The sequence below is a fragment of the Quercus robur genome, chromosome 12 (genome assembly GCF_932294415.1).
Source record: "Quercus robur chromosome 12, dhQueRobu3.1, whole genome shotgun sequence".
NCBI classification, from domain to species: Eukaryota; Viridiplantae; Streptophyta; class Magnoliopsida; order Fagales; family Fagaceae; genus Quercus; species Quercus robur.
This window is the reverse complement of record NC_065545.1, coordinates 13,904,342-13,975,700: the sequence shown is the minus strand read 5'-3', so window position 1 is coordinate 13,975,700 and position 71,359 is coordinate 13,904,342. Positions and strand designations below refer to the sequence as shown.

Below are 71,359 nucleotides of genomic sequence, written 5' to 3'. Positions count from 1 at the left end.
GGAGTAGATCCATAATCGTTTGCAGAGGCAATAACTAGAAGTGACAAAAGAAGCATAGAGGTTGCAAACAAGAAACGTGTAGAAGCCATTTCTGTGTTGTGTATGCACAAAAGAGAATGAAGGATATTAGTGCAGTGATGAAGAGGCTACAATATGCATGGCCTTTTATAAGGAGGTTGTTCGATTATGTTAAGAACCTCGCGTGAAATAAAATATATATTATTTGAGGGGTTACTTGGATGCACGATAGCAAATGAATAATAGTCTTTGATAGCACAAAATGATCGTGAATTAATGCTTACCACATTCGGGCTCTCGAGTCCAATGTGCATGGTATGCGAAAGCAGTAGTAGTCTTAGCACACAGCAAAATTTTCTAATTTTAGAATGCAATTTAATTAATTAATTTCACAGAAGGTAGAGAAAATATTGAAGAATTTATGTTTTTTTTAGGAAAGAGAAAAAAAAATTATAAGTATTGGATGCTTTAACTTTTTAAGGGAAGAAAAGTGGAAATCCATGTAGGTTTATTTTGGGAGGCCATTGGTAAATTATTGTGTAGTGACAAAAAAAATTAAGCGTTTAAGGTTTAAGGGGGACAGTTTATAGACGTGGAATGATAAAATTAGTAAATTGTGAATTGTGCTAACTTAAAATTTTATGTATTATTTAACTTTTCTTTTTTGAGTGCTTTTTTCTTTTTTTCTTTCTCCTTTTGATAGGTCAAGAATGTATTAACCCCTTGTGATAAATTAACCCATTAATTAGCTAAGTTAATTAATTAATTCAATTAACATGCAATACGCATGGTAACACAAACAAATTACCAACTAAATTAATACGCAGCGAAAAATAAAGTTAACACAGTGATTTATTTATAAATGAGGAAAACCTCTAAGGCAAAAACCCCACTGAGTGATTTTAAGGTCATTACTCTCGAGAATTCACTATTATCATAACAAGCGGTTACAAGTAAAGGAATCCCGATATCTTATATCAACCTACAATTGAACCCTTACCCCAATACCCAATTGGACTTATTCTGTAGTGACAATCTCTCTTTTCAATGCACCGCTCCCCGTATGTGACTAACCAATCAATTCATGGATGCAAGTACGTGACTAACCACTAACTTGAGAAGGATGTTGACTGCAAAATTTTTCAATTCATCAACACAATGAAGATCACGAAGCTCCTTGATTACAAAATCCTACGGTGTACAGACGCAACAGCTTCTTGAAAAGAAAGATGAACTAGGGCATATGTCTTTGGTCACAATATGCTTGTGAAAAATTTTTGCATTCAATTTCACTCACTTACATCAGCTATGACGGCCCTTAAAATAATCCTTATATATATTTAGGGTTATGAGAAAAGAAAACCTAAACAAATATACACGAATTGGAGTGAAACCAGAACTGAAAATCTGATTTTTGTAAATCTCGATGGATAGCTTATCTATCGAGCAGCTATCGAGCATCGGGCTTACACAGCCTTTTAAATCTCGATAGATTCTATCTGTCAAACTAGCTGTCTAGCTTTAAAATCCAGCACTTCTTCACTTGATTTTGGATAGATTTGCATGGTTTTAACACTTGGACTTGAAAACTTGTTCCTTGAAGTATTAAATATATCCTAAATTTACCCAATCACAAGTAAAGTGCGTTTTGTCAAAGGATTAGCTAATTCTACATTGACATATGTTCCTAACATGATTCACATATGTCCTAACAATCTCCCCCTTTGGCAATCCGTGACAAAACCACAACAAATAAATGAACATATGAGAGAAGTCATAAATCACTCAACTCATACTCACTTGTTGAATACAATAAAATCTATCCTAACACAAACTCTTGAAAAACTATGCAAAAAGAGAGTTCATGGTAAGAAAGACTTTGACAACCTATATTTCTGAAACAATTTAAACAAAACTCATCACGACATCTTAGTGTGAAACAGAAATATAAAAGATTGCATACAATTAATGAGAGGCATGTGCATAAAGAGAGAAAAAAAACAACACATGAAAAGATAAGTGAAAGAAGGTAATAACAACCTCAATATATATAACAACATAAGTACAAGGTTTGCTATCACAATGTATCTGAAAAGTAAAGAAAAGATACAATAAGTCCTCACTACATCTCTCATAAAAAGAAAAAAAACACTCCCCCTAACAAAAATATCTATCTCCTATACTAACTCTCCCCCTAAAAACAGAACTACTCTCATATCCAAAACTATTCCCCCTTTTTGTCACGAATGACAAAGGACAAGTAACTCAAGCAGTCATTTCGTCGTCACCGAAAGAGTTAGCATCATCGTCCTCATCAACATTATCACTACCGGAGCCATCATCACTTTCATCCTCTGAAGCTGGTGGAGATGGAGAAGAAGAAGCAATGAAACCACCCATAACAGCCTGTTGTCGTGCAATACAACCAACACAGGTATTCACCTGACACAAATCATCATTGAGAGTGTCAAGGCAAGCACCCCTGCACACAAGCTGTGCCATAATGGCCTCGAAAGTCACTCCACCCACAAAAGAAGAAGGAGTGGAGGTGGATAGAGCGGAAGAAGCTAGAGGAGTCGCTATCTCGATCCATGGCCGCTTCCGTTGAAGCTAGGCCTCGTCCATCTAACGGTAGCAGCGTCTATGGCACACATCACTGAAAAGTGAAGAGACTCAGGATAGGAGACAGACGCATGATGAAGAATCCTCATGATAGCCGAAGGGAAAATGAGCTTATCACGGGTTGTCATATCCCTATAGATATCTATAAGGGAAAGTATGGAGTGATAGGGAAAATCAATAGTAAGTCCCTCAAGTAGGGATAACAAATATCGAGCACGAGGCTCATTAATAGAGTTATAGTGAGACAAGGGAAAAAGAACAAATGTCATCACCATATTAAGGAACCTCGGACCTTTTGCAAAGCCCGAGCAAAGGGTGTTTTGACGGTCACCCCAAGATGAAGGTGTCTCACAGAAAAGAGACGAGAGTTTGTCTTTGGACACAATCTAAAGATGATCACAGTCAGGGTAGTCAGCAAACTCTACTCGGTACGTGTAGCACCTCGGATATAAGATCCGGAGTGACTACAATGCGCGTACCTCAAATACGAGTAATAAAATGAGGTACAGAATAATCAAATCCATACATATTGGAGTAAAAATCCTATATGATCACAGAGGGACAAGTGACCAGGATGCCACACAGTGACTCCCAACCCCTACTGTAGATGACAGTGGGAAGGTCAGTATCGAAAAAATCCAATAGGACAACTTGGCATTCCGAATGAATGCCGTGTCATGAAAAGTTCTCCAAAATGTCCTTACGGGCTTTATCATCATGGAACCTGACATGAGAGGGGGTAAAGTCAAAAGTAGATGCCTGGAACAAAGAGGGTTCCGGGATGAAGTGGACTTGCTCTTTGGTGCCATAGAGCAAACTTGCCGAAAGAAAGAGAGAGAGGGAAACACACATAAAAGTACCAAACATAGTTAATATCAATAAGAAAGAAAAAATTGGTATGTGTGCATGAAAAATGCATGAACATGTGACATGCAAAAGTAAAAACATCATGGGCTCAGCCCAATCCAATCCTACCAGCACACATCATTTCAAGATATTAAGCACACATCTAAAATGCATGAATCATTGTTAAAATGAAAATGTGATGCAATGCATAATGATTTAAAATCATTTAAACAAAAACCAACCCAAAAATTTTGCGAAAAACTCATCAATTTTGAAAAGCCCCAAATTTTTCAAAAATACCAAAAAGTTAGGTCAAAAGAGATGAAATGCATGAACAAATGAGAGAAGAGAGAACATACCAGAGAAAGAAAGATCAAACAAGGCCGAAAAAACTTCTGGGTTTGAGGTTTAGAGAGAGAGAGAAAGAGAGAGAGATAAGTTTGGGGAGGTGAAGGGACAGATTCTGTCGAGAGAGATCGGAGAGAAATGAGATAAAATCGTGCGCTGAAGCTTATATATAGAAGGCACGATACTCGATCGATCGAAAGGTGTCGAGATTAAATCTCGCCAAATGGAGCTATCGAGGAGCTATCGAGAGGTGTCCACAACAAAGTGACCTCGATGGATCGAGAATCTATTAAGCATACAAAAACTTTCTCGATGGATCGAGAATCTATCGAGAAGCTATCGAGACGAATTCTTAAAAACCTCAATGGATCAAAATTGCGATAATAGCTATTGAGAAAGGAAGCTCAAGAGGCTCGATAGATAGCCTAGCTGTCGAGAGGTGTCCAGCAGCTGTCGAGATTGCTCAAAAATAGTTTTTCAAGGAAGAGAAAAACACAGATATGAATGTAATTAAGCATGCTACTCAACCATAGATCCAGCCAACATTTTAAACTCTCAAAATCATCTCTCAACAAGAAAAATGTCAAGCATATAGATCCAAAGCACACACACACTAAACAAGTCTAACCAATTTTATATTTCAAAAACAAATTATGACAGTTTAGTGAGCATACATTAACACATATATTCCTTGTGATGGCCAAATCACATTATACCTGCACAAGTATCAAAAGTAGCAAAGAATTTTGCGTGTTGTATGTGAAAAACATCGCAAGATTGTATAAATGTCTACATGTTATGACGATTTGAGATATGAGAAAATCAATTTAACTCATACACAATCATAATTGCTTAATGGGGACTATCACCTTCGAGGTACATCCTATAACTCTCATATCTCCTAGAAACGCTTGCAACCATATTTAAAAGCATTTTGATTCTTTTTGCTTTTGATTTTGATTTTCTTTGCACACACACACACACATATATATATATATATATATATATATATTTTTAAGCAAACCATGCATGGGCATATAAGAGAGAGAAAAGAAATACCCAATTATGTTAAGTTTTTGACATTGCACTTTTGATATGCCGAAGCATACAGATGTCATTTTATGATTGGCAGACAACAGTGGTGAGATGGTTATTTATGCATTTCTCTTAGGATTTTCTAGTCCTTCCTGTTAAAAAGAATGATACGAGTGTTAAGTACAAGAGATTACTTAATTTTACTCATAATAAACACAAGCCACAAAGCTCGCTTGCTTAATTGTGCATAAAGATACTCATCTAAGCTACAAAATATACAAAGTTAGAAAATTTCGTTTCAATGGTCATCCAAGGTATACAAGTACCAATGTACATAAAACACACATTGTTTTTGTATTTTTCTGATTTTTCAAAATTTTTTATTTTTATGAAAAACAAAATAAAGCAAAACTAAAAATAAAAAACCAAAACATGTTAAACAAAGCAAAGTATAAAACTAGATGCAAATGCATGAGGAAGGAGGAGGAGAAGAGGAGATCAATCCATGGAGATAACACCAATGTTTTGGCGAAGGAATTCAAACCGTTTGCTATTAAGAAGTTTGGTGAACAGATCAGCCTTCTGATCATCAGTATGAATGAACTCAAGAGTGAGAGTACCATCTTTGACAAGCTCTCGAATTAAGTGATGTCGAATCTTTATGTGTTTAGTTTGAGAATGTTGAACAGGATTCTTAGAGATGTTTATGGCATTAGTATTGTCACAATAGATAGTAAGATGTTCTTGACAAATACCATAATCAAGGAGGAGTTTTTGCATCCATAGAAGTTAAGTGCAGCAGCTACCAGTAGCGATGTATTCAGTTGTTGCAGTGGATAAAGAGATAGAATTATGTTTTTTGCTCATCCAAGAGACAAGATTATTACCCACATAGAAACAACCCCCCCATGTACTCTTTCTATCATCAGCATTCCCAACCCAGTCTACGTCAGAATACCCAGCTAAGACATCATTTGTGTCCTTGTTGTACCATACACCAAAGTCGATAGTGGTTTTGACATATTTTATGATTCTTTTCAAAGCAATCATATGAGACTCTTTGGAATTAGCCTGATGTCTAGCACACACTCCCACACTATAACTAATGTCAGGTCTACTAGCAGTAAGGTAAAGAAGACTACCTATCATGCTTCTATATAGAGATGAATCAACAATTTTACACAACAAATCAACTATAAGTTTAACATTTGGGCTCATAGGAGTTCTAACAGAACTAGCAGATTCCAAACCAAAATTTTTCACAAGATTTCTAGCAAATTTAGATTGAGATAGAAATATACCTAACTCTTGCTAACAGATCTGCAACCCAAGAAAGTGATTCAACCCTCCAATCATGCTCATCTCGAACTCGGCTTGCATAAGTTTGGAAAAACTATGAGCCAGTTCATCCTTAGTCGACCCAAAGATAATATCATCAACATAGACTTAAGAAACTATCAACTCGTCGTCTTCCCTTTTGATGAAAAGAGTTTGATCAGTTTTTCCTCTTATGAACCCATGTGACATCAAGTATTGTATGAGCCGACCATACCAAGTTCTGAGGGCTTTCTTTAAACCATAGAGTGTCTTCTTGAGGTATAACACATGATCTAGAAAGTGTGGATCAATGAACCCTTTTGGTTAAGCCACATAGACATCTTTTTTAAGGAACTCATTCAAGAAAGCAGTCTTTACATCCATTTGGTAAAGCTTGAACTTCAAGTGACATACCAGGACTAGGAGAATCCTAATGGACTCCATACGGGCTACTAGAGCAAATGTTTCATCATAGTCTACTTCTTCCATTTGAGAGTATCCTTGAGCTACGAGACAAGCCTTGTTGTAGATCACATTACCCCCCCCCCCCCAATCAGTCTTATTGCAAAATATCCACTTTGTACTGATGATGTGCTCACCTTCCGGTCTAGGTACTAGAGTCCAGACATCATTCCTTTGAAATTGAAGCAGTTCATCATGCATAGCCTTAAACCAACTTTTGTCTTGAAGAGCTTCTTCAACCTTGCTGGGTTCAACCTGCGACAAATAACAAGAATATGACACAAAGTTAACAACACATTTATAAACTGTACGCTTCTTTAGTGTATATTCATTCATATTTCCCACAATAACTTCAGGAGAATGATTCAATTTAATCCTAAAGGAAGGTCCTTTTCCTTCATGGGATTCAGAATCAAGTGAAGTAGGTATGTTAGTTGAACCTTCTACAACACTTGGAGTGCTGAGAGTACTTAGAGATGCGGGCTCTTGATCAATAATTTCTTGAACATCCTTGGGCTCAGGAGGAAGAATTTCTTTGGGAATTTCCTCACTAATTTTCTTAGAACCGGACTTTGAAACTTCATTGATGACAACATTTACAGTTTCCATTACCTTCTTGGTTCTCTTGTTGTATACCCGATGAGCCTTGCTTGTAGAGGAATATCCTAGAAATATTCCTTCATCGCTTCGAGAGTCAAATTTTCCCACATTCTCTCTATCCTTGAGAATGAAACAAGTACTTCCAAAGATTCAGAAATACTTAACATTTGGCTTCCTTCCCTTCCACAACTCATAAGGAATCTTTTTAGGATCGGGTCTAAAATACACCCTGTTAATAGTATGACACGCAGTGTTGACGGCTTCTCCCTACAAGTTTCTAGCCACATCCTTGTTATGCAACATGGCTCTAGTCATCTCCTGAATAACCCTATTCTTTCTTTCTACTACACCATTCTACTGAGGAGTAATAAGAGCAAAGAATTCCTGAGATATACCTGATCTAGTGCAAAAGGACTCCATGTAAGAGTTCTCGAATTATTTACCGTGATCACTTCAAATTCGATCAATCTTTAAGCTTTTCTCATTCTGCAATCTTGTGCACAAGGCTTCAATGTGCTCAAGAGCATCAGACTTAGATCATAAAAGGATGACCCAAATGTACCTAGTGAAGTCATCTACCACAACCATGATGTATCTCTTTCCACCAAGAGACTCGGTTCTGGTTGGACCTATGAGATCCAAATGCAGTAGCTACAATGGTCTAGATGTAGCAGATGTCTGAGTGCCCGGATGTTTAGCTTTCGTCTGTTTCCCAAGCTGACATGGTCCACACATTACATTGTTCACTCAATTGAGCTTAGGCATCCCTAAAACTGATTCATGCTTAGATACAATTGAAAGATGTTTGTAACTAGCATGTCCCATCCTTTGATGCCATAGATCTTCGTTTGGCAAACGAATGCTATTGCACACAATATCAGCATCAGGGACTAAACCATAACAATTGTCTAGAGTGCGAACACCACTTATGAGTTTTTTTCCAAACTCATCCAACACAAGTCATTTTCCCTTTGAGAATAGCACCATAAAGTCTTGATCACATATCTAACTTATGTTTAACAGGTTCACTCTCAGACCTTCAAGCAATGTTTGGCTGTCCAAATAGTGAGATGGTTCCTTTCCTTTAATCTGTGATTTGCTCCCATCACCAAAAGTGACATTACCACCTTTCTTAGACTCGAAAACCTTAAAGAGAGATCGGTCTCCAGTCATGTGTCTTGAGCAGCCGCTGTCAATGTACCACAAACACGTGTCCATAACCTTAAATGCAGACTTCATCATGAAGCACACCTCGTGCTTAGATGACAAATCAGTAGGAATGGTGTTTTCTTTCATCTTCCATTTATAAACAAAGCTTTTAACATTCACTCTTCTCAGACGAACTCATCTGCACAATTTCATTCTAAGACAGTCTAGTTTCTTCTTTGTCAAGCTAAGATCTTTTCCAATGATCATCATGATAGAATTCAAATAACTTTTAGACTTGCATTTTCTGATATACTCAAACAAGTAGAGATTAGAAAAACAAGATGTATTTGAAAACAAAAATCTTTTCATGCCGGTTACAGCCATGACAACAAGGGTCAATGGATCACATAGCAATGATTAACCCTAATCAGAGTGTGTCCACTCTGATACCACTTAATAGGCCAAGAATGTATTGACCCCTTGTGATAAATTAACCAATTAATTAGCCAAGTTAATTAATTAATTTAATTGACATGCAATACGTGTGGTAGTACAAACTCACCAACTAAGTTAATATGTAGCGGAAAATAAAGTTGACACGGTGATTTGTCTACGAATAGGGAAAACCTCTAAGATAAAAACCTCACCAGGTGATTTTAAGGTCACCACTCTCGAGAATCCACTATTATCACAACAAGCGATTACAAGTAAAGCAATCCAAGTACCTTATACCAACCTACAATTGAACCCTTACCCCAATACCCAATTAGACTTGTTCTATAGTGACAATCTCTTCTTTCAATGCACGACTCCCAGTACGTGATTAACTAATCGATGCACGAATCCAAGTACGTGACTAACCACCAACTTGAGAAGGATGTTGACTGTAAAGTTCTTTAGTTCATCAACATGATGAAGATCACGAAGCTCCTTGGTTACAAAACCCTAAGGTATACAAATGCAGCAGCTTCTTAAAAAGAAAGATGAACTAAGGCATATGTCTTCGATCACAATATGCTTATGAAAAACTTTTGCATTCAGTTTCACTCACTTGCATAAGCTATGACAACCTTTAAAATAATCTTTATATATGTTTAGAGTTGTAAAAAAAGAAAGCCTAAACAAATATACACGGAATGGAGTGAAACCAGAACTAAAAATCTGATTTTTGTAAATCTCAATATATAGCTTATCTATCAAGCAGCTATCGAGCATTAGGCTTACACAGCCTTTTAAAGCTCGATAGATTCTATCTGTCGAGCTAGTTATCGAGTTTTAAAATCCAGCACTTCTTCACTTGATTCTTGGACAAATTTGCATGGCTTTAACACTTAGACTTGAAATCTTGTTCCTTGAAGTATTAAACACATCCTAGATCTACCAAATTACAAGTAAAGTGCATTTTGTCAAAGGATTAGTCAATTCTACATTGACATATGTTCCTAACATGATTCACATATGTCTTAACACCTTTCTTTTCAAAGGGAAGTACTTTTGTTTGTTATTGTTTTCTTATTTGAATTGAAAGAAAGACAAAGACAATAAGATCAAGTTTCATTTCTTGTTTATTTATGTATTTCATATGAAAAAAGAAAATTCAAGTCATATTAAGTTAACTTGACTCTCAAATGACTGAGTAAGAATCATAGGGTTTGCAACCATTTTAAGATGACACATATCTTTTGATAAGTCAAGATGACACATATCTAACTTGAACTCAATCGACCTGATCCATTTGCCAAGTCTAGGGTAGGAGGGTTTTGTTAAGGCATTGTACTCTTGCTTATCCATGAGATAATGTACAATGTTCATGGTCTCGATATGTGGGTTCCAGTTAGCTCAACTGGTAAAGTCTCTGATGGTTATATAAGAGATCTGAGATACAATTCTCGCCTACACCAAAAACTGATTAGTGTCTTGGTCTGAAGATAAAGAGTTAATATTAAGAGTGGACACCAGAGTTAATATTAAGAGTGGACACCATAGGTTAAAACTCTCAAAAAAAAAAAAAAGGGTCTCGATATAGCCCTTAAGTTCCGAATAAAGTGAAGCATTTCAGCTGGAGAGCTTGCACGGAGTCCCTCCCAACCTTAGCAAATTTATATCGGTGGAAAGTTGTTGACTCACCTCTGTGTAGTAGCTGTGGGAGAGCAAATGAAACGGTCATTCATGCTATTTGGGAGTGTGATAACGTAAGACAGTGCTGGGATCTCGGTTTTAAGAAATTAAGGGACCAACACCTTCCGTTCAGATCATTTGCAGACTTGATGTTCTTCGTAAGGCAGCAAGAGGAGAATGTTGAGCTAGTCACAGTATTAGCGTGGTTCATCTGGGGCAGAAGAAACAAATGCCATTTTAACGAGCCAAGCTTGCCACCTGAGAAGCTTTATGAAGCAGCAGCAGCTTTACTAGCAGAATTTCAAGGAAGAACTGAAGCGAAACCAGGGAGGAAAAAAATACAACCTCAGCGCTGGACACCACCTGAACAGGGCGTTTACAAGGCGAACTACGACGGAGCATATTTTGTGGAAGAGGAAAAGGTTGGGATTGGAGTTGTGATAAGAAACGAGTTGGGCCAGGTAATGGGCTCACTAGCAAAAAAAATTGAAATGCCTTCAACAGTGGAAGTTCTTGAGGCATTGGCTGCACGAAGAGCAATGATTTTTATGGAGGAGCTAGGCTTGAGACAGGCCATTTTTGAAGGAGATTCGGAACTCGTTGTCAAAGCCTTAGTGGGTGATGTTTCAGTCCGGTCCAGCATTGGACATATTGTAAAAGACTGCAAGTCTTTAATGGGTTTGTTTCAAACCTGCACTTTCTCTCATGTTAGACGGCAGAGCAATGGTGCAGCTCATGCTTTAGCTCGGAGAGCAAGAAATTCTTCCCCATTATCGGTTTGGATGGAATCTGTTCCACCGGACATTTCCTACTTAGTTTATGTTAATGTAACTTCTTAATTTTTCATTGATCAATAAAGTGGTTCTATATTTCTTCTCAAAAAAAAAAAAAGTTCTAAACATTAATAAGTAGTGGTTGCATAGTCTAACCATTTTCTAAAATTTCTAGTTGAGATTGACCAATACTCCCAGATTAAATCACGTCTACAAATTTGTGGCCATCGGTTATGACATGAATATGATATTTTCTTAGATTAAGATTGACCACCCTTGCCTTTTTTAAGCGATGGGTCAATTTTTGTTAACAAAAAAAATAAATAAGAGAAGTTGAAATAAAAAGTTAATTGGTTACACGATAGGAAAGAATCTATTCATGATCCGAGTGACACCAGTACTAAGCCAGATGGCATGCGTAATTGAACGAGACATAACTGCAAATCCGAGCATCCATCAAAATGTTGACGGATCAGTTCTTCATTTTTAAACTACAATGCAGTCCTTCGAGCGGAATAAAAAAAGTGAATAATGCAATCCTTTTGAAGATTTGATAGAACAGAATAACGAGGTTTTATTTAAATAAAATCGATCAACCTTCTACTTTCGTAGCATAGGTGAGAATTGAGAAACACCAATCTGTTCGAGTCCGTCACATTCAACCGCAACATTCCATTCAAGGCAACTGAGATCGCCTGCTTCTAAATTGTTTTTGTTTTGTTTTTTTAATTATTTCCAGAAATGTCTCTAATCACAATTTTCCTGTTTTGCAGGGATCTTCCAAATCATGTACCATTCCCCATTGTGAAGATAGTGATAACAAAGAAGACTTATACAATTAATTTATAAAAGTAAAGGGCGAAAATTCCACAATGGGAGATCTAAACAACATATTGTTATATAATAAGAAACAAAAAAGCTTTTATTAATATAAGAACAGCTTTCCTGAGATACAAGGAATAGGATTGAAAGCTAAAAACTCTTAGACCTATTCTACTATTGCAACTTACTCTCTCTTGTTCTTCTCTAAGTCTTTTTTCTCAATTTTTCTGAATCCCCCCTCCTGTTACACCTCCCCTCCTTTTATAGACTTCTTCCCCTTCCCTCTCTCCCCAGCTGGATTTGGGGTATATTTGTCACATCACCCCTCTGCTCTGCCATTCTTTTATCATAAAATAGGATTTTTGTGGGTGTTTCCACTACTCAAGTCAATCAATCAACATTTAATGTTGAAGAGATTAGGTGTAAACATCTCATTAATGCAGAGGTGGTTGGCCCAGCAGTCCTTATCCCTTCATGGCGTTTCTCGAGGTGAGTTTGATGGACGGTGGCATCTCGAACTAGAAGGGAACTGGTCACCCGTGGTTCCTTGCGTATTTGCTATAGGAAAGGTTCTACTTATTACCTCTATAGTGTACTTTGGTAATGGTAATCAACGTAGACCTCCAGGGGATCTACCTCAGGGAGTTATCCTTTATTCCCCAGACCTCTTCAATCATATCCACATCCTTGGGCCAGGCCCATATTTTAAGAAATGATCTATTAAGTCTTTGCTTCTTAGCCCGAGCTCATGTTCATCCCCCATAATTCATAAGTTTAAAGACAAACTTAAGTGGAGCAAAGATCATGTGATTGTGTTTGATCCATTCCACAGTGGGTTTTAATTCCTCTTCTAGTATTTTGCTAAAGTAATCCATCTTTAAGTGTTTTGGTTCATTTCTCCCAAAAAAAAAAAAAAAAAAGGTCTTTTAGTTCCAATAGCATAGCCAAATATAAAGTATTAAGGGTTCGTTTAGATACAACTTATTTTGTTGAAAACTAAAAACTAAAAACACAGTAGCAAAATAATTTTTAAATATGTGAATAGTACCGTGAGACTCATTTTTAATTTTTTTTTTCTAAATAAAGTGATTGTGGGTCCCGTGAATAGTGCATAAACAGTGCACGGGTCGAAAAGTCAAATATCACAGCTAAAAAAAAGAAAAAAAGAAAAAAAAAAGGAAACGTGAAAACTCAAAACGCAAACGCAAACGCAAACTTAGGATATTTCCTATCTAAACAAACACTAATTATATGATGTATTGCTGAAGTGATAATATAAAATAGATAAAGTAATTTTTTGGTAATATATATATACACACCAACTGGCCCATTGAATAAGTGAGAGTGTTGCCTCCTATTGTATAGTTTTGTGTAGACAAGGGCCTTGAGCTTTGATGAGGTGCCAAGGGCTTCAAACACAATCCGCGAGAAGAGAAAAATATGGGCTCTTAAGCTCATTGCGTTAGGTAGTTAATCTTCGGGAAGCCCACTTGGTGTATTAGAGTGGTACTTTTAAGCCCATTTTTGTGTAGTGATGAGCTCTAGTCTTTCAGATCATCCCTGTGTAGCAAAGAATGTTTGGGCCCAATTAGCAAAGTTTAAATAAATGCTAGAAGTCTAAGAAGTGTTAACAACTCAGAACTGCGCGTTGAAGAATCGCTTTCCAAGTCAACCAAACTAGATTTCTCTTATTCAAAATGTACTGCTTATTACACCTGTAATGTCTAAAGACTTTTGAAGTTGCAAGCTGCCTTCAGTAAATGTTTGACTAGCACAGTTCTATATGACTATATCCCTTAAAAAAAAAAAATCTAGAATCAAATAATAAATGGAATAAAGATCCGAATTGGCTTGGTTCTTTTGAGTGAACCTTTCACAGCTGTAGCTGCGACTTGGCGGCTCTGCCAAAATTACCAATATGCCATGGCCTAATATATCTAATTAAAATGTCGGCTAGTGAATGTACTTTGAGCATTTGGTAATACGTCATTAGACAATACGTCATTAGAGGGATGACAAAAAAGTTCTAATTATATTTTAAAAAATTATTTTATTTATTTTACTATTTTATTTTTAAAATTTATTCAACTTCCCGGTTTTTATTTTTACATACAACTTATTAAAATGATATAAATTACAACACTAAATAATATAAATAAGGATAAAATTTAGTTACAAAATTATTTATAGCATAAGGTTACAATAAATTCAAATAAATTTACTTCCTATTTTAGAATAAAAACCTAAATTTCCTTTTCTAGTTAACGACTCTTTATTTCCACTCACGTCGAATTCCTCGTTCTAAATCATATTTCATTTAAATATCATTTTTTTACCATTTTTTTTATAATTATGTTAACAATACTTTTAGGGCAATTGTTAATAAAGTATTTTAAGAAAATTTTGACACAATTTTTATGGAAAATATGAAAAATTATTTTTAAAATTAATTATTTTTTCTTTTTCCATAAAATTTTAAAAAATATATATCATAAACTAATATGTTTAAAATTCGTCAACTTTTTCTTATTTATTTATTATTCTAAAAATAGGAGCAACTGTAGCTAAAATCTATCTTTGAGAAAAATATATAAGCTAATGCGGCAAATCATTAGGAATCTATCTTTGAGAAAAATAAATAGGCTAATCCGGCAAATCGTTGGGTTTTTTTTTTATCATAAATTTAATATTGGTTACCCGTATTTACCCATTATACTATTTTAAGTAACATGCTACCATGTTACTTAATAATGCTTTGCAGCCACGCAAGAAGAATAGATGGTAAAAGAAGATTAGTATTCATACAAGGCAGGTGAATCTCCCCGAAAGTTCCAAAATCTCTCGTAACTGTACAACTACTGTTAAGCACCCGTGCATGACCCACCTCTGGCACTACATAACCCTCCCTCTCTTCTCTCAATTGACATCATCTTTCATTTTACAAGTTACAACAACCATCTCTCTCTCTCTCTCTCTCTCTCATTCCTAAAACCCTTCGAAAATCGTAGTGACATATTTTCAAAAATACATACTAGTTAGCCTCAAGAATGTGTGGAGGTGCTATCCTAGCTAATCTCATCCCTCGTCGCCAAAATGGCGGCCACGTCACCACCTCTGATCTCTGGCCCAACGCTAAGCCGAATTCCTTCGAGTCACATATGTGTCGACTCAGTGAAGCTGACTCGGCCCCCCTCAAACGACCGCACAGTGTCAAAACCCCTACAGGTAAACGCACCCTTATCAGTCATTCATTTAACTGTCTTTTAATCTTTTTTTTTTTAAGTTTAGGTTCTGAGCGTGACATTTATACAAACAGGTGGTGTGCAAGAAACAGAGAAGCCTGTGAAGAGGCAAAGGAAGAACCTTTACAGAGGGATTCGGCAACGTCCATGGGGGAAATGGGCCGCTGAGATACGCGACCCGAGGAAAGGCGTTAGAGTCTGGCTCGGCACATTCAACACCGCCGAAGAAGCAGCTCGAGCCTACGACCGAGAGGCTCGCAAGATTCGTGGAAAGAAAGCCAAAGTCAATTTCCCTAATGAAGACGAAAAACAAGGCAGCTATACCCAGAACCACACTAACGCACCCTCTCTGCGAAATGACCCCAGTTTTCCTCTGTATCAAACCCAGAACCCGAATTTGAACAATGGGTTCTCAAAAGGTTCGGATCTTTTTGGGTTTGATTATGATCTGAACGAGCTTGGAGGCTTTGATTGTGATGGGTTTCAGTCTATTGGGTTAGTGAACACTGACCCAATTGTTACAGAACAGAATTCTGGGTCTGGGTCTGGGTCTATGTCAGAGGGGGCTTATTCATCAAATGGGTTGCTCTGTGTTAATCCGATTGTTCAGGAAGTGAAGGTGAAAGAAGAAGTGGAAAAGAAAGAAATAGCAACAGTGGGTGAGCAGGAAAAGAATGAGATTCAGAAGCTCTCTGATGATCTAATGGCTTATGAGAACTTCATGAAGTTCTATCAGATTCCGTACTATGATGGCCAATCAGTGGCACCACCGGTGACCATTGCTGCCCAGGAAAACCTCGTGGATGATCTCTGGAGCTTCGATGATGATGAGGCTGTTGGCAGCTCTGTCTCTCCCCCTATGTAATGTAACATAGTCGTTTGTGAACTAGGAGTGTTGGATATATCTCCATGCTATTTTTCCAACGAGCAATTCATGTAAATTTATGATTTTGGTCTTAAGTGTTTTTTTTTTTTTTTTTCCTTAGATGCTGAACTTCATGTTATTGTTGTTATCAAAAACTGATGCTATTTTGTATAATTTTCCAAATGGATGCGTGTTTCCGGTTGGAAAATATTTTTATTGTTTGATTATTCTGTAATGTTCTTTTGCTGACCATCTGATGTTGTTTTTTGTTTCAATTGAACTAATGAAATTCAGTTTCAGTGTTCAAATTTTGTGGCTCCATTAATTTGATGATGTTCTAGTGGCCGATTCTTTTTATTTCGTGACTCTGCTGGAGATCCCACTTGCGGTTTTGCACCATCTATGCAAGATGAAGTCGAAAATGCCCAAAAGGCCGAAAGGGACGTGTCAAATAAGTGTCTTATCATTATCACGCCCACAATATTAGTTTCCTTCTTTTGATTTTTTTATTTATTTTTTTAAGCAAGAGAAAATGTGCGTCAAGTAAGTTTAAAATTTTGCCTATAAACGGCTTAAATACATAAAAATTTACACGTATGTTTGGAGCTTAGGTTTACGCAATTACATTATTTAATGATCCCAATGGGGCGTTATGAATCAAACAATTAGTTCATAGCCAAAACACTAGAAAATTTGCTTAGAAATTATTTTGAGTTGTTTTGTAAATTTATTTTATTTTCTTTGATTGAGTCAATATTTGATATTTTCTACAAGGTGTGGTTCAGTGGTGGGCGGTTTTATTTTATTTTATTTTTTAAATTACTCTTTCTTTTTTTTTTTTTCTTTTTTGGTAAACAAAGAAGATAATTAGATTAGTTAGGATTAGTTACGAGAAATTATTGTGTACTCCCGGAATACCATATAAATGCGTATTCCCTCCTCTCACATAAATGATGGGTTCCACTAATTAAATTCATGGTGAGACCCACCATTTATGTGAAAGGGGAGTACGCATTTATGGTACTCCGTGAATATCCAATAATGTTCCGATTAGTTACAACCCGAGTGGTTCGGGTATACAAAACAACACTAGCATCACATCAGCTAAAATATCCATAATACCAAAAGGAGGAACATTAGAATGCTTAAAGTTAAGGCAATGTCGTGATCTAAGCTTTGTAGTATTATAAACAGTAAGAATGAAGATTAGGAAGCATTACAAGAAAAGTAAGCATTGTATTATTATTGTAATAAGCAGTAAGAGTGAAGATTAGGAAAAATTCAAGAGGAGACAAAAGTGGGCCAAGAAAAAGTCAAATAGACTCAGATTCCAATGTGGGTTAGGGTTGGTGGAAGCAAATTTGGCAACTTGTGTTTTGTTTGGTAAAGCGTTAATGAAATAATACCAATTCCACCGGCGCTGCTGGTTTCGAATTTTCCTTCGAGCGCCTACAGATTTAGGCTTTACAAACTTGTACGTTTCTAAAATTTTTTGCCTTTCGTACATTGTACTATCTTTTTCCTCTTCTGTGTAATGCACTATAATGGCCTACAGTACATGCATGTGCACCGCGGATGAATTCTGTAACCACGCGTAGTAATTTATAATTTATGAGTACAAAAAATTAAATTTAGTTATTAATTATTAGTATAAATTTACAAAGAGTAAAAAAAATCATTTGTTGTATCCACTGTATATATATATAAAAGAAAAAGTTAATCAAATAATCCATGAACAATCTTAATCTTATTTAACAAGAAAAATAAACCAAATTTGAACATAAATTTTTGTAGAATTTTATTAATGTGTGCCTTAAGGGCACATATTAATTTTCATTTTTGAAAAGAATATTTTCAAGAATTGAAAAAATAATTACAGTTTTTTCAATTTTCAAAAAAATATTTTCAAAAATAAAAAATTTAATGTGTGCTTAAGGACACACATTAATAAGACCCATTTTAATATAATAATAAGTCCAAGTTCAATTTGTGTTTGAACAAGTTCCATTTGTGTTTGAAATAAATTATAAGTCGTTATTACTGATTCATTGTAGGTCGTTATTAATGACTCATTGCCTAGACTATTGCAGGTTGACACATGCCTAACCTTCTGCAGGTTGACATCTTACTTTAATGTAAACTAGTCCGAAATTTTGATTACTCATGTGATGGTCAATTCTTTACTTATATAAATATTTTAATTTTTAGTATTTAATTCAAAATACTAAAGATTTAAAATAAAATGCATGACATATTTTTTTCAATATATTTCCACAAAATTATATTTTTCATATTTATTACACCTTCTGTCCCTTTTTTTTGCCCTCTATTTCATTTTGAGATGTCTCAAAATATTGTTCTGTTTCTAAAAATAAAGGTAATTAATTTACTAATATTCCTATTATACCCCTATTAATTTACCAATTCAATTTTTTGATAAATTTTTTTAAAGGCAGTTTTGAAAACTTATACATTTTTGAAAGGTAGACAAGACAATAAATGATGTTTACTTAAAAAGTTTGACTTTTCAAATAGGACAAAAAAAGTGAAACGGAAAGAGTATAAATATAAGAAATTTATTTTTAGAAAATCAAGAATTTTATAATATCCAAGAAAAAAGTTAATAAAGAAAAGCACACATAAATATATTATGCATATCTATTATAAAATACACCATGACAATCTATAGTCCACATAACTATAAATTGAAAACATACATTGAAATGAGAAATTCTACAGTTTTATGCTCATATGTGTGTTATTTTTTTATTTTTTTTTTAGAGATAGTTTCAATTGATCAGATCCACTCTTAATGATTGTAAGGATCAGATTTGAGTTCCCAGCCCACTATGTGGATAGACTTAGGCCCAAAAAGCCCAAAAATAATGAATTTGTAGAGAGTGGGTTGGAAAAATTGGGCCTTAGTTAATCAAACGAACACTGGGAAGGATTCAGATGATAAGAAAATGAAAAGAGAAAAGGGTTGTATTGAAGAAAAATCGTCATCAGCAAAGTCCGAGGAGGTCTGTTCTTATATATTACTCACAAATCCGATTACAAGTTTGGTTTCGGAATGCTATCTTGTTTCTCTTTTCTCCTTTTTTCTTGATCCCCTAATCTCATTGCCTCTTTCTTCTTTTATACTCTCTTTCCTTTTCATCTCCACCTTCCACCTGTATGCTAGATGGTTAGTGCTGATACTTGTTCCATTAATCCCTCCCATAAGTCCTCATGTAGTAGCTGTAAGGCTGAAATACACTGTTTAGGTATCACTTCTACATTAATGCGGTCACGGAGTTAGCTGCAGTGCATTTAATGCGGAGGTAGCAGCTTTCTCCCCAGATATTTTGGGGTTCCTCCTTATCTGATATCTCTGCAATGCTTGTCCGCCCCAACTGAATTTCTGGGGTTGTCATCCTTGCTGTCAAACCATCTTCCAAGACCTCGGCCTAGTCTGGCCAAAGACGTTTTCATCCTCAGCACACTCTTCGGAGCTATTATGATCAAAATCCCACCTTTCTATTTTTCAACACAATCTCTTCTAACGAAGGTCTCCCCTCCTCGGGCGGGTCCTTGTCCTTGGCTTTGTCCTTGGCTTGGGCCATAAGCCTAATATACGAATAGATAATGAACCTCAGGGCCTAAGGGCCTTACAATAGCCCCTCAAAATTCTTCTTTCTGGCTCCTTAGGAAGAAAGGAGGATTTCGATGTCTCTACATCAACTCCATACCAGCTCTTCCTCTGATTGTAAAGACGCCTTTTTGATTGCCCAAGACATGCTCCTGGTGCTGCAACTTTCGAGACACGTCCTCATTAAATTCTTGCGGCTCTCTGTCCCCCACGTTCTACGGCGTGATGTGAATCCTATGGTTAAGGGCTTTGCTAGGAATCGAGCGGGAATTTTCCCGCCCTCTACTCTCTCCTTGGTATAAATACCGCTTAAATCAAACCCTCTTTTTACTTTTAGCATACACTTAGCTTTAACTCACATACACTGAATCTGCCAAACTGCCCTTTTCATTCACGATCTTTACAAATACTAAAAGTCTGTCCAAGGAGATCCTCCTTATTTCTGTAAGTCTTCACAAATCTCTAAACTCAGTTTTTCCATATATTTTTTTGTTTTTCATATATTTCTTCTTCTCAGCCCTCTTTTCTCCCTTCAACCTTTTAAGTTCCCTTCAAGCCCTTATAGAAATGGGTAGGTTTAAGTGTCTAGTAGACTCCGAGGAGGGGATAGAGGACTTTAAGGCTCGTTATAGGATTCCCCCAGGAGTAGGCATTAGGTGTTGTGAAGAGGGGCAATGGCATGAAGATAGGCAAGAGGGAGAGGTAGTAATCCTCATGATTGCCTTCATAAAAGGTGGGATGAAAATCCCTATGGGCACCGTTACCAGGGGTTACCTTAGGGCCCATAGGCTAGCTCCTACTCAGTGTGCCTTGAACATATTTAGGATCCTAGGTTTTGTAGATGCCCTTAATGAAAGTATGGGGTTAGGGCTTACTCACCACGACATTAACTAGGTCTACAACCTCCACCACCTAAAAGGGCAAGGGTATTACCTGAAGTCCAGGTACCCTGAAGTCAAGCTCATTCAGTGCTTGCCTGAATCCAACAAAGGTCTGAAGAAAGACTTCCTCATCGTGTCGAGGAATTGGACCGATGGCCTCCCTTACCCAACGAGAGAAGGGAAGCCAGGTGGGGTTTAAGACGTAGGATAGCTATTTTGAAGTTATATCTTCTATGTTTTTCTTTATTTTATACCATTTCTAACCCTTTAGTTTCTTTAATGATTTTGCAGATAGACACGCTACCGAACCAAACTTCAACCTGGTTAACAAGGATAGCCTAGAAAAAATCCTTAAGGCTGAGGTGTTTATGAATTCAGATGGCTAGTTACGAGCAGCTCACTTAATCCTAGGATACACGCCGATCTCGTCAAGATTCCAAGCTCCAAAGTGTGTCATAAGGGCCAGAGATCCCCGCCTCCACCGGATAAGTGTAGCCCCAGGTTTTCTCCTCCCCTAGGGCACTCTTGTTCCAGAGGGTACCTCCGTCACTCAACCTATCCCAAAAAGCGATCTTACCTCTCAACCAATCTTGGAAGGCATTCCCAAAGTAACATTTCCAACCCAAATCGCAACTGGTGAATCTTCTTCTGCCCAACCCACTAGCAAAGAAGAAGGCAAGGGAGAAGAAGTAAAAGAAAAGGAAATAGTAGAAGTATTGGATTCAAGCAACCCCTACGAGGTTTTTGACCAGCCTTTGCCTCCTGGGACGTCAACTGGTGACCTTGGCCAGTCTTTTCAGCCTTTACCTAATTACCTTGAAGGAAAAACATTCTCACTAGACGAGATGGGTATTCAGAGGAAGCAGAGATCAACCCTTCAAGAGCTATTGGAATCTCGGCCCGGGAGGGATGCACCCACCAAGGCTTCACAGACCAGACTTCCCACTCCTCCACCTACCCAATCAACCCGAGCTAATCCAGCCGATCACAAAAGGAAAAGGGAGGAGAAAGGAAAAGAAAAAATGAAGGTTGGGAAGAACCAGCCTCCCCAAGAGCCTGAGCCCCAGAGGGGGACCAAACAACCTCGAATGATGTAGACGAGGTCGACTATTGAGGGAGAAACCAGGGTTGACCACCAAGCTACCACTCCCATCTGAGCCCCTCGTATGGAGTTGAATAGAGCTCCTCTTCTTGATGATGCCTCCATTCGAGACTTCCAGTTAATCTGTGTTCCCTTTTCTTTTCAGGCTGTCCAGGTCACCTTCAAGGCCGAGGAATGGTGATAAGCTCCCACTGAAGAATGAAAGAGGAAGAAGGGAGGAGGATAGCAGCGGTGGATGCCTTCCACGTGGTTGAGAAAAGCAATAAAGACTTGAAGGCTAAACTGGTCGAGGAAGAGAAAGAAAGAAAATATGCCGCAACCGCCTTAGAAAACGTCGAGAAGTAGGCCAAAAGCCAGCGCTTGCTCCTCTGCAGTGCCGAAGAACAACTGGCCGCTTCCAAGGAGCAGGTTGCTGCCTTGAAGAAAAAACTGGAGGAGGTTGAGAAGGCTAAGGCTTTAGCCGAGAGGGCCAGGGATAAAATAGAGCAACACAAATACAAAGTTGGGGTGGCCGAGACCAAGGACACCCTTAGGGCCGAGGTTCCTGCAGTATGTAGAACTTACTATGCACTGACATGGGGTGAAGCCCTTAACCAGGCCGGGTTTGAGGCTTCTTCCATGCTCAGGAAAGCAGAAAGTGTCTACTACCCCCTCACCATATGCATTCTAAGCTCTACAGACTCCAAGGCTGATCTAGGGTCCTCAAAGGTAGGTTAAATTGAAGACAGCCCATCTGAAGCTCCCCCTACAGCCAACACTTCCTAAGAGGGGGCAAAGCAGGCAGAGGTTACCACAGAGGTGGGAAATGTCAATAAGGAAGCAGACCAGGGCTCCGATCTCCCTCTAATGGCTCTAAAGGATCTCTCCAAAGACAAAGAAACTTCCCAGAACATGGAGTTGGTGTTGGTAACCCTCTCCATACCCTCAAAAGAGGATCCTAAAGAAGCCAAAGTGTCCACCACAACAACAAATACTCAACCCCCAAGGACTCAAAAGAAAAACTTGTAATAAAAATGAAGAAATAGATTGCCCTTCTTTCTCTTTTACTCTTTTTCCAGTTTGTAATCAACCTATCTTTTTATATTTGATCTGTCTTATTTTAAGGCTTTTATTCAATGAAAGTTTATGGGTATTCTCTTTTTTTCCTGTGATTTCCATACTGAAGTTGATACAATTTCCATTTTAGTTAACACTTAATAAAAGTAATACTGAGGTAGTACCTCTTTCACTAACCTACTTGAGTAACAGAGTAATTGTCCTGCCCCATATGATCAGAAGAAAAAGCAAGTGAATTTTGCTAAGTTAATCCTCTCGGCAAGGCACAATCTTAACTTTAAGAACATACACAGTGTTGCAACGTGCATATAGGTTTAACAGTACTTTGTGCCTTTCTCTTCACTAAGTTCATAGGGTCAAAAGGATAGTCAACTTTTACACAAATTCAGGTTTGCCCATAAATGCTTTAAGTGATGCTCATGAGCATCCATTTGGGACCTCTTGTTGCAATGAAAATCGTTGTTGTTTGGGAGTAATTACACCTGATGCTAAAGTAGTTAATAAAGCATACTAACTTACCGTAAACAAACATTTCACAAAGTCCGCTATACCCAAGGTTTTGCCCTGACATTTAGCCATTTGAAGGGAAGTGTTAATCCATCCAAGGTATGTGGTCCGAGGAGCCAGGCATGACCAAGTTTCTATTTGATACTTAGGTGGCTGTCATAATGTGTTAATTTTCCCAAAGGAGATGGTTTGAGGAACCAGACATAGCTAAGGTTCTATTTAACACTTAGAAATATAATTAAAAGGTATCAATTTTCCCAAGATATGTGATTCGAGAAACCAGACATGACCTAGGTTCTGTTTAATCCTTAGATAGTTGTCATAATGTGTTAATTTTCCCAAAACAGATGGTCCGAGGAACCAGGCATAGCTAAGGTTCTGTTTAACTCTTAGAAATATAATTGAAAAGTATCAATTTCCCCAAGGTATGTGGTCTGAGGAGCTAAGCATGGCCTAGGTTCTGTTTGATTCTTAGATAGTTGTTATAATGTGTTAATTTTCCCAAAGCAGATGGTCCGAGGAACCAGGAATAGCTAAGGTACTGTTTAACTCTTAGAAATAGAATTAAAAGATATCAATTTTCCCAAGGTATGTGGTCTGAGGAGCAAGGCATGACCTAGGTTCTGTTTGATTCTTAGATAGTTGTCATAATGTGTTAATTTTAACAAAAGCAGATGGTCTGAGGAACCAGGCATAGCTAAGGTTCTGTTTAACACTTAGAAATATAATTGAAAGATGTCAATTTTCCCAAGGTATGTGATCCGAGGAGCCAGGCATGACCTAGGTTCTGTTTGATTCTTAGATAGTTGTCATAATGTGTTAATTTTCCCAAAGCAGATGGTCCGAGGAACCAGGCATAGCTAAAGTTCTGTTTAACACTTAGAAATATAATTGAAAGATATCAATTTTCCCAAGGTATGTGGTCCGATGAGCCAAGCATGACCAAGATTCTGTTTGATTCTTAGATAGATTTTAATAACGCATGACACATAATACAACAAACCCAAATAGGGTAAAGGAAGCCTTTATTAATAATAATACCTCTTAAGGTTGTTTACATTCCAAGGGCGCGGTACAGCTTTTTCCTCCAGATCCTCCAGATAATAGGCACCTATCCCGACTGTCGATGTGATACAATATGGCCCTTCCCAGTTGGGTCCCAACTTTCCCCATGCTAGATTCTTTGTCGTTCCTAGGACTTTTCTTAAGACCAAGTCTCCAACTGTTAGTGGCTTTAACTTTAAGTTGGCATCATACCTCTGCTTGAGCTTGTTTTGTTAATAGGCCAATTGGACCATGGTGCTTTCTCTCTGTTCTTCAATTAAGTCCAAGTTCTTCTCCAATAACTCATCCTTTTTGCTTGGAATGAAGGAATTTGACCTCAACGTGGGGAATTTGGTTTCTAGAGAGATAACATCCTCGGCCCCATAAGTCATAGAGAAAGGCATCTCCCCTGTGGACCTTCGAGGTGTAGTTCGGTAGGCCCATAGGACATGGGATAGCTCTACTACCCATTTTCCCTTTGTATCATCCAGTCTCTTTTTAAGTCCATTTACTATGACTTTGTTGACAGCCTCGGCCTGCCTATTTCCCTGTGGATACGCCGAGGTGGAGTATCTATTCATTATACCCAGGTCACAACAATATTTTCTAAAGGCTTTACTGTCAAATTGAAGTCCATTGTCCGAGATGAGGGTTCAGGGGACTCCAAACCTGGTGAAAATATTTTTCCAAAGGAATTTTTTGACATCCACATCCCTAATATTTGCCAGAGGTTCAACTTCAACCCACTTAATGAAATAATCCAAGCCGACTAACAAATACCTCTTATTCCCTACTGCTTTAGGGAAAGGCACCACAATATCCAAGCCCCACTAAGCGAAAGGCCAAGGGTTGGTCAAAGGATTAAGGACTCCTCCTGGTTTATGAATGTTTGGCGCAAACCTTTGGCATTGGTCACACCTTTTCACATATTCATGTGCTTCTTTCTACATGCTCGGCCACCAGTAACCTTGTGTAAGGGCTCTGTGAGATAAAGATCTGCCCCCCGTGTGGCTTCCACAAATCCCCTCATGTAACTCTTCCAGGAGCAACTCAACTACTTCAAGGTGTACGCATAGCAGGTATGGGCCAGAGAAGGATCTTTTATAGATCTTTTATACAACTTTTAGTCCACAGACAGCCAGAACTGAGGAGCTTTTCTCCATATCTTGTCAGCTTCAAATTTACTTTCAGGCAAGATGTCTTCCTTAAGGAATAGCACAATAGGGTCCATCTAACTAGACCCCGCCCTTATTTGGTAAACATGGACCACATGCCTTCCCTCCTCAGAGGGTTTACACAAGTCTTCCATAAGGATTACCCTAGGCAAGTCTTATGCCGAGGATGTTGCTAGTGTGGCGAGAGAGTTCACATGGGCATTCCTACTTCTAGAAACTTGTGATAAAACAAAGGACTCAAAATTAGATTGTAAATGTCTAACCTGACACAAATATTCCTGGATTTTATGATCTCTTGCCTCCAACTCCCTTGGACCTGACCTACAACCAGCCTTGAGTCAGAGAAAATCTCCACTGTTTTTCTACCCGTCTTCTGAACCACGGTCATCCCTACCAATAAAGTTTCATACTCGACTTCATTGTTCATAGTTGAGAATCCCAATCTTAGTAACTTTTTCAATTGTGATCTTCTCTGGAAATATCAAAACGAGTCCCATCCCAGATCCTCTGTGGTTAGTTGCACCATCAACGTAGACCATCCATGGCAGGGGCTCTTGCAAGGAGATTATGCCAACCGAGTTTCCATCCATGTTTCGCTCTTCTAATTCATCTTCTGATGGTGTTTTGACAAACTCGACCACCAGATCGGAGAGGACCTGACCCTTGACGGAAGTGCGAGGCATATATTTGATATCAAAAGCCCCTAGGATCGTGCAACATTTAGCAACTCTCCCTATATAGTTAGCGCTACGAAGTAAAGATTTGAGCGAGAGCTGGGTCAAAACAACAACCGTATGTGATTGGAAATAATGGGGGAGCTTACGCGTGCCATGCACCATTGCCAAAATGGCCTTTTCCAATGGTAAGTAACGAACCTCAGCCTCGTGTAATGACTTGCTCACGTAATAAACCGGCCTCTGCACACCACTATCTACCCAAATTAACACCAAACTCACCGCATGAGATGCCACTGCGATGTAGGCAAACAAAACTTCATCTTCTTCGGGACTGGACATGATGGGCGGTCAAGACAAATATTCTTTCAACTGCTGGAAAGCCAGGACGCATTCATCAGTCCATTCAAACCCCTTCCACTTGTTTAACAACTTAAAGAAAGGTCTACACCGATCAGCTGACTGAGAGATGGATCAATTTAAGGTAGCAGTCATCCCAGTTAACTTTTGGATTTCTTTTGGATTTTGAGGTGGTTGCAGGTTGTTAATTGCCTTAATCTGGTCGGGATTGACTTCAATTCCACGGTGTGTGACCATGTAGCCTAAAAACTTGTCTGACCTAACACCAAAAGAACACTTGGAAGCATTAAGTCGTAGTTTGTGTTTCCTCAAGATATCAAAAATATTCCCGAGATCATTAACATGCTTGGACTCTGCCTTGCTTTTTACTACCATATTATCGATATAAATCTCAATGTTTTTCCCTAACTGTGGTTCAAATATCCTGGTCATCATCCTTTGGTAGGTAGCCCCTGTGTTCTTCAAACCAAATGGCATCACTTTATAATGGCAGTTTCCTATAGGAGTGACAAAAGCCGTCCTCTCTTGGTCGTCCAAGGCTAAAGGTATTTGATGGTACCCTAGAAAGGCATCCAGAAAGCTCATTCCAGGATGGCCCACAGTTGCATCTACCAGCTGGTTAATCCGAGGCATAGGGAAAGGGTCCTTTAGGCAGCCTTTGTTTAAGTTCGTAAAATCTACACATACACCCCACTTCCTCGTCTTCTTCTTAACCACTACGGTATTAGCCAGCCATTCAGGGTAAAAAACCTTTTTAATAGCCCTAGCCCGCTTAAGTTTCATCACCTCGTCCTTTACAGCATCCAAATGCTCCTTGGATGAACGCCGGGGTGGTTGTTTCCTAGGGGTGACAAATGGATTGACATTCAGATGATGGCAGATGAAGATCGGATCCATTCTCGGAGCCTCATAAGCATTCCAAGTGAATATGTCAATGTTCTTCTTAAGAAAGACTACCAACTCCTCCTTCTCCCGAGGTGGCAGCTGAGCTCCAACCTGAAAAAACTTTTCTAGATCGTCACCAATGGGGAATTTCTCCAAATCCTCACATTTGGCCTCCTCGGCAGGCCCCCTCGCAGGTAATTTCGGAGACTTTGACTGCTATAAACCTTCCTTGACTATGGCAGAGGACTTAGCTACTAGCTGATGCAAAATTGCAGACATGAAGCACCGCCTAGCCATAGATTGGTTCCGTACCAGTTCCTCAACCCGATCTCTGGACAGATACTTAACCTTCTGATGTAGAGTTGAAGAAACGGCACCCAAGGTATAAATCCAAGGTCTGGCAACAATGGCCGTGTAGGGGGAGTATGCATCCACCACTATGAAGTCCACTTCCACCAATTCTGAGTCGGCCTGTACGGGATACCTAATCTGGCCCTTCGGGGCAATAAGCTTCCCATCAAAACTTACCAGAGGCGAATTGTAAGCTATCAGGTCTTCAGGTTTCAAGTTCAGTCCTTTGTACAGGTCAGGATACATGACTTCTACACAACTGCCCTGGTCCACTATTACCCTTTTCACATCATACCCCCCTATTCGAAGGGTGACCACTAAAGCGTCATCATGTGGTTGGATAGTTCCGATCTTTTCTTCATCCAAGAAACTCAATGAAGGTCAAATCTCCAATCTAGCTCTCTTCGGCTCAGAGTTGGGGTCCCCAGTTGGTGACCTGGCCACAGACATCACCCTGGCAGGTTGAGAGCTAGTCCTCCCAGGTGCAGCAAATATGACATTGATTGTGCCTAACGGGGCCTTTCAAAAAGCATTCCCCTAAGCCCCTGATCTTGACTAATCCCCATGTCCATTGGGTTGATACAGAAATTGTTGCAACTTCCCCTCCTTAACCAATTGTTCTAGATGGTTCCACAATGTTCGGCAATCCTCAATGGTATGTCCTCGGTCTTGGTGATACTGGCAATGGAGGCTTTGGTTGCGCCTTAAAAGATCTCCACTCATCTTGTTCGGCCATTTGAAATACGGGTTCTTGATCTTCTCTAAAACTTGATGCACCGGTTCTCAGAACACGGTGTTTACCACTTATAGGGCTGCAAGCCCAGATTGTCTGGCAAAATCTTGCCGGGATCTATTATTATTGTAGCACTCCGACCTGAAATCCCTCCTTTCCTAAGCCTTTCCTAAGGGATAACCTTGCTCTTCCCCTTATCTTGCAACTGGTCTTCTTCAACCCTCTTATACTTGTCAATCCGATCCATGAGTTGACATATACTAGTAACAAGTTTCCCCGTCAAAGACTTCCTTAAGCCGTACTCTGCAGGCAGGCCGAGCTTGAAAGTTCTGATGGCCACGTCTTTAAAATCACCTTTTATCTCGTTGAACATCTCCCAATATCGATCCGAGTATGTTTTCAAAGTTTCTCCCTCTCTCATGGACAGAGATAGTAAAGAAGCCAAAGGACGAGAAGCTCTGATGCACGTAATAAAACAGGACCCAGACGTTTGGGTGAGTTCCTTAAAGAAACTGATGGAACCTGCCTTCAGACCATCAAACCACCTCATCACCATAGGCCCCAAACTGGAGGAAAAAACCTTGCACATCAAGGCTTCATTCTTGGAATGTACAGCCATCTTTTGATTAAAGTGGCTAACATGTTCAACAGAGTTCGTTCTGCCGTTACACAAGGTGAAAGTGGGTTGAGTGAACCACCGAGGAAGTCTCCCTTCCTCAATCCAGCGGATGAAGGGTGATTTGGAAATTTGATTGAGTGCTTTACTCATAGCGACATTTACCAGGCCTCTCGAAGATGAATTATTGTTTTTGCGTCCATGGCGGTAATCTTCGTCATATGAGAAAGATTCCCTGGAGGGAGTTCTTGACCTTTGTCTGTAGTCTTTGTCCTCCTCATCATCAGAAAAGTAGTCAAAATTGGAAGGAGCTCGCTTTCTGTGCTTGTGGCGTAAGCTTCTCTTTAGATGATCAATCTCCTTCTGCATGTTTCTGGCATTTTCCTTATGAAAGATATGGTTTTTACCTCGAGATTGACTCTTACTAGTGTGGGTAGTGCGTACATTTCCCTCCCGGTCTCTCTTTCACTCAAGTTCACGGAAATGATCTTGATGCTAAGAGCCCATAGATTCTGCTGGATTTGGACCTGAACCTACCATCGTTCAGTGTCTAACTCACTATCGCACCAGTTTATTCCCACAGACGACGCCAATTGTAAGGACCAGATTTGAGTTCCCAGCCCACTATGTGGATGGATTTAGGCCCAAAAAGCCAAAAAAACAATGAATTTGTAGAGAGTGGGTTGGAAAAATTGGGCTTTAGTTAATCAAACGAACACTAGGAAGGATTCAGATGATAAGAGAATGAAAAGAGAAAAGGGTTGTATTGAAGAAAAATCATTCTCGGGCAAAGTTCGAGGAGGTCTATTCTTATATATTACTCACAAGTCCAATTACAAGTTTGGTTCTGGAATGCTATCTTGTTTCTCTTTTCTCCTTTTTTCTCGATCCCCTAATCTCGTTGCCTCCTTCTTCTTTTATACTCTCTTTCCTTTTCATCTCCACCTTCCACATGTATGCTAAATGGTTAGTGCTGATACTTGTCCCATCAGCCCCTCCCATAAGTTCTCATGTAGTAGCTGTAAGGCTGAAATACTCTATTCAGGTATCACTTCTACATTAATGCGGTCACGAAGTTAGTTGCAGTGCATTTAATGCGGAGGTAGTAGCTTTCTCCACAGATATTTTGGGGCTTCTCCTTATCTGATATCTCTACAATGCTTGTCCGCCCCAACTGAATTTTCGAAGTTATCATCCTTGCTATCAAACCATTTTCCAGGACCTCGACCTAGTCTGGCCTAGGACGTTTTCATCCTCGGCACACTCTCTGAAGCTATTATGACCAAATCCCACCTTTTTATTTTTCAACACAGTCTCTTCTAACGAAGGCCTCCTCTCCTCGGGCAAGTCCTTGTCCTCGGCTTGGGCCACATGCCCAATATACAGGTAGATAATGAACCTCAGGGCCCAAGGGCCTTACAATGATAATTCTTTATTATCAAACCAAAATATCCATTGGTTTTTTGGTGTAGGCGGAGATTGAATCTTAAATCTCTTATTTGATGATAAAAAATTTTACCAGTTGAACTAGCTAGCAGCCACTAATGTATGTAGTAATGGAGAGGTTAGGATTAAGTTATATATGGTATAACTATTTGTAATTTTACACTAATCTATGACTTTTTATAAGCTTAATATTTTGAAAATCCAGTGATTTGAGTAAATATTTTTGCTATTTTTAATATGCAAGTTGCACACTAAATTTTGTGTTAATTTTATTTTATTTTTTAATTTTTACTATTGAATCCAAAAATACATATTTTGTGTATAATTTTTAAATTTTGAAATTTAAACACTTTATGATGAGATAGTTATTAATATAATATCCAATCATCCTGATATTTTTGCATGCATGAAAGATATAAGAAAATAAGATGATCCAATCATTGATTCGTTAAAATACTCTTTCAATAAAAATTTATGGAGTTATATCTCTAAATATATATATATATATATATATGTGTGTGTGTGTGTGTGTGTGAAGTTATGTGATATTGCAAAAAGATATAGTAAGTGTAATTTAAATTTGACCTCCCTTTTGGGTTTCACAAAAACAAAAACTTATATCTGACTGTCATAATAAATAATATGTCAAAATTTATTATCTGAAATGGGTTTCATATTTTCAAATTTTTAAAATTTTGTTGAATGAATTTTCCTTTTTACCAAAGAAATCCTCGATCGAAAGCGGTTTCAGATTATATGCTTTATTCTCCCTCACATAGAACCCTGATTAGCAACTTCACTTGGACAACCCCTCCAGAAAGCCCAATTTTTAGTTGGTTATCACGGCTCAAAGGCCTAGAAGCCCATAACCTATAAAAATGCTGACTGTGAGTTTCTGCTATCAATAATAAGGGCCCGTTTAGCCCCCCCGTAAAGATTGCAACGTTCCATTGTCTCACATGAGATTTTAGGTGAAAGTTCCTTTCTATTCAATTTGAGGCTTTTATATAGAAAATGACATATATATGTTTATCCACAAGAAAATCTCTCTCTCTCTCTCTCTCTCTCTCTCTCTCTCAGATATATATATATATATATATATATAAGGATGGATAAAATTCATGTTTTACACTATCTAATAAGTGATTGTCATATCAGTATTTTACTTAAAATTTAATACATTCTACTACACTTAATAATATCTCAATAAATTCTTAATTTTGTTGGATTTATATATGGATATTAGAATTGGTTTGGTGTGATTGTGTTTATTCTTAAATATGTGATAAGATAATATGGCTTATTGAGATTGGAGGGGTAAAATATGGATTTTACACCATATCCTTACAGAATTTATTCTCTCTCTCTCTCTCTCTCTATATATATATATATATATATATATATATATCCACAAGTAACAAGATAAAATTTTATGTCTATTTTTATTTGATAAATGATAAATTAACCTAGGTACTCTTGTAGTTTGTAGCTCTATTCTTCCATTGAAAACCTTAGGTTAGGTACTGTTTACCGATTACTTTAAGAGAATCAAAACTTCAAAGTTCGATAAATAGACTACTTGACAATACACAAATGGTTTTTTCTTTTTTTTCTTCTTCTTTTTTTTTTTCTTTTTTTTTTTTATGAACAATACACAAATGTTTTTAGGTACACTACATGCTTAACCAATATTTATAGTTAAAAATTAGGTAACAATATAGCACTAAAACCAAAAATTCTAACAAATTAGAACAAAGTGGCAAATGAGTAATTATTAGGCATTCTTAGAGCATGGTGACAAGGTTTTCCCTCCACTCATATTCATGGTAGATCTTACTAATTAAATTTATAGTAGGATTTACCATAAATGTGAGATAAGAGAGCACCATATCACCATACTTCGAGTATATCTTAGAATTTTCCATGACAAAGTAAGACTTAATAATTTACTCTCAGTAAATACTCCCTACCTAAGGACTAGGACCAATTGATGAAAACTAATAAATTAAACTAGACTTTCAAGTAGATAACAAATCAACAAAAGGTTTGATATGGCAAATCTAAGTTGCCAATAATGTATTGTGTTGGCCACTAAACTGGTACATAACTACATATACCATTTTAAATGTATCAGATAAAATATCAGTTTGTTCAAGGTGATTTTCAAATGTTTCATGCAATACTAGAAGAAAAATAAAAAAGACTATCATGCTAAACAAATAACAAACAACTACAATAATAACAGTGCAGTTAAACAAAGCAACAATTACAATAATAACTCCAAGCTGACAAGTAACACCTTATTACTAATGTATTTAAATTTTCTAAGCAGGCCCTCTATGAATTGTTCAAAAAGATTACCTCGGAATCTCCCATTAAATCTATTAACAAAAATTAACCTCATTTAAATATATACAAGAGTGATTAAAGAAAGAAAACAAAATGTATGTAGGTGAACAAGTGTGTAAAATTCATGTGCATCATATATGATTATTTTCCAGTAATAATAAGAAGAACCAAATAGGAACAGTTGATTAGAACAATTTAACATAAAAAATAAAAATAAAAAGTGACATTAGAAATAACAAAACAAGATTAGGTGAACAAGCATGTAAAATGCATGCATCACGTAAGATTAATTTTGAACATATTTTCTGTTATTTACTTTAAGAACTAAATACAAACAGTTAAAATTGAACAATTTGACACTAAAAATGCTCAGACAACCACCACGTACCCTTGGCGCGATAGTCATTCTACAAGTATTAAGTGTTTGTGGGGTGTAGAGTGTGGGAGGCAATGACTGGAGTTCAAGTTTTCAGGAAGTATCTTTACACACATATACACTTAAATTAAATTAGAGTAGAATTTCTATCTTTTATATATATATATATATAAATTAAAAATGCTAAGACACAACAAATATTGATCACCCTGGAAGTCTTATGCAAATGCATCTTACCCATGTGATAATAACCTAAATATTTTGAGATGAACTATTGCCTTCATTCAATTTGAACTCCAACTTATAGACTGAATGAATCCATACTTTAGTCATGGACGATTTGCTGCAAAGGGACATAATCGAAAACAATTGTGGACGACTTGCTTGAACCGGACAAACTCCACCCACATTTATTTCAACAGACTACAGATAGTACAATTTGCAAGTTCTTGAACCTCTAGAGCATTCAGAATGAGGTTCTTAAATTGTAAAAAAACAATTTTTAACAACCCACACCACAAAAAATAAGCTACATTAATGATGCTATTCTTTTTTTTGCAAATGAGCTACAGTAAATTGTCGTCTAAGGCAATCCACTGTAGCTTACAGGTTATAACAAATAATAATTTTTTTATCTATTATCAAATAAAATAATGTTTCCCTCTCTTTTTTTTCTTTTTTCACTGTTCCTCTCTTCTCTCTTTTTTCTTTTTTTCTTTCTTCACCGATTCCTCTCTTCTCTCTCTCTTTTCTTTTTTCTTTCTTCATTGGTTCTATTTTTCTCTCTCTCTCTTCTCTCTCCTTTCTCCTCTCTTCTCTATCTCTCAATCTTTGTGGGTTTAGTGTTGGTGGTTGATTTTAAGTGTGGGTTTTGTGGATTCTGACTGTGGTGATGGTGGTGAGTGATTTAGGTTATGGCTACGGGTTTCGTGGGTTTGGTGGTGGTGGTTGATTTTGGGTGTAGGTTTCTTGGATTTTGACTGTGGTGATGGTTGCGTTTCATGAATTTTGGTTGTGTTCGTAATGGTGGTTACCTTTGGCTGTGGCAATGGGTTGACTATGATGGTGGATTGTTGTAGTCGGTGGCGATAGGTTGTAGAGATTTTTTTTTTTTTTCTTCTTCTTTTTTGTGGTGGGTTGAAATTACAAGTGGTTGTAACGGGTGGTGGAAGTGGCTATGGTTATTTTTGTAGTGGTTTTTTATTATTATTTTAATGATATGTTTAAATTATCTTCTTTTTATATAAAGTGGTAAAAATATAAAACTTGTGTAAAATGAGTTGACAAAATAAATAAAGTGCTAAAAGCTAATAACTTTTTTTACCATCACTGTTAGTCTTTTTTTTTTTTTTTTTTTAGGGGGGGGGGGGGGTTAAAAGGATAGATTCAAAAACTAACTAGCCAGTGTGGGCTGTGAGTTGGCTATAAGCCTCAAGGAATACATGCGAGCAATGTCTGCATCTAACAAAATACACAGTTCATTTGAAAAGGGATTTTCAAGAACTACAAAAGCATCATTCAAGCAACAGCCTTCCCTAGCAAGCATGTCCGCGCATTTGTTCCCCTCCCTGTACACATGCCTAATCCTCATGCCTTGGAACCGGGTGAGCAAGGTCCTGCAGTCATTTAGAAGAGGAGTATAATATCTGTTAAGGGAATTGCTAGCACAAACCAAGTCTATGACTACTTTTGCATCAAGTTCCACTACAATGTTGTTTATCCCCATCTGAGATGCCAATATCAATCCATCTCTCAAAGCCCAAAATTCTGCCTCTACACTAGTTGCCATGCCTATCTTCCTCATGTAACCTTTTACCCACTTCCCTTGAGAGTCACAAATCAAGCCTCCACCCCTTGCCTTTCCCGGATTTCCCATCGATGCCCCATTAGAATTCAGCTTATACCAGCCCATTGGTGGTTTTTGCCAGTACACTCGAGAGACAGAGAAGTGTTTTCCTTTCTGCTGCTTGCTCACACAAAAGAAGTACTCTATTGCAAGTCTGATGCAAGAGTGGTGAAGATTAAAATTAAGGGGTTTGTTGTCAAAGGCAACTCCATTCCTATGCTTCCAAAGCTCCCAAATAGTAAGAAGGAATAAAGTGCTCCAAGGAATCCCATTAATTTGAAACTGATTGCTACATTAATAGTTTCTTTTCATCCATTCCAACAAATCCAATTGAAATGTACTAGTTAAAGGTTGAGGGATTCCAATCTGTTCCCAAAGATTCAGTGCAAAGGGGCAATCTTTAAGCATATGAGCTATTAATTCATCTTCATTTCTACATAAAGGGCACCTAGGATCAAAATTAATCCCTTTCTTGGCAATGACATGTTTGATAGGAACACTGTCATGGAAGCACAACCAGAGGAAGGAAGTAATTTTTGGTCAAATGTCAAGCTTCCAAATCTAATGTCCTTCAAAGGTCTGGTTTTCATTATCCTCAGGTTGAGGAGGGCATAAGCCGATGCCGTGCTAAATTCTCCATCCCTTGTGAATTTCCACATCAGGGTGTCTTCTTTATCACCCCACAACTGCATAGGAATAGCACATATTTGTTCTTTAATCTCCCTTAGTAAATCATAGGAAATCCTATCCCAATTCCATTAACCTCCCTGGAAAATCTCTACAATAGTCAACTTGTACTCCTCAACCCGTAGGGGTCCTGCCATCAACTCCCTTAAGGATTCACCATTCACCTATTTGTCTTCCCAAAATTTTAATTTAGAATTCCTTCCCACACTTTAACATATTCCCTCCACAAAGGTAGGAAATCCTTTCTTCACTACTGTGTAGCAAGGGGAACAAGGAAGTTTGTCTAGATCTTTTGCTTTTTGCTGAGATTCAGAGCAATACTTCCTTAGCATTACCTTTGCCCATAAGGACTCTTTTTCCTGGTAAAGTCTCCAGTTAAGTTTAGCCAGTAAAGCTATATTCTTTGCCCATGCTGCTTGTATGCCCAAGCCCCCTTCCTCTTTAGATTTAATTACTTTGTTCCACCCAACAAGGTGCAGCCTTCTTTTTTCTGCCGTTGAGCCCCATAGGAAGTCCCTATGAATTCTATCAAGCTTATCACACAGGTGTGCAGGTAGAGCCGCCCCTTGCATAACATAGTTAAAGATGGCATTCATGACTGACTTGACTAGCATAGTCCTTCCTGCGAAGGACAAAAACATTGTCTTCCACCCTGATAGCTTTGTGAGCACCCTTTCCACAACAAAATTAAATTGGCCCCGGGTTGCCCCTCTATGCTTCAAAGAGAAACCCAAATACTTTCCAAGATTGGATGTAGCTTGGATGCTGAGATTATCACACACTTTCTCCTTAAGGCTGGTTGAAAAGGGAGAAGTAGATCTGTGACTTTTCATAGCTAATCACTTTCCCTGATTCCTCACAAAACTTGTCTAGTACATCTTTAATAGCCTCACTTCCCTTTTCACTCACCTAAGCAAAAAGCATTAAGTCATCCACGAAAAACATTTGTGAAATTCCAATATTTTCCCTAAAAGCTTTCATCGGAATCCACCTTTTCTTGATACACTCCTTCTCAATCAATTGACCGAGATATTTCATACAAAGGATGAACAAGTGTGGTGACAAGGGATCCCCCTGCCAGATTCCTCTCGAGGATTTAAAGGTGTTAAGCTTGCCTCCATTGAAGAGAAGTGACATGCTGGTAGTGGAGATGCAACTCATAATCAGCTCTATCAGAATTTGAGGGAAGTGAAAAGCAATCAAAACACCTTGTGGATAAAACTCCACTCAAGGCGATCATAGGCCTTAGCCAAATCGGCCTTTACAGCCATGAATCTCATCCGACCTTTTTTCTTATCTATAGGGTGAATAAGTTCCTATGCAATGATAATATCATCCAACCCTGTTCTACCTAGCACGAAGGCAGCTTGGAAAGCTAGTCATTCATTTTACAAGACAACAACCCATTTAATCTAAAATAAGGGTAAATTACAAAGTTGGTCTCTATCCTTTACGCCATATCTCAATTTTCCCTAACTTTTTAATTGTGTCAGTTTAGTCTCTAACATTTTGGTATTGTGTTAAAATGGTCCTGGCCATTAAGTGATTGATAAAAAATGATGACATGGCTAACAGTCAAAATAAAATATTATTTTTTATACTACATGACTTCCACATAAGCTGCCACGTGACATTAATTATAAATATCAACATTTTCTAATTTACTATAATGCTCTCTATGTCCCCTTCTCTCTCTCGATTTCTCTCTATCCTCAGACTCCATGACAAAAACTCTTCAAGCTCCTTCAATTAGGCCAATCAATTGAATACAAATTGGAGTAAAATAAAAGTTTTTTGTACGATTCTTTTAAGAAATAAGCTAAGGAAACAAATACAATCACCTCAGAATTGAATACCCACTTTAGATCAATACTGTAAAAGATTCTTTAAAAAAAAAAAATCAATACCGTAAAACTAGACCCAAACTAGCAAACAATGTAAACAAGATTAAAATCCAAAAGAAAACAAGTACAAACATGGATCTTTAAAAATTGGAATGATTATACAAAGAAAAAAAAAATGAGAGAAATTGTTAGACCAGCCAAGAGCTATAAGGTGATGCTCCAGATGCTTCCATACATTTTCGTCGGAAAGTTTGTATAATCATATTGTCTCTCTCTGACTCTCCCATTCTCACTGTTTCCCTTAAAACCAAGCTAACCCACCATTACCCAAGGCACCGGGCAGTAGCCATGATCATAAAATGAAAATCAAAGAAAATTATCAAACCTGTTACATCACCAGAGGTACTGGTAGCATTGTTTTCATTGCACAGAACATTGTTCATTGTGCTGTGAATCATTGCGTGCGCTTTGATTTTCATTTGGCAAAGGAATATCTTTGATGGGTTTTTCTTGTTCGGTCATGGTGTTAATCAAGGAAAACCTATGCCAGGTTGAGACTTATGACGTTTGATCTCATGGATTTCAGAGGTGTGAGTGACAGGGCCACTATGAACACAGAGGCCATTGAGGGTTTTTTTTTTTTTTTTTTTTTTTTAATTTCTTTTTAATGTTGACGTGACAGCACACATGGAATGAAAATAATATTTTTGACTGTTAACCATGTGAGTATTTTTCATCTATCGCTTAACTACCAGAACCATTTTGACACAATAACAAAAAGTTAATGACCAATTTGACACAATTAAAAAGTTAGGAACCAAATTAAGATGTGCCGTAAAAGATAACGACTTTGTAATTTATCCTTAAAATAATAAAACATGACTAATTTTGTAATTTAACCTTAAAATAATATAACACCGGCACGTTTACACATCAAGCAGGCTTGAACGCATTCGCTAGATGGAATAGACGAAGACTGGTACGAATTGCACCTCGGCCTCAGCATGTAAAAATAAACCCTCGAACCCATCAACCATAAAACCCCAAAAATACTCAGCAATAGGATTTGCATTCATCAGCTTAAATGGTGTCTAGTAATGGTATAGCACCCCAAACCACTAAAATATTAACAATTTTGCAGCCATCATCATCACCGAAGAAATTTGTCGTCACCCATTATAGATTAAACTGTAAAACTAATGGACGTTTGAACTCATCAACCATAGCACCACCTCAAAGCACTAAGCAATAGGGCTTGCACTCATTTAGCTAAAGGGTATGGAGAGACTAGCATAGCACCATAGCACCCCAAACAACTAAAATATTTTGACAGTTCAGTAACCATATCTGCACTGAATCAACGTGCCATCACCCATTAGATAAAACTGTAAAACTGTGACCACATTTCTGCCGTTTATAATAAAATTCAGATAAAAACTGGAGACCTCAACGACCAACTCAGAATAAAATTGGAAAAATCGATAAACATAACAAAAGAAACCAAAATATTAACCAAGGTACCAAAATATTAAGCCTCCTTTTATCTAGGATATAAACTAACATGTTCCAAAACCAACAAATAACACACAGAATGGTCAAAACTACTCTAACAAAGTAACTGAGGGCACATGAACCATCAAAAGTCATACATCCTTCAGCTCTCTTCATAATGGTCTCACTTCTTGGATTTCTTAGATGTCCTGCAATTATAATAAATCTAATTAGATCTCACAAACAGATTGGCCTAATTCACTAGTGTGGAACAACATCTATGATGCTTACTGAGTAGGTTGAGATGCAGAAACAGCAGGAGCAGCTGGGGCAGCAGGTGCTGGTCTTTCTCCAGAAGGTCCCTATAGACATTATGCAATAAACAACAAAGTAAGAATCCTAGTCAATATAATAAATGAAACTCAATCCGTCCAATCTTGGTCAACATTTGATAGATTTAAAACAAGATTAATCAAGGGCAGATATATTTTCTTGTTTGATAAGTTAACTAAAGCTGGATTATCATATTTGCTTAATGAGTTTCAACTGTAATGTCAAAAAGAAAAGCTTTTGAAGCATTCTGAAATCAACGGGATGCTGAAAACCATACCTGGGCCAGGCGTTCCTCCCTTCTAGCGTGTTTCCTCTCCCTGCTGGCCTTGTTCTTTGCCCGCTTCGCCTCAAACTGGTCAGACAACGTCTTCTCTCTTGCCTTCTCAGCCTTGGACTTGTGGATGCTCTCCATAAGGACACGCTTGTTCTTGAAAACATTACCCTTCACCTTCATGTACATATCATGGTACATGTGCTTGTCAATCTTCTTAGATTCCCGGTACTTGCGGAGCAAGCGCCTGAGAACACGCATTCTCCTCATCCATAGCACTTTGGTAGGAAGCCTAGCCTCCCTTGTACCCTTACGCTTACCTGACAGAAATTCAGAAATCAGTTTTGGACAATTCAAAACCATTCTGTCATATCATTCATCTACTGTACACCAGCTCAAAAAAGTAACACAGAATCACCAGTGCTTGCAATTAAAATACTGTTTTATACTGTTTCTAGTATGTGAGTTTTCTCAACATAGTATAGACGATTTCTCACCCATATTGATAGTTAGGTGACATATTGATTTATGTGCACACATACATACAATTTAATGTATAACCACAGAACATTTGTTAAAATGCACAATGATTCGTTTAAATTCTGAGTTCAATACTAATTCCACCATAACCAAATTCCTAAATTACTCATGAGTAACAAAATACCATATCCAGAATGACGCCCCTTCCTCTTGGCTTCCTTCATACGACGTGCTCGAGAACGCGAGTGGATCTTGGTTGGCTTCCTGATGATGAAACCATCCTTAACCAGCTTTCTGATATTTTGGCCTGCACTTAGCGAGCAACAAACATCAATAACCAAACACAACAGAAGAAAAAATAAAATCAACACAAAACCCTGCATAGAAAATGTAGAATACTAGTAATAAACAGTTAACAGCATCGTTGTAACAGTGGCATGAAGGCATAATCTAGTATACAAAATACTAGAAATGGTACGCAAGTTCCATAAGGCACACGTGAAGATCACTAATCACTATCCATTGATACAAAGTCCAACAAACCCGAACAAACTAGAAACTCAAAATCAAGCAAACCCAATAATTTGAGTAGTTTTCAAAAGTATTTTCAGCCCAGAAATTAAAACCTTTCACACATTTCCTGAGCAAACAAAGAACATTTTCAAGTTAACCACTAAACTTTGTTACCACAAACAGTTCAGTAATAACTCCACGCTATAAAATTATAGAAAAACCGTAAGCAACGAACTATACAAATAATCAAATCAGACAACTCAGCTTCCAGCACAAATTTCACGAAACAATAACGAACTATACAAAACCCTAACGGTACAAAACTAAAACCCTAGCTATGATTATAACAATCAGATTCAGATCTTAACGCCCCGTTTGGCAACTCAGAAAAATCACACCAATACAAAAGAAAACCAGTAAAGCTAAAATGTTTGAAAAAGACAAAGAAATCCATTCCATTTCTAATATTTTCCGACGGTTTCTCAGCAACCAAACAAGTCGGAAGAGAGTAAGCACAATAAAAAAAATCAAATCAATCACATCATAGCATAGCATAGCATAGAATAGCATACAAGATCAAACCATATAAAACAAAAAATGAACAGAGAATAAGAAACAGAGAGTGAGAGAGAGAGAGAGCGTGCGTACGAGAGTTGGCCATGGAGATTTCGTTGACCTCATTTGGGTCGAGCCAGACCTTGCCACGGCCACACTTGAGGACGCTCGAGGCGAGCCTCTTCTGGAGCTTGAGCGAAACCATGTCTCTCTCTCTCTCTCTCTCTTTTTTCTTTCTTTTTTTGTGTGGTTGCTGCTAATGGCAGAGAGGATGAGAGGTTGGGAAAGAGAGGCTTTTATATAACCACCACTCAAATGCGGCTTGCCCCCTCTAGGGTTTCTCAAGGGGTTCCGCGTTTCTTATTGGGCCTTAATGGGCCCGCTCCATTTTTTCAATATTTTCATTATCTACAGGGCTAGTGATTATACACGTGTCTAGGTCCTTTTTTAGGCATGGGCCTGGGCTACTATATTTGGGCTTCTAAATATGCCTTTAGAACCTGATGTGCAAAAATTGGGTTTTAAAATATATATATATATATATATATATATTGTTGTAAAATAAAAGAAATAGCGAGGAATACAGAAAATTTGGGAGGAGATAGCATATGAAGTTTTAAAATTTAAGGGGTCAGCCAAATTATAGAAAATTTAGGAGGAAAAATCCAATTGTTACAAAAAGTGGGGGAGAATGAATACCAACCATGAATTACAAGTCTCTTGATAGAATGGACAATAATTGATTGTTGATTTTTTTTTTTTTAAATGGAAAACTATTACTTTTTGTTGTTAAACTATGTATTAGAATTTAATTTCATCAACGAACTGTGTAGATTTGTGTCTATTATTATTATTAGTTTATGAGTTTATGAAGTTTTGAAAAAAGGTTAATGTTATCCTTGCTTTCACCTTTTTCATTTTAATTGAGTATAGCTATAGATTTTTTTTTTTTTTTTTTTTTTTTTAAAGAAGCTTTCCAAATAGAATTATTTATCATGTAGTTAACTTTGATCTTTATTCATAGAAAACCGCAAAATTTGGAGGAACAATTTGTTCAATTTCAACAATTAACTTATATTGTTAAGAGTCTCGTAATCCAACGGAGATACTCAGTACTCAAATTCCCCTACCTAACTATCAAATTATATTTATATAAAAAACTAAAAAAAAAATTTAAAAAAAAAAAAAAAAACAACAACAACAACAACAACAATTAACTTATATTGCAAGTGGAAGTGAGAATTTAGCTTCTTTTCTTTTCTTTTTTCTTTTTTCTTTTTTTTTGAGAATCCAATCTGTAATGTCTTATTAACTCAAGGAAAAGGCATATCTGCCAATACAAAAGACTTGATATCTGGTGGAACATGCTCCATCCAGACGGTTAAATCAGAACTGAATCTAGCTTTTTTTGCTGAAGTATCGGCTATAGAATTTCCCTTCCTATAGGTATGAGAAAAACAATAGCTTCTTAAGGAATTAACATAGAACATAGTGTCTTTAAAAAGATGGCCATAAGCAAATTGAAACATATCACCTTTCTGAAGGGATTTGATGACAGTTTCCGAGTCTCCTTCCAAAATGGACTCATGGAGACCTAATTCGTGGACAAAAATGGCAGCACGCCTTGCTGCAAGTAACTCCAAGCATGTAATTGAAGGTGGCTGTGGGATTTTTTTAGAGAGAGCCGCTATGATTTTGCCAGCATAGTTACATATTACCACACCCAAGCTTGCCTCTCCTTTGTCTGTGAACATGGCCCCATCAAAGTTGGTCGTGAAACAATTGAACTCTAGAGGCTTCCACTTTTTTTTCCTTTGCGTGAAACTGATTTTTTTGGAGGTTGTTGACCGGTTACTGGTGGAGTGACAAGTATCTTTTTGCTTCAAAAACTACTCGGTTTAGAGGGAGAACATCCTCATTCAACCTAAGTTTGTTCTGCCTGGACCATAGGAACCAAGCCGTGGTGGTGAAGAGCTCCAGTTTGAGTGGCTTTTGCATGATCAATTCAACCAGATTTTGGAAGGACCCCGTGGAAGTTTTTTGGCAATCAACCCATCCAAAATCCACATCCCATACCTGGCGGAGAGAGGGACAATTCTAGAGAGCATGGAGGACAAATTCGGACTAGGCTTTGCATTGTTGGCATATGCTGTCTACTATGATTTTTCGCTGCATTAAGTTTTCCTTCGTTGGCAACGCATTTGAACAAGCTTTCCATGTGAAATGCTTGATTTTTCCAGGTACATCAGTTTTCCATAGTTGCTTCCAAAAGCCGTGGGTCTTGTTTGGGTTTGATGTTGAAGTCGATTCCTTATTCTCCTCTACACACAGCCACTTATACCCCATGCTAACTAAATAAGAACCATCTCTGGTCCAAGGCCAATATAGGGTGTCAGGTTGGTTGATCAGTCCCAATGGAATAAACTTTATTTTCACTGCTTCAAAAGGCAAGAAATTATTGTCAATGGTGTGGGAGTTCCATCCATAACTGTGTGGATCAAAGAGTGCCAAAACAGTAGCTAATCTAAGTGCAAGTGTTGGAGGTGAAACCACTCGACCTTGAGACTCCCCAGGCAGCCAATTCTCCCCATAAATCTTGACTTGAGAACCATCACCAACTCTCCACTTGGCACCCTTTAGGATGAGCTTTCTTGCATGTAAAATGCTTCTCCACGCAAATGACCCAAATTTCACTTTTGCTTCAAACACATTGCTATTTGGAAAGTATTTGGCTCTAAACACTTTATAGAAAAGTGAATTTGTGTCATACACTAGTCTCCACACTTGTTTGGCTAACATGGCTTCATTGAACTTACAAATATCTTTGAACCCCATAACTCCATCCACCTTAGGCTTACATAAAGTCTCCCACTTTTTCCAATGTATTTTTCTCTCGTTACCCCTTTGCCCCCACCAAAATTTACAGATCATCACTTCAATGTCTCTACAAAGACCAACCGATAGGCGAAAGCAACTCATTGCAAAGGTGGGGATTGCTTGCACCACTGCTTTGAGGAGGACTTCCTTATCGGCTTGTGATAATAATTTTTCTTTCCACCCTTGGATTTTTCCCCACACCCTCTCCTTGATAAAATTCAGGTTGGTACTTCTGTTTCCTCCCACCACTGTTGGAAGGCCTAAGTACTTTTCGTATTCCTTAATCTCCGGAACCCCAAGAAGATTTTTTATGTCATTTTTTGTTGCCAAGGGCACAGCTTTGCTAAAAGAAAAGAGTGGTCTTCTCCTTGTTAATACGCTGCCTAGAAGCTGTCTCATATTGATCCAAAATTCCTTCGATGGCTCTTATATCACTTATTTGGGCATGACAAAACAGCAGACTATCATCAGCAAAAAATAAATGGGAGATTTTTGGACCATACCGGCAAAGGGAGTATCCCCTAATTTTGTCTTCATGCACAGCTTGTTTGATGAGAGCATTTAGACCTTCGAAGCAAAGCAAAAAGAGGTATGGTGACAAAGGGTCGCCTTGTCTGAGGCCTCTTGAGAGGACTATGTTTCCTTTTGGTTCTCCATTCACCAAGATGGAATAAGTGACCATGCTAATGCATTCAGAAATCAACTTCACCCATCTTCTATTGAAGCCCATTTTTTCCATTAGTTGTAAGAGGAAATGCCACTCCACTCTATCAAAAGCCTTGCTCATATCAAGTTTGAGTGTCATAGAGCCAATTTTTCCTGATTTCCTTGTTTTCATGTGGTGAAGTGTCTCAAAATCAACTAATATATTATCTGAAATCGCTTTGTAAGATTGAAAAGCACTTTGAGATTCAGATATAATATCAGGTAATATGACTTTTAAGCGGTTAGCTAAGACTTTTGAAATAAGCTTGTACACAATGTTACACATTGCTATAGGCCGAAATTCAGTTACATGTTCAGGACTTTTCACTTTTGGAATAAGGGTTAGATAGGTGTGGTTTATACCTGCTAGAATATGGGCTGTGTTGAGGCAAGAGAGCACGGCGGTAGCAACATCACTTCCAATATCCTTCCAATAGTGTTGGAAAAAAATTGGGGGCATCCCATCAAGACCTGGGGCTTTTAACGGTGCCATTTGAGATAATGCTAAGTTAACCTCTTCCCTTGTAAATTCACGGCTAAGGAGGGTGTTCATCTCTTTGATAACATTTCGCTGGACTTGCTGCAATATTGAGTCAATTTCACAAGGGTTTAATGTGGTGAATAAACCCGTGCAGTAATCAACCAATAATGTAGCAACGTTTTCATCCCCACAACACATCTCCCCCCTTGAATTTCGAAGACCATGAATGGTATTGCGGCGAAATCTATGAAAAGCTCAACTATGAAAATAGCTAGTATTTTTGTCCCCCAATTTTATCCAGTGAGATTGAGACCTTTGATGCCATAGTTTTTCCTCCGCCACCAATAACCCATTTATATCGTGCTTCAATTGTTGTACCTGGGCAAAGTTTTTATCCTGAGCCGCCACCCTCTCTGCTTGTTTCAGTTGCTTTTTCATCTCAACTATTTGTCTTGTGATATTACCAAAATTCTGTTTACTCCAGCATTGTAGACTTGACTGACATTTGTTGATTTTTCTAGCCACGTTTGTCATGGGAAAAGACCCAAAATTTTGCCTCCAAGCCGTGTGGACTGTATCATGACAGCCCTCATTATCCAGCCATACCTGTTCAAATCTCCAAGGGCGTTGCTTGCTGCCTGGGATGCCCACGGGGTGAATTATGATGGGTTTGTGGTCTGAGGTACCACACTCAAGAGTAAGCACCTTTGATGCTGGAAATAGGTTCAGCCAATCTTGTGTAGCAACTGCCCTGTTAAGCCACTCCCATATTGTATTGCCAGTCTGATAGTGTTTGTACCAAGTGTACTTATTTCCCACATGCCCCAAGTCAGTGAAACCACACTCATCAAGAACGTCTCTAAAGTCCTGCATTTGCCCATTTGGTCTTGGTCTGCCACCTAGTTTTTCATGAGATTTCAGAATCTCATTAAAGTCACCGGCACATATCCAAGGAAGGGAAAATTTTTGGTGAAGCCATCGTAGTTTATTCCAAGATTCCAAATGGTTCGGAGTCTCCGGGAAACCATAAAAACCTATAAACCTCCAACTATTTTCCCTTTCCTTGTTTATGATGGCATCAATGTAGTTCAGAAAGGAATTTTCCATCGATAATTCAACATATTTTTTCCAAAACAAAGCAAGTCCCTCGCCTCTTGTGACTCGGGAAACTCCAAAAGTATCTCCAAACCCCAATTTATTACGTAATTCGAGTAGCCTAGCTTTATCCAGCCATGTTTCAGTTAAGAATACGACTGCGGGATCTTGTGCTCGGACAATGTCACCGAGCTCCTGAATTGTCGTGTTCCCAAGCCCACGACAATTCCAACAAAGTAGACTCATTGCTCATGGTGGGGTTGGGATGCAGCTGTCGCCAATCCAAATTCTGATTCATGGGTGAACACTCTTTTTTTGTTTGGTTGATCTAGTTCATCTTCTAATTTGAGGTTGTGTTTGTGTGGGAGGGTATTTTGCTGAGGAAGGTTTGCTTCTTGTGGTGGTCGTGGCATTCTTTTCTAGGTTTTTGGGGTGGCGTTATTTTGGTTACACGGGGTGGTTTCAGGGTTGACATCAGGGTTTGGGGAAGGGACATGGTTGGTCACGTGATCATTAGAATTTAGGGGTTGGCTAGAGTCCACATTTGAGTCCAATTCTATTGCCCTAGTCTCCGCGGCAATTATTCCATGATTAATGCATGCGTGGCTGTCAAACATCATTAACTTCTGATCAATTTCATGTAACGTATCATTAAATGATTTGCCCAATCCGCAATCAATGTTATTCGCTTGTAACATAGATACGTTTTGCGTGTCATTAATGCTGGTGTGAGGCGCCGTTTGTATTGTTGCAAAGTTTTGAGTCACCGAAGTAGGGTTCGACGAGGTTGCAGCCGGCAAATCTCCCTGGTGTTTTTCTTTCAGACCTCTCTCTTTTCTCAAAGTTTCATAGAATCTAGGTACTTTTATCACTGTCTTCCTAGGTATGGCAAATGGGGAAGCACGAATCTGTGGACCATATTCCCTATCTTCAAGAGACAAAGAACCGTTGCTTTCAATTCATCTATCGCAGTCTTTATCGGCGTGATCCAGGCAGCCACACCAATAACAGAGTATTGGCAATCTTTCATATTTGAAATTAACCCAACCCGTTGCACCATTCTCTAGTGATATTTTCCTCCTATGACACAGACGGATAGTAACATCCATCGTGACTTTTACTCGAAAGTAATGACCACCATCCATCTCAGAGAGTTTTGTGTCCTTACACACTTCACCCACTGTGGTGCAAAGCTCTTCAGCAACTCCCCTATTGAAGAAGGTTAGTGGGATATCATGTACTTGAACCCACATTGGAACTTTGTTGAAGTTGAGTTCGCTAATTGGGGTTGCACTATCATAACGACATAGAACGACTAGGTGCTTATCAAAACTCCATGGTTGGAGTGATAAAATTTTTTCTACCTCTTCCTTATTGTCAAAAACAAAGAGGAGGATGTGGTTTCCTCCTGTACAAACCTCAAAGCCATTTTTGGAGCGCCACAATGGGTTAAAGGTCCGAATCACTGCTTCTGTATTGAGAACTTGCTTTGTGAAAAATTTTGCTGCCAAAATTGTTTCACCAATAGATCTATCTTTTGTCAATTTTAGTGTACCATCCTCTCTTTCATTCAGGGACAGGTTACTCCAATGTTTCATTATCCCTTCCATGGGTTGAAGACACTCGTGTTTCCCAAAACCCCAAAGAAAAAACCCTACGATAAACCTTGTTTATCTAGGGACAGACAGCCTTACTTGAAGGGACAACAAATTCTACAAATGAAAGAGAAGCTTTGGAGAGTCCAAAACTTTTCTTACCAGAGAGAAAATTTAGTTTATTCAAATTAGGTTCAAACACATTGTTCCATTGGCTAATAAAGCGTTTACCATAAGTGGGCATTTAGCTAAAATAATAATAATCACCCTATATGACAAGTAGGGACATGAAGTATCATTAATTGAACCATATAGCTCAGGGAATAAAATAGTAGTTTGGGGTATTTTTTTCAACCTTGCAATTAATTTTAAGGTTGAAAATGTTACAACAATGTCACTTCCAACAATAATAAATAAACATGTTCACAATTCCCAAACTGTTCAACTGACCCATGTATCAATGTAACCTGTTTATTCTTAAGGGTTCGTCTGGTTCAAAGGATGAAAAAATGAGAGGATAGAAAATGGAGAGATAATGGAAAAGTGAGAGAATAGAAAAGGTTTTAGTTTCTCTCATTTGTGTTTGGTTGGATGGGTGGAAAACTAGAAGGATGAAAAACTTTTTTGTTTGGTTGGAAAGAGAAATGAGAGGATGGAAAATAGAGTTTGTATAAATTTACTCATATGTCCTTATTAAAAATAATGCTCAATTAAGAAAAAAAAAAAAAAAAAAAAGTCAAACAACCAACCAAAAAAAATGCAATCATCCAAAGTTTATTAAAAATGAAAATTCATGTCCAATAAAAAATAAGAAATAAATTTAAAAAATTAAAAAGAAAAAACGTCCAAAGAAAAAAAAAGCACTGAATGATACTATTCGTGCACATCATCATATTTAAAAAATAAAAAACCAGCGTCCAAAAAAAAAAACAAAAAAGGTTGGCAAGCCACATTTATTTCAGCCAGGTTGAAGTTACTAAAAAAAAAAAAAAAATAAAAAGTAAAAAGCAAATGTGGGCAATTTTGTCCAAATATTTTTGTCCACTTTTCACTACCATTCTCTCCAATATGGAGAGATCGTGTTTTGAAGGAAGAGAAGAAAACTTGTGGGTCCCAACAAAATCTCTCATCTTTTCCACCCTCAACCAAACAACCAAAAACATCATTTTCTCTCCTTTATTTTTCATCCTCTCTAAAATCACTCCAACCAAGCATAGCCTAAAATTGGACATGAATTACAACAGGGCTGATGCATCATGCACAACATGTGAAAATCACAGAAAAGTAGTCCCAATTTGGCAAAATTACAAATCTTTATCCAAGTAAACCACATTACATCAGGCAGGTAATAGTGTATAATACATGTAATTTCCGTTTCTCCATCAGCCAGAATACAATATTAACCCTCATAGCTCAAAATTATACTACTTTATTCTGGAATAATTTCATTGATGATCATGGTCTCTGACTGGGCCTTTCCATACAACACCAAATTAAATTTCAACATATATAATGACCATATATAATATCTATAAGAAATACAAGTAATAATGATCCTATTCTTCAGTTGCATATTAAGCAACCTAGCAAGTTATTATCAAGCTAAAATTGCATCTCTAGGCTATTTGAGATTCTATCAGTGCCATTGCTCCCAACCCCGATTAATATCAAAACGAAAAATATGCTGCATCCCTTAGGCCTTAGCATCTAAAAACTTCTTTGATAACGGGAATGTGAAGAAGCTATATCAACAATATCTCTAAATACAGGTTTATGTCCAGTGAGATCTGCACTTCTGTTATGAGCATAACCTTTGGGTGCAACCTGGCGCACGACTGAATCATTTGGGCCTTCACAAATCCCAAGTTTGACAATGAATGTGGCAATGCTCCCTTTATCAGGGCCCTCACTCTCTATCCAAATATTACCTTCCATGAGATTTACAAACCTAATTCAATCAAAAGAGAGCAAGTCATTTGCTGAAGAGTTGAGTAAACAATGCAGGGGCCATGAATAAGATGCAAGAAATGAAGAACAACCCTATTTGATAGTTCCCATGCTAAATCAATAGCTAGCTACTCAACATCTTCCTAGAAATGATAGCATGAAAGGTCAATGCTCAGTAATGTCCAAAAAGGAAAATGTAAATGCCCAACAGATATGGTGAGAAATATCTCTAAAACACTTCACATAGTTAGAGTGATCAAAAATATTATTAGGGTGGAAAAACCAGAAGTTCTGCATGCAATGTAGTCAAATGTAGGATCTGAATTTTCTAAGTACCGTTTACAAATGGCAAGTCCAAGTCCTGTGCCACGATTCATTTGATTGGATCCACTTTGAAACTGAGTAAATCTGGTAAATAGATGTGGAATATCTTGTGGGAGAATACCACAACCAGAGTCCTTAACCTGCAGTAACAAGGATGTTATGGTTGATAACAAACAAAATGGTATGCAGTAACTATATTACCAAGAAAAAAAATTTGGGCAGATAATGCATTAGGTTGTAACCAGGCATCTAGCAATTAGATGCTGCCATGGATACCAAATGAGTTAATCATGAAAGTAAAGCACTAGATCACATGGGACAATAAACATAAATTAAAAGGAGTACCCTGCAATCACCAAAACATCATTTGTCCATAACATGGCAAGAAATACCTCAAAACTCATAAATTTAAAATTTTTAGATTTTAATACTGGTCAATAGAAACAAGCCAAAAGAAAAATCAAATGACCTATTTACCAACCTGTACTCGTAGGAAGAAGTGACCATCACTTGATACAGGATAAAATTCAGGGGGTCGACAATCTCTAAAGGACTCTGGTTTTGCAATAGATGCTATAATTGAAACATAACCCTCCTTAGTAAACTTCAGCGCATTACCGGCAACATTTAAAACAGTTTGCATAAGCCGTCTCTCATCACCAACAGCACATACAGGTAAATCCGGGGAGATAAGCAAAGTCATGGATAACTTCTTCACAGATGCTATAGGCTTTATCAAATTCATGATCTACAAATTTAAGACAGATTATGCTACCAAGATACCCATATGTAAGTGCTGTACAAAATCAAGATTATTTTAATTCCATTTTGTAAAAATTGAACCATTGGGATAGTCACCTCTCTGAAAACTTCATGAAGGTTGAATGTTCCACGGTCTAATTCTAGGCTTCCATCTTCAAGTCTAGAAAGATCTAGAACATCATTAATAAGTGTTGCCAAAAGGTTGCTACTCTTTAGTACTGTCTCTATCACAACCCTTTGTTCTGGACTTAGCTCAGTCTCTAAAAGAAGAGAAGACAATGAAATCATTGCGTGCATTGGTGTCCTCATTTCATGATTCATGACTGCAAGGAAATCATTGCGAGCATGGATAGCCCTCTCTGCTTCTCGTCGAGCTAAATCTAAAGCAACATTCTGCTCCACGAGCTGATCACGGGCCCGCAAAGACTCTTCAAGAATAGCAGCATGTGAAAGAGCAACAGCTACCTATATGAGAATTGAAGAACATGAGCCGGTACAAAGTACACAAGGACACAACAATATTATTATGTATGATACACACACACACAAAAGGCAGCTAATGACATTTAAAAAAAAAAAAAAAACCTGGTCTGCTACAACATCAACAAGTTCCAATTCATGGTCTCGCCACTTTCTAGCACCATCCGTAGGGAGAATTAAAACCATGATTGCATAGCTTTTAGCAGAGAGATCAGACCAATCATTAATCTGGAAATTCGAGAGATCTAAAAGAGGTACGCGCACAGCAACAACATCAGGTGGCACATATCTTCCTACAAGAGGTCTGATCCTAGCCAGAGGGCAGTTGTATGGTATGCGTATTGCTCGAGCATTATTGAAAACGTCATTGACTATAGAATGGTTTAGTGGCACGGTGGACCCAACTTGTATTTGGTGGTTTAGGGTATGAGAAAGTTGCAGATTTATTCCAGTTCGTGAAGGCATCCACAACACACATTCTTCTAGGGCTAAAGTCCTACCTAACTCAACAAGTGTGGTTCTCAATATAGTATGTCTATCAAGCGTGCTTCTAATTTCGTGAGTCAACATCCTAACATGCCTTCCAGTCTCTTCTTGTGTAAGAATAAGCCCCATCTCCCTGTCAAGTTCTTCAGCCTTGTTCTTTAGAAATAGTTCCCGAGTTTTGACACTCAACAGATCAGGAATGATGTGAACAAGCATTAATGCAGTTGCACATGATACAATAGCACAAGAAATTTTTGCAACTGTCATTACAACAGCAACTGCTTTAGAGTGCATAGAGAACGTCCACAAACTTATGAAGTGGGTAGCTCCACAAAGAACAATAAAAGCACCAAACTGCATAAGCACCCATCTATATGGGAAGAATGCAGATTTTTGAACAAAATAAATAAGCTCCAGGGGTATGGAGAAATATGCTATGGCGATTAAGAAATCTGAGATATACTGATATTTCACCAGAAGTTCATCATGCCATTGTGTGTCAATGCAATCACAGGACTCCATTACCCAATAAACTCTCTCAACAAATCTGAGAACACAATCAAATAATTATATTGTTAAACCACTAAACAATAAGAGTTTACATAAGAATTGACAACTAATAATTAAAAATGCCACAGAACATTCATTGCTTGGCGTGTTTCAACAGATGATAATTTAATCACACAAATGTGTCGAGTTCAAGATTATATGTGCAAATTCAACATCAATAAGGGACCACTAAAGAAATTGACAACCACCATCACATTTATAGAAACTTGAATTGGTAAAAATGCACAAAATATTTCAACAAAGGGTCTAATTGAAATAGGTGTCGTAATGACTACCATTTAATTAAACAGACCCAAATTGGAGAACGAACTTGAACCTTTTTTTTTTTTGAGAAATAATTACAACATACCGCTAACCCCGTAGCTTGAACCCTTTCTCCCCTAGACCCCTAAGCACTTTGTACATAGGGAGTTGCCAATTCAGCTACAAGGCCTTTGGCAAGAACGAACTTGAGCCTTGAAAGATACTTTCATAACTAATGGACCATTCAATTTCCATGTGATTTCCAAAGATACGTTTATAAAGCATGTAACCATGCTTTCATTCTCAATAGAGAACCTACTGCTATCAGGAAAAAAGTCCCTAAAGCAGTGAGTGATTTCTATTATTTTTTTATATCACCTCCCCTCATTCAATTCCTATAATCAGATATTCTGTCTACCAATAATTTGCACTAACACTAGTGTTTCCAATAAGTGATGATGCTTAATCATGTTACTATTTATAACAAGTGCCGGGTAATTTTGATCATGATCAATTATTTTCAGATAGAATTTTTATTTACATATTATTTTTAAATAATAATCAAGAAATTTTTTTCTTAGTAACATTATCCATCTAACCAAACAAACTCTAAAGTAGCTCAAAACCAACTCAATAATTTCCTTTAAATCATTTTTTTTTTTTAAACCCCATATTTCCAAATACAAAGATTTAAACAATTCAACAATGATGCCTAACAAATGAGACTAACAATAATCATTATCCCTTTTAAAACAAAAGGTAATACAAAAACTTAAAAAACTCTTCTTTCTCAAACTTACACCAGACCAATCCCCAAAAACATCAAATTACAAAAGTCCCAAACATATACAAATGGGGTTTTAATCATTTGCCAAAAAAAGAAAGGGAGTAGCATTAATATTTACCAAGCTGAGAAAGAAAACGTGGATGGCCGGAGACTAATTGCAGAGCTATGTGGGCGTGATCTCAGCCGTCCATTTCATGTGGGGGTTTCATAAAGTTGAAGTGGAACAGTAGCTTCATGGGAGAAAAGTAAGAAACAATGGAAAACCAGTGTATGAAACTATGAACTAGGAAATTGGTAAAGTGAAGGAAGAGACTTTTTTTTTTTTTTTTTTTTTTTTTGAGAAGCGAAGGAAGAGACTTTTATAATTCCAGGGAAGCCAAAAATAGCATTCACGGACAAAAGAAACTAATTAATAAAAGGGAGATAGATACATTGGTTTCTATTTTGAGGGGAGTCTCTCGCACGTGCCTCGACTGGCTTCATAGGTTTTTTTTAACCGAACCAACATCACGCGATAATAATGCGAAATATCACACGTACCACCAAAATATTTATACTATTATTTAAGAGGTTTTCCTTGGGATCCTCATTTTTTTGGTTCAAAAATACCCTTATGGTATTTGTTTAAATAGAGACAAAACTAAAGGGCAATCCAGTAAAAATGCAACTCTAACTCCCACTAAAACATTGCCTAAAAAATATGGTCATTCTCCTGTTAATTTTCAAATTACTTTATCCACTTATAAATTAGATTTTCAAAATAAAAATTATATATATAAAATAAAAACACGGTTTTTTTTTTTTTTTTGCTACAAAATAAATGTGTAATATTTGTTCATTTTTTTAAACTAGCTTCATGACACTCCTGGTTGTATTAGTAGTTCAAATTGTGTAATATTAATGAGAAAACGTGTAAACTTCTACACCCCTATATTTAAGTAGAGACAAAATTAAAGGATAATTTGATAAAAATACAACTTAACTCCCACTAAAACATGGCCTAAAAAATAGGGTCACTTTCTTGTATCTATTGAAGCGTCATTGGTCAAATTGCTCAATTTTTACCAAATATGATGTAGAGTGATATGAAAACTCTTATCACTCTGTTATGGTTAAATAAATTTTGTTTAAAAGAAAAATTTTCACACGTGTTGACATTTCACTCGGATAACATGGGCGGGTTCTATCACTTCCATTGAACGTTGGGATTGAAGTTCTTAGTTCTACCCATCTCTTTGGTAAGTGGGTTCAACCGACCAAGCCCACTTACCCTTAGGTGGTAGAAGTGAAAGAGACAAAAAGTTATCATTGTAATGTTATTTAAAAATGTTTTATTATATGCCTTATAGATTATTAGTATGTAATTTTTGAATAAAAAAGTTATTAATTTGTGCTTATCATCATATTATTAATGTGTTATTAATCGCATTAATTATTATTTCAGCTTGTAAGTTTTTTTTAATAATAAATATAGCAATATCGTCAACATTTTCAACCCAAGAAAAAGGTTGTCCACATTCATAGTATTTTTTTTTTTTTTTTTGGGTAAGACATAACTTTTTTCCTTTTTTTTTTTGGCTAAGTGTAAGACATGACATAGATATTGTTCTTTTTAGCTATGAGAATAAACTATGATAAATAATTGTTTTACTAATTTTGATAAGATTTCGTCCTTTTTATTTTTAGTGTATAAAACTTTATAACAGTTTAAATTGTTTAGATTTTTAGGATTATTATGTAAGACATAATTAAGTGAAAAATACTAATTGGAATGATTTTTTTTTCCTACATAATTAGCTATTCTAATTTTGCTCACATATATATATATATATATATATATATCTTTATTCCGCATTCAAGTGGATAAATTAAAATTCTCTCTTTTTTAAAAAAAAGAAAAAAGAAGAAGAAGTAGATAAGTTGTAAAACCACAATAATTGAGTCAAACCATCATTACGCTACGCCCTAAAAGTTTGAATGCAAAACCATTGAACATGGCGGTAGTTAAGAAATCATTTCTTTTGTAACATTTTTTTTTTTTTTGGGAGTAGAGAAAATTGATGACAAACAGATTGAATAAATCAATAGTTATAATTGGAAAAAGGCATTCAAATCAAATCCCAATTTTTCTAATAAAGAAAAATAAGTTATAAGCTGCAAAGTCCTTACCTAACAATATATATATGGACAAAACTTAGGTACAGTATCTTAAGTGTTGTTTCTTAAGTTCCCTTTTTAGGATTTAGCCATGTGACTACTTAGCATCTAAGTACTATACCTAAGTCTTACCCATATATATATATATATATATATATATTAAAATTGCATAATAGTATAATAAAAAACTTCATAAGACTTTTTCTCAAAAATTATGAAATCTGTAAAGAAATGATAATTGGCTATAGCATACAACATTCTCATTAAGTAATGTAAAACCCATCAAAATGCAATATACATGATACTGTTCACAACAAATTCACAAAAACAGCCCACATTCGGTGAGGCATTTTGCATAAATTTTTACAATTTGCTAACGTACACAATCACGGTAGCCTTGTGTAAATGTTTTTTATTCATTTTTATTTTGAATCTCATCTCTTCTCTCTCCCATTGTAGTATTAATAAAAAACGAGATATATAGTTTGTTATAAAAGTGATTATATATAATAAATAAAATGGCATTTTAGTGAGGTAAAATGGCACTAAATTCACTTTTTTAGCATCACCATCTCATTATGAGTGTTGTTAAATCAACATTGATTATCTAATAAAACCACTATTTTATTAAAAAAAAATTCACAAAAAATCAGAAACTATATATTCGGAAAAAAAAAAAAAAAAAAAAAAAAAACAAAAGACAGACAAATAAAACCAAAAAGGTAAAACTTAAACGCAATACATTAAGTCCTAAAATTAAATTTAAACAAATAGCTACATTGACTTTAATTTTCATTAGAAATGATAAAATTTGTGTTTTTCATTGGTCATGAAACTTATACCTAAGATTTACTCAAACCAATTAAATTAAATGCAACTATGTATTAAAATTTAATGGTGTGACAAGACTTCTAGATACCACATTTATTTTCATACTAAGAGCCACTCTAATATATATTTGAAATGCTTTGAAATACTTACATAATGTGTAAAAAAACATAAAGCACTTTAGTACTTGGGAGAGATACCAACCCGTTGGGCTGTAAGAGCCACTCTGAAGCAATTTGGCAAAAGAAACACTCATGATGTATTTTAACCACATGACTTATTATTAAATAATTTAAACAAATCACATAATCATAAAATTAGTCACGTGATTAAAGCCATATATATATATATATATATATATATTTTCTTTTTTTGAGAGAAATTAAAGCCATATCTAAACAATCATTTTATAGCCACCTAATATATTAGAGATTCAGAGGGACTATCTTTCAATTGGCATGAGTGCCCGATTAGCTTGCTGGCAAAGAATAAAACTTTTGTGGATGTTGCTTTGCAGATTTTGAGCAGGGGAACACCTCATGATCTGGAAACTCTTTGTGTCACGGCTTGGTCTATATGGTATAGAAGGAAGAAAATGGTCCATGAATCCCTTTGCCTTGCTCCATCCCAAATCTGGGGGTTTGCGCAGCGAACCCAAGAGGATTACAAAGGAGCTTTGGTTGTACACCAGATAAGACAGCAGCATTCAGATGTTGGGTGGACAGCACCACCCCCGGGTTTTTACAAGATAAATGTTGATGGTGCAATTGATGAGAATAGAAGATTGTCCAATGTGGGTGTGATCATTAGGGACTGTGAAGGAAGGGTAGTAGTAGCAAGAAGCAAGGTGTTGAATGGAATGTATGAAGCAGAAACAACTGAAGCTTTTGCAGTTGAAGAAGGTATCCTTCTTGCCCGTGAAAGAGGACTCAATCAAGTTGTCATAGAGTCGGACTCTTTGTCAATTGTCCAGGCTATCAATACAAACTCAAACATGGGAGAGCTGGGTTCAATTATTCAAGGAATCATTGGCTTACTAAGGGAGTTTAGAAGCTGGAATGTGAAGCATCTGAAAAGGGAATTCAACAGAGCTGGGCATGAATTAGCACAGTTAGCAAAAGTTGCTGGGGCTACTCAGTCATGGGATGGAATAGACCCACCTTTGCTGCAAAGTTTGCTCATCTTTGATAGGGCGAAATGTTAGTTTATTGTATTTTGTCTTTTCTCCCCTCTGTTGTACTTCAATTTCGGATTCAGTTAAATGAGAATTGAGTTTTTCCTCTCAAAAAAAAAAAAAAAAAAAAAAGATAAACAGGAAAGTTGTGTCCCCCACCATAATGAACCTATCTTCTTTAAATATGAAAGAGGTTATGTACATTGCATTTGGATGATGGTGGCAAAACTGTTGTCCTTTACCACAGTCCAGATGTGACATTTACTCCCAAAAAGAAAAAAAAAAAAAAAAATCCTTTTTGCCTCGAACCAAAATGCTTCCTTATGAAAAGGCTTTGCATACTGAATTGGAACATTACTAGATACACACGGTCGCTCTTTACCGATGGCTGAACAAGACTACCGGTATTAAGGGTCCATTTAGATACAATTTATTTTTACTGAAACTAAAAACTGAAAACATTGTAACAAAATAATTTTTTTAAATGTGTAAATAGTACTGTGGGACCCGCGAACAGTGCGTGAACAGTGCATTTTGTCTCCTACACAGTAAATTCATGTGATTTTACTGTTCACGATCTGGAAAAAAGAAGAGGAGAGAAGCTGAAAACGTGAATGTAACGCTCACTAAGTGTGCCTTTGTTTAGCTACACATCTGCGTTGAAGCTAGCGTCTGCATTTTTTGACTGGTCCCATGGCACTGTTTATGGACCAGCCAAAGAACAAAAACGCGTAAACAGTGTTTTACTTTTTTTAAAATATTTTGTTACAGTGTTTTCAGCAATAAGTTTTAAGTTTTTAATCAACTTATTTTACTATTCAGCTTATTTTTGTTACTATTTATGAGTCTCACTGCATTTTTTGGTACTATTTATAAGTCTCACGATACTATTTCAACTATATTTTACCTTTATTTACAATACTTTTAACAAAAAAATTTTAGTTTCAATAAAATAAGCGAATCCCAAAAGTACCTTTAAGTATATTCATATGACCTAATGCATCATGAGGTTGTAAAGTGCAAAAAGCCAGGCGACAAGAATGCAGTTTAAGAATCAAACAGATATAACAAAATTATAGTAGTATGGTGCTAACAAAATATATACACTCATAGCAAGAAAAGGTCATCAGTAAAAACATAAACAAGTTTTACTAAAACTCGCTTTTCAGAGAATCTAGAGATAAAACAGGACACTTTAGTGTGTTTTAGCCTTTTAGGTCTTCACCACTTGTCCTAGCACAAAAAGAAACCATTTCAAGATGTCAAAAGCTGGTGTAATTTTAATTTTTAACCAGCACTTACAAAAACTCTTCTTTCGGCAGTGACTTTATTTCAAGAAATGTCTGTTCGAGTTCATATGCAAAGGTTGTCCATGTCAACCCTTCAAATTCTAGTCAAATTATCATATGGTCATGCAATTCAACATTAGAAGCGAGGGGAAGAAGATGACACCTCATCCTAAAGAATCATACATGAAAAGCACACATCAGCTGACAAACAAAACCGACCAAAGAATGCATCAATGTATGATCATCAAAGAACAGTATAACGCTTAGATGAGCCCAAAGCAAAGAATGTAACAAATACAATGTTGTAGGCTTAAGCCAAGATAACAGGTTTTAGAATTAAATAATAATAATAATTTGAGGCCCCAATTAAATAACATATAATAAAATTACTATAAAGTTCATCATAATAGCAAAAAGAATAATATACTTCATAAAAAGTTAGTATTTGTCACTTTAACATTCATCCATTCTATGAAGTTCAATGTAAACTGTTACAAAACAACTCAATTACGTGTTAAAGAGAACCCCCCCCCCCCCCCCCCCCCCTCCTTTGGTTTTTTTTTTTCCTATTAAGTAATAATGAATTTCGTTAAAGAATGTGCAAGAAGGGGCACAACCTAGTAAATGGGACGTATACAAGGGTAGACCCCTACTAAATTCAAAAGATCTAAAAATTCTAAGTTGAGGAAGCAGCCTGCATCCATTGTCAAGACCTTAAAAACAAGGACTTTAATAATTAATATATCTATAGACATCACTTTTACCTCAAAAAGTGTGTGCATTCTTATCTCTCTCTCCAAACGCACCAAATCAAACAAAGAGTGATTGCCTTCCATACTTCGCTGTCATGTTTGCCAAATTGTCCCTTCCAATATGCCAATAAGTTGACCACCATCTTCCGTATTACCCATTTAACCCCAAATTAGCATTACACCAAGCTCCACATATCACGAGGAATATCACACTGAAGTAGTAAATGATCCACATACCCCGTCTATTTTTAACTTCTTCAAATTAAAAGATGAGGAGCTTATAAGATTATCTGACTGCACTAATATCATACGGTATAATGAAGTTTTAGTCCAATGTACAGAGCTTCTATCCTTTTCCCAATTCAGACCTCACTTGAGCTCCTTCAGATACACCAAGAGCTACAACAATAAATAATGATAGTATTCCCTGTCCAGTTTCCACCCAGGAAGATTACTTCTTTCTTTTAACTCTTCTACTTTTGGGAAAGTGTTCTTCAGGCTCTAAAAGAACTTCAGTGTGCATTTGTGACCAAAGCACTTCGAAATGATTGTGGAAACTCTCCTGAAACCAGTCCAGAATTTCTGAATGCAATTCCATAGGATTCTCTATCCAAGCCTCTCTTAACATAGCATAGCTATCAATTAATTTGGTCTTTAACTTGTTTAAAAGATTTCCTACCCTTTTTTGACCTGATGCCTCTGGCCTCAAAATGCAACTAGGAGGGGCTGCCATAAACTTACGAACAGATCTTATGCATGGTAATACTTTGCCATCAAGCAATGCATAAGCAAACACCGCAACTCGTTGCACATTATCTGTGATCGGCAAACTATGCAAGGGAAGTTCCCATAAATGAGGCCCAAAAGTAGGAATGACGTAACAGAATACTTTGTCAGTATGAGGCTCATAGTAAGGCTTGGGATCTGTAAGGGCCTGGGAGAAGGTACACAAAGACCGAGCATGTTTAACAAGCCACTCTGATTTTACACTAGTCACACCATGCATGTATGGTCGTTTTGTCTGTATCAATTCACTGTAAACCAAGAACTCAGGGGCCGAACTAGAAACAGATGACCAATGATGCAGGAAGACAGTTTCTTTTACCATACAAGATTGATACCGAACAGCATGTGCCTTTTGGTCCCCTTCAGACGGTCTTGAAACTCCTCGAATGCGTTTGGCAACCCTATCCGCCCATCCAGCACAGATAGCTTGGCCTAAGAGCTCTTCCTCATTCAGTAAGAGAGGGGGTTTATTGAAGGAAACCCTCCAAGCATGCTCTATGTCCTCTGGAGTTCCATGAATCCATGAGAAATCCTGCTCGGTGCCACAAAGGCCTTTTTCAAAGACTAGTTGAAGTAGCTGCCTTCGCAGATTGGACATTTCCTCCATGCTTTTCAGGTGTAATGCATTGTCATTGCAGAATTCCACTGGGCTTCCAGAAAGCTCAAAACACTGCAATGCACGTGCTATGGTCAGAGCATCACTGCTAGGGTTGGAAAATTTTGCACGCGACACTTTTGCAATTTCTTTCAGTTTCTTTCTCCTCAATTTTTCTTGCTTGTCAATGACTTTCTCACTATCTGGGGTACCGGATTTCTCATCCTGCTCTATGTCATCTTTAGTAGTGTGTCTTCCTTCAAGCTCCATGACAAATGGATTTGACAAACTCAAAGCTGCAGCTGCTGCAACTGCATATCCTAGAATCAGATTTGCACGAGCATAACTTTTCACCATCCTCATAGTTTGAATAACAGTAAGGAGCATCCTGGAGTGGCGTGGACTCATGGGAAAACGAGCCATGGCCTTCCCTAAGGGTGTCAATTTTCCATTTTTATCAAGTGCTTCAAGAGCCTTCAAGCAATGCTCTGCTTCAACCAATGCTTTGGTATTGGGAGGAGTTGGAAACGGAAAGTTTTGAACCTGGCATAAAAGAAAGAGATAAACATATCAAAATAAGCAATTTTTCAAATTTAAAAGAGCAAAATATAAGGTAGATCAGGTGGTTGATAATTTCCAAACCACCTGAAGTTCCACAAATCATATCTTCATTTGTGAAAATATCAACTAAGAAGGCTTAGATATGAACAAAACAACTGGTGGCTACTGCCTATGGACAAAACAGCAGCAGTCCAAAACCACGAATAAAATGTTGGGCAAGAGAAAAGTCAACAACTCAACAAATTTCCAAGACCCAGTTCTAACCAGATAATACAAATCAGTCATGTCATTAATGATTTTCTAACAGTTGAGGAAAAGCATAGGAAGAATAAAAACCCCACCCCAAATATGTTTAAGCAAATAATCAGGTTGACATTTGACACTGGGGATTCCACCAGTAAGCCTACTTTTGCCCAGCAAAATCAAAACTCAACACATGTTATCTACCCAAATGTGTACTATATAGAAAGTCATGCCATCCAAGATTTCAGGAAAAAAGAAAAGAAAAAAAGAGAAGGTAGATCAAGAACCAACAAACACATACCTTATCAATACTCATGGATTTCATAAGAAGGACGACACCGTCAACAGGCATTTTAGATATCTGAGCAAGTGAAAAGTCAGGAAGTGTATTGGTAAAAACTGCAGAAGAGTAGAGACGGTAACAGTGACCAGGCCCAGTTCTTCCAGCTCTTCCTGCACGTTGAGCAGCAGATGCCTTGCTTATCCACTGTATATCATATGTTTCCATGCCATTGGCGGTATTGTAGATCTTCACTTTTTCTCTTCCAGTATCAACCACATATTTTACACCGGGGATGGTTATAGAGGTTTCAGCCACATTTGTGGCAACAACAACAAGCCTCTCTCCTTCCTTGACATCTTTAAAAACACGAAGCTGGTCTGCGGCAGACAGCTTGGCATAAAGAGGCAGAACACTCAATGCACCAGCACAGAAACCATTGCCTCCACCCTTTTTCTTCCCTGCGCTAGTGGATTGGTCTAAGCATCCTTCTGGACTAACAGGAAGAGCCTGTTTGCCATCAGAAACAGAGTTTAATGCAGTTTTTCCAGCCAAAGATTCAAAAGCAGCCTTTAGCGAAGCAAGGCTTGCATCCTCCCCTAAAATGTCTACAAGACTATGATCACCCTCTTGAATTGTCTGATGTGATGCTTCCCCATCATCAACATCAAATTCCAGTTCACTCTCAGTTTCCGAATCATATGAATCATCAAAATGATCCTCATCTATATCACACTCATCTTCCTCATAAGAGCTAAACCTGTCAGAATACTGGTGAACTGAATTTCCATCAACTTCAAATGCTTCACTAATATCCTTCATATTTATGTCCTCAACAAAATTTATGTCAGAGACTGCAGTGCCATCATTTTCTGCATCCCCCCTCAAATTTTTCATAATCAGCTTCTTTGAAGCTTTACGTAGCTCCTGACACAAGTGATTGACTTCCCGCTGGCCAGTAACGAATACAAGTATGCCCCCCTGTGGCAACCTCTTGTGAATTGCCAAGACCTTTTTATATGCTTGGCCAATATAATCCACAATCTCTGTTCTCTTTGAAAAGTGTATAGTTACTGGAAACTGTCTAGTGGGAACTTCTATAACAGGTGGAGGATCATGAAATATTCTTCTCCCAGAAATAAAGTCTTCCACTCGCAAGGTGGCACTCATCAGCACAAGTTTTAATGGATAAATCATATTTTCCAGACTTACATTTTGCCCTGAATGGACAATCTGTTGCTGCTTCTCATATTCATGCTGTCATAAAGCACAGGATTTTATAATAAGGAGATAAGATAGAAGAGCCAAGTTTTGATTTTTACATTTACTAATGATAAATACTTATCAAGGTTTACCTGACGGATTCTAATTATACGTGAAAGCATTCCAATTAGAATGTCTGTGTTCAAGCTTCTCTCATGAGCCTCATCGAGAATTATGACAGAATAACGCTTCAACAAAAAATCATTCTGCAGCAAAAAGGGTTTTCTTTTTAACCACATTGGAAAGAAGGTAACTCATTTAACTGAAGTGCACTTGATGTAAAACACACAGGCAAGGGTGGCATGCTAACAGATGGCAAAGCATAATCAATTAAGGTGAAATAGTGAAAGCAACAGATATTGGAGTTTGGTCCTCAGCCCATAGAACAACTATCAATATCTCATGCACAAAGCTGAAAAGCAGGAAAATTCTACAATTCTCTAAAAAATCCTACCCATACTTTTTTTTTTTTTTTTTTGAGAAGATAATCCTAACCATACTTAAAGTAATAAATTAACAAAATTTAGGATTTAAATAACCAAACTCCATCAAAATAAATACGCAATTAGTAGCATTGATTAAAATTTTACCAATTTATCAGTTATCACTATTGTGAATGCAAATTCTTCTCATGAAAAGAAAAACACATTAATGTCATGCATAAGTATTGTCAAAATTGATCACTTTTATGCATAGTCGTTCACATCATAACTAGTCAGGAAAGCAAACCTGAACTTCTCGTAGTAAAATTCCATCTGTCATGAACTTGATCGAGCAACTGTCTCCAATCTTCTTGTCATACCTAACTTGAAACCCAACCTCTTTACCTAGATGGAGACCAAGCTCATATGCCACTCGCTTGGCTGTGGCAAGGACAGCAACACGACGTGGTTGAGTAACTCCAATAATACCGCTTTTACCACCCAACTGGCTTGAACCAAAGCCAGCTTCATAAAGAAACTGAACAATGCCAACAAAAAATGCAGCATTAAGATTGTCACTCAAGGGGAAATATAACTTTAAATTCAGGTGGCAAATCTAACTAAGCATCAAGCAGAACCCACCTGCGGAACTTGAGTAGTTTTACCACACCCAGTCTCTCCACATATGATAACAGAGGCATGATCATTTATAGCTTCCATTATCTCCTGCTCCATCATGACTATTGGAAGATCCTTCCTACTGTTCTGAACCTCACTGGGCCTAGAAACGTGCACTACAGTTGGGGCAATTTGAGGTCTCTGCACAGGAAAACCTTGTAGATTGATTGTACTTCTGTAGCTGGCCTTTTGGCTCTCATCTTCCTTATCCTATCACATGTCAAATGCCCAATCTTCTTTTAGTAAATAATAAACATATATAAAAATTAACAAACAGATATCATGTCAGTTCTTATTATTCTGTTATACATAAAATTATATATTAAGGAAGGGGGCTTTTTAAGGTGATGACGTGATGTGCAAGAGTTATAAATGAAATTATAATTTCATGTGAAAGATACATAATGCTGAAAGCATAGCATCTTGATTGAATTCTGGTATACAACAACTGTAAAATGCAACCAAAACAAATTGTATCTGCAGTGATTCCCTCCCTTTGTTCCTTAGTTCTCTCCTGTATAATTAGTCTCCTCTCCTTTCTCTCTTTTTTCTTTTTTCTCTATCTTTCCAATTGTACTTTTCTATTTGCCTTATGTTTTTCTGCATAAGGTAGTTTCTTCAATATATATCTTTATTAGTTATCAAAAAAAAAAACAAATTGTATCTGCAGAGTTTGATTTATTAAAAAAAAATAAAAATTTAAACTTCCATTCAAATTATCATCTTAAACCATCCTAAGATTATACAAATTCTTTTTGAAGACTCTTTTAGTTTCTCTTATTCTTCCATTTAGAACTGGCCAAGTGGGCTGGGAGATAAAGCATTACAATACGCACTCAGTTTGGTGCATGTGCAAACAAAGACAAATACTTTTGATACATCGATAATTGGGGGTGTGGGGGGATTTAAACCCCGGATGTCTCCGTTGGAAACACTAAAAGGTGCCAACCAGTGAGCTACAAGGCTCTTGGCAACAAAGTCACTGATACTAAATATCAAGCTTTTTGTATATACTTTAAATTTTCCAATGTTTAACAATCCACAATTTTATGACCATGAGTTCAATTCATGATATCTAAATGTCATGTATAAATCTTAACCCTTTACTTGTATATCAATTCTTTAACATTATATATTTAACCAATTATAATCTGAGTATGAAGCATACCATTAACCTAGAGCTTTCACTGCCATCATCTATGCATGAACTGGGCAAAGAATCTAGATTTCCGTCTTTTTGCATAGAAGTGTTGTTGTCTTTGTTAAAAACTTCTTCAGCTTGTAAGCCAACAATGGATCCACTATTTTCATTGCCATAAACTGGCCCTTGAGATGATTCCAAAGAAAAAGATGCATTCTTTAGGGCTTCTCTTTCTACTATCATTGGTTGCAATGAGTCATCCTCACTGAAATCCTGCCCTGATGAAATTTCATCTATCTCGGGTCCAGTTCCAACAGCATCATCATCATCACCCTTCCTCTTGAATGGCTGGCTGCTGTCTGGAACTTCTAATCCAGCGTTAGAAAATTGTACAGCCCTCCTACGTTTTTCCTTCATGGTTTCAGGCTACATAAACATGATACTATCATGTCAATACAATCCCACAAGACTTCACCATAACATTAAAAATATCAGCATTTTTCACACTTTCAGCCCAAACATTCAATTACAAAGCACCATAACATTAAAAAACATCATTGATTTAACGATACGAACCTGACCAATATCTTGTACAGACTGCAAAAGAGGAAATGCATTCTCCGGAAGCTTGTACTTCCTGAAAGTAAAGATTTTAAATCATACATAAAATTCCACGAGCTTCTCGTATAGAAAACAAAATTAAACTAGAAAACAATCAATTGAGGAAATCATAACAACATACTCTAAGGTCTCGATGCTTTTTGACAGCAGAAGTGTTTTCTCCTTCTCCTCCTACACAAAGCAAAATCTAAAGTCAATTTAAATCTACCATACACAAGAACCAAAACAAAAGTCACAATTGAAATACTCATGCAAGCACCTCCAACTTCCTTAGCTTTCTCTTCTGAGAGTTGCTCAGCTTCGGTTTCTTATCCACTACAACCTTTTCGCGCTGTACAAACCAATTGCAAACTTTCAAAAAATTCAAAACAAAATCTAAACAAAAAAAAAAAAAACTAATCAGTTCAATGTGTATACCTTTTTATTCTTTTTCTTATCCGGCAAGATTAATGCATTGCTATCACAACCTTCCAAACTATCAAATGGAATCACAAAGATTATAAAATTCATTATACATACAAGAATTGTTTCTGTTTCCAAATATCAAACTAAGCTAAAATAGCTTAAGAGTAATCAGTATTTTCTTCAATTCATTGAACATTCAAAAATTTAAACTTACCTCCATGAACGTTTTCCACTATTCGATTCTGGGAAATTTTCAACAGACACCTCCATAGGTGCTCCTCTTTGAATAACCTTCAACAGAAGAAGAAATAAAAAAGCGAGTAAGCATTGTAATGAACTCTAATTTTCATGAAAACAAAGTCCAAAAGAATACAAATTTTCATAAAAATTTTACCTTTCTCTCTAGTCTCTGCTCTCCGCCTCTCTCTAGTCTCCAGTCTCCACTGTTCAGTCTGGTCTCATCTGCCTCAGCCTCTCTCTGATTCTCTGCTCTCCGCCGCTCTCAAGTCTCAAATGCTCACCTCACCGTATCAGGTTCTGAGGTTCAGGAATCAGGTATAAAATTATAAATATTTGGGCTTTTATTTGTTAAGAACTCAAGATAACTTTGTTTATTTGGGCCCTCCCTGGCTGCTTTTGTAACTTTGTTTATCACTTATCAGTTTATCATTATGGCTGCCTGGACCCTCCCTGGACTGGGCGTTAAGTTTGGGCCTTCAAGTTTTTTTTTTGGATGGGTCTTATTAATAAGTCTTGTGTCAGTGTTATGACTGTGCTTAAATTTTTATTATGCTTGTACTTTATTTTTTTTTAATTTATGCAGGTTGAGATTGCTAAAAACTTATTATTGTTCAGTGAAACTACAACAATACTTTTTATATAAATCAGGTTCTATTTCTCATTTGCTCTACACTTGAAAGTTATTTTTTATTTTAGTCTTTATAAATATATTGTTTGATTAGAAATGTCTACTAGAAAATATGCATCTGGATATGAAAAACTTAAAAAAAAAAAAAAAAAAAAAAAAATTAATTGAGCCTCAAAAAGGATCAATGGATAAATTTGTTATTAGTAATAAACAAAATATAACACAAAATTTAGATGAAAATATCACAAATGAGCAAGAAATTCATCAAAATAATTTAGAAGAAAATGATGTTCAATTTTGCAATACAACAAATCTTGATAATGAACTTCAAAATAATTTAAAAGAAATGAAAATAATGATGAAAAATAAACAGTAATATAAAAATATTAAATAAACATTAATTTAATTAATATATAAGTATAAAAAAGGCCTCATTTTTAGTTTTTACCTTAGGCCCCAAAATATCTAGGGCCACCCCTATTTCTCTCTCATCCTCTCTCTGCCTCAACCCACGTCACATCGTGCTCCATGGCTGACCACCAAGCTCTCCTTCTAAACCTCCATGGCCGGAGCTTTTCAAGCTCATCACCTCCAACTACGCACCACTGCCGAAACCCAGCTAAAATCAAATCACGACCACCACCACGGCCAAAACCCAGCCAAAATCAAATCGCAACAAAAACCCAGAAGCCCACCAAATCACAAATCAAATCACACCCACCAAAATCAAAGCACAAAACCCACAAAACAACCAAAATCACAAAATGAAAACACTGAAAGTGAACCCATCGTTAAAAAAACATATATTGGTTTTGTTATTATATTTTAGAAGAAGAATCATCTTATTGAACTAATTTTAGATCCAAATTAATCAAGCACATACCACAAGCAAGAATGATAGACTGAAAGCAAAGCAAAGCAAAATAAATGGTATTTCTTAGAAAAATGTTTTCAGAAAATAGAAAGGGTAAACAAAATATAAAAACTATTTGCTTCATAATCTCAAATAAATAATAAATAACCAAAAATCACACACCATAATCTGGTAAAGTCTCGTGAGCCATAATTTCACCTAAGAGGATCGTCTGAGTTGAGAGGAAGAGATTTTCATAGTCTTTGGCTCGGCAGCACGATCTTCAATTTCCTTTCTTAACGTGGCTTTCACTCGCTCCTCTCCTGTCAGTCTAGGCGACGTATAAAGAGAAATAAAAGGAAGAAGAATAAAGCACTGCGTAAAAAAGAAGAAACGAAAAATGGTGAGAGAAGAAAGACGGAGTAAGATAAGGTGCACTGCCGTAGGTTTTTTTTTTTATATTTTTTACTCTTTTTTTTTTTTTTAACTTTTTAATTCTCCTCTAATATATTTTATTTAATGGTTGAGATTGAAAGTTGTTTTTTCAACTTTTAATCTCAGCCATTAATTACAATTGCATCAGGGTATTGCACCTGAATCTGAAAAAGACAAAGAAACCTACACATACACATACATAAGCTCACAAACACATACACATACACATACATAAGCACGCATAAACACATACATATACACATAAACATACATAAATATAAGTACGCATAAACACATGCACATACCTATACACATACATAAAGCACACATACACACATATACATACGCATACACATATACATACACACATACACATACACATACAAATACACATACACATAAATATACATATACATAAACATAAACACGTATAAATGCACATAAACGTAAACATACACACACATAAACTTAAATATAAACATAAACACACATAAATGCTCGATTTAGCATACCAAAGTAACTAACGAAATTGTTTGAGAATTGGTGTTAGTTTGCAATTTTTTCCAGTCTATATGAGAGTTTAATTTTTCTCAGTCTATATGTGTGTTTATGTCTATGTTTATGTTTATGTATATGTGTGTTTATGTTTATATATATATATATTTTTTTTAGAAACGTTTATGTTTATATTTATAAACATAAATATAAACATATACACATACATAAACATGCATAAACATAAATGAACATAAACATAAACATACACATACACATACACACTCATACACATACACATACACATACATAAACACATATACACATACACATACATTTTTAGTTTTTGCCTTAGGTCCTAAAATATCTAGGGCCGTCCCTGATTTAAACTTACCTCCATGAACGTTTTCCACTATTCGATTCTGGCAAATTTTCAACAAACACTTCCATAGGTGCTTCTCTTTGAATAACCTTCAACAGAAGAAGAAATAAAAAAGTGTGTAAGCATTGTAATGAATTCTAATTTTCATGAAAACAAAGTCCAAAAGAATACAATTCGATGTTTACTCCAATTTGAAAGTGAAGTTCTTGTTCGGAGAAGAAGATTCTAGAGATTTTTACAAGTTTGAAAAACTTGCTATTCAAAGTGAGTTTGAATTTAAGTTTGAGGGTTTGTGCATTAATGTGTTCGCGACGGCGCGAATATGGAGATTTTGGACTACTTTTATTTTTTTACAGTTTTCTTAGGTTAGCGTACGACAATTATAAAGTCGTTGTGGCTGAAAACGACAGTGCGTATTTGGTATTTAACTTTCTCAAAACGACTATTTTTTGGGTGAGAGCAGAGTAATACGGCAACAAGAGAGAGAAAATCACGAAGGAGAGAACCAAACGATGATTCCGATGGCGGTTGATTCTGCAGTGAAAAGGATAGGAACGACCGATGTTGGTGGTGCGAAGCGGCGGCGTTCTAACTGATGTGTCCTATACGGTGTAAAGGTGAAGCTATTTATTGCTTAACTATAAAATGTGTTATGTGACAGCATATTATTGGTGGGTGTAACACATAAACACACATAAACATACGCATACACATACACATACACATACACATACACATACATAAACATACACACATACATAAACATAAATGAATATAAACATAAATGAATATAAACATAAACATACATGCACATATACATAAACATAAACATACACATACACACATAAACATACACATGCACATACACACCCATACATATACACATACATAAACATACATACACATACACATACACATACACATACATTTTTAGTTTTTGTCTTAGACTCCAAAATGTCTAGGGCCACCCCTGCTTGCTGCCTAGTATGAGAGAAAGAAAAAGTTTTAAGTGAACTCACAATAGACAATGTGTCTTTTACAAATGAACTAATTGAAGAATGCTGAAAATCTACAGCAGCTAATGCCTTGCAAACCACCTTAGAGTCTCCTTCAAAAATGGTTTGCTAGATCCCAATTCCATAATGAATTGGACTACTCTTCTTACAACTAAAACCGCTAGAACTTCCACTAAATAGGGGTAAGGAATTTTCTTAGACATTGCATCGATTATCTCTCCACTGGCATCTCAAACTACCACACTTAAACCTGCTTCATTTGTATTTGCAAAGACGGCCCCGTCAAAATTTGTTATATACATTTCACTTGAAGAAGGTCTCCATTTAACCAATTTCAAAG

The 71,359-nt window shown here is 36.8% G+C and overlaps 7 protein-coding genes across 8 annotated transcripts; 2 read left to right on the top strand and 5 right to left on the bottom strand.

The window, feature by feature from the left end:
- Positions 1 to 10,664: 10,664 nt before the first annotated feature.
- Positions 10,665 to 11,354, top strand: LOC126708161 (uncharacterized). Its single transcript, XM_050407969.1, has one exon. The coding sequence runs from the start codon at positions 10,665 to 10,667 to the stop codon at positions 11,352 to 11,354; it is 690 nt and encodes a 229-aa protein (XP_050263926.1).
- A 3,667-nt stretch (positions 11,355 to 15,021) lies between these two features.
- Positions 15,022 to 16,525, top strand: LOC126709136 (ethylene-responsive transcription factor ERF071). Its single transcript, XM_050409243.1, has 2 exons — positions 15,022 to 15,335; positions 15,427 to 16,525. Exons 1-2 carry the CDS (start codon positions 15,158 to 15,160, stop codon positions 16,215 to 16,217), a joined length of 969 nt encoding a protein of 322 aa, XP_050265200.1. The 5' UTR covers positions 15,022 to 15,157; the 3' UTR covers positions 16,218 to 16,525.
- A 12,260-nt stretch (positions 16,526 to 28,785) lies between these two features.
- Positions 28,786 to 29,601, bottom strand: LOC126708158 (uncharacterized). Its single transcript, XM_050407968.1, has one exon. The coding sequence runs from the start codon at positions 29,599 to 29,601 to the stop codon at positions 28,786 to 28,788; it is 816 nt and encodes a 271-aa protein (XP_050263925.1).
- Positions 29,602 to 39,128: 9,527 nt separating this feature from the next.
- On the bottom strand, positions 39,129 to 41,713 carry LOC126708787 (60S ribosomal protein L19-3-like). The gene is made up of 5 exons (XM_050408721.1): positions 41,517 to 41,713; positions 40,540 to 40,662; positions 39,882 to 40,195; positions 39,563 to 39,633; positions 39,129 to 39,480 (listed from the first exon to the last, which is right to left on the bottom strand). Exons 1-5 carry the CDS (start codon positions 41,626 to 41,628, stop codon positions 39,456 to 39,458), a joined length of 645 nt encoding a protein of 214 aa, XP_050264678.1. The 5' UTR covers positions 41,629 to 41,713; the 3' UTR covers positions 39,129 to 39,455.
- Positions 41,714 to 42,736: 1,023 nt separating this feature from the next.
- On the bottom strand, positions 42,737 to 43,177 carry LOC126708157 (uncharacterized). The gene has a single exon (XM_050407967.1). It carries the CDS (start codon positions 43,175 to 43,177, stop codon positions 42,737 to 42,739), a length of 441 nt encoding a protein of 146 aa, XP_050263924.1.
- Positions 43,178 to 49,450: 6,273 nt separating this feature from the next.
- On the bottom strand, positions 49,451 to 54,171 carry LOC126708667 (ethylene response sensor 1). Its single transcript, XM_050408522.1, has 6 exons — positions 53,894 to 54,171; positions 51,795 to 52,722; positions 51,306 to 51,674; positions 50,929 to 51,195; positions 50,460 to 50,587; positions 49,451 to 50,124 (listed from the first exon to the last, which is right to left on the bottom strand). The coding sequence occupies exons 2-6, from the start codon at positions 52,695 to 52,697 to the stop codon at positions 49,884 to 49,886; spliced, it is 1,908 nt and encodes a 635-aa protein (XP_050264479.1). The 5' UTR covers positions 52,698 to 52,722; positions 53,894 to 54,171; the 3' UTR covers positions 49,451 to 49,883.
- Positions 54,172 to 59,833: 5,662 nt separating this feature from the next.
- LOC126707949 (ATP-dependent RNA helicase DEAH13) lies at positions 59,834 to 67,569 on the bottom strand. 2 transcript variants are annotated; one of them, XM_050407707.1, is made up of 12 exons: positions 67,365 to 67,569; positions 67,185 to 67,261; positions 66,983 to 67,040; positions 66,825 to 66,896; positions 66,687 to 66,736; positions 66,521 to 66,581; positions 65,972 to 66,370; positions 64,768 to 65,013; positions 64,433 to 64,663; positions 63,796 to 63,909; positions 62,462 to 63,697; positions 59,834 to 61,899 (listed from the first exon to the last, which is right to left on the bottom strand). In XM_050407707.1, exons 2-12 carry the CDS (start codon positions 67,238 to 67,240, stop codon positions 60,427 to 60,429), a joined length of 3,996 nt encoding a protein of 1,331 aa, XP_050263664.1. In that variant the 5' UTR covers positions 67,241 to 67,261; positions 67,365 to 67,569; the 3' UTR covers positions 59,834 to 60,426. The 2 variants fall into 2 exon arrangements, with proteins under 2 accessions (XP_050263664.1, XP_050263665.1); XM_050407708.1 differs by lacking the exons at positions 66,983 to 67,040; positions 67,185 to 67,261; positions 67,365 to 67,569 and having other exon boundaries at positions 66,526 to 66,581.
- Between the last annotated feature and the right edge of the window lie 3,790 nt (positions 67,570 to 71,359).

Bases quoted from the DNA above. Each gene is read 5' to 3' on its own strand.
- LOC126707949 (XM_050407707.1), bottom strand. From the start codon at position 67,240: ATGGAGGTGTCTGTTGAAAATTTCCCAGAATCGAATAGTGGAAAACGT. The intron at 63,910-64,432 runs GTTTGCTTTCCT...TTTTTGCTGCAG, and splicing joins TTTTACTACGAGAAGTTCAG to AATGATTTTTTGTTGAAGCG. The intron at 61,900-62,461 runs GTATGTGTTTGT...CTTTTATGCCAG, and splicing joins AATCCATGAGTATTGATAAG to GTTCAAAACTTTCCGTTTCC.
- LOC126708158 (XM_050407968.1), bottom strand. From the start codon at position 29,601: ATGCAGAAGGAGATTGATCATCTAAAGAGAAGCTTACGCCACAAGCAC.
- LOC126709136 (XM_050409243.1), top strand. From the start codon at position 15,158: ATGTGTGGAGGTGCTATCCTAGCTAATCTCATCCCTCGTCGCCAAAAT. The intron at 15,336-15,426 runs GTAAACGCACCC...TTATACAAACAG, and splicing joins CAGTGTCAAAACCCCTACAG to GTGGTGTGCAAGAAACAGAG.
- LOC126708667 (XM_050408522.1), bottom strand. From the start codon at position 52,697: ATGGAGTCCTGTGATTGCATTGACACACAATGGCATGATGAACTTCTG. The intron at 51,675-51,794 runs GTTTTTTTTTTT...ATTCTCATATAG, and splicing joins TTGATGTTGTAGCAGACCAG to GTAGCTGTTGCTCTTTCACA. The intron at 50,588-50,928 runs GTTGGTAAATAG...TTGTTACTGCAG, and splicing joins ACTTCTTCCTACGAGTACAG to GTTAAGGACTCTGGTTGTGG.
- LOC126708787 (XM_050408721.1), bottom strand. From the start codon at position 41,628: ATGGTTTCGCTCAAGCTCCAGAAGAGGCTCGCCTCGAGCGTCCTCAAG. The intron at 40,663-41,516 runs GTACGCACGCTC...CGCTAAGTGCAG, and splicing joins AATCTCCATGGCCAACTCTC to GCCAAAATATCAGAAAGCTG. The intron at 39,481-39,562 runs GTAAGCATCATA...TTATAATTGCAG, and splicing joins TCTGCATCTCAACCTACTCA to GACATCTAAGAAATCCAAGA.
- LOC126708157 (XM_050407967.1), bottom strand. From the start codon at position 43,177: ATGTTCACAGACAAAGGAGAGGCAAGCTTGGGTGTGGTAATATGTAAC.
- LOC126708161 (XM_050407969.1), top strand. From the start codon at position 10,665: ATGTTCTTCGTAAGGCAGCAAGAGGAGAATGTTGAGCTAGTCACAGTA.